This window comes from Phocoena phocoena, chromosome 1, assembly GCF_963924675.1.
Source record: "Phocoena phocoena chromosome 1, mPhoPho1.1, whole genome shotgun sequence".
Lineage (NCBI taxonomy): Eukaryota > Metazoa > Chordata > Mammalia > Artiodactyla > Phocoenidae > Phocoena > Phocoena phocoena.
In genome coordinates this window covers 38,276,773-38,346,871 of record NC_089219.1, presented here as the reverse complement: position 1 = coordinate 38,346,871, position 70,099 = coordinate 38,276,773, and the positions used below count along the sequence as shown (strand labels likewise).

Sequence of the window (70,099 nt, the reverse complement as noted above, 5' to 3'; positions counted from 1 at the left end):
TTGCTTACATCCAGGACGATCTCTGTCCCCATGTGCCACAGCTTCCTGCCTAATGGAACAAGGACCCATAGTGGATATCCCTCCTATTCTTCTCACACACACCCCGTCATTAACTTAGAAACACAGTCCTCCCACATTCAGGCATCACAGTGACTGTCTGACCCTTGGGAGAGCAAGCCAAGCCTGGCAGTGGAGGACCTGGACAGACGGTGGTGGGGTGGAGGGTCCTGGGGCAGACAGTCCGGGTAGGGTCTGCCTTTTCTCTTGGTCCAGAGCCTGGTCTGCTTCCTCACACTCAGCTCCTAAGGAGCGTCCTTTCTTGCCCCACAGACTAGGCTTCCCAAGCAGAATTCCGCTGCTCCTCTCAGACCGGGTGCATAGAAAGTGACCTGCCTCCTCCCTCCGATGAAGCTCTCAGACCAGGTGCTTTCTCCTCAGTCAGCTCCCTGGACAGAATCCGGCTCCTCTTTCAGGCCAGGATCCCAGACTGGGTCTCCAGGGCAGGACCTCTCTCCCCACTCAGTCCACAGGATGCCTACAGCATTGAAACCAAAGGGGCCAAGGATTAATCCCCAGGGAAAGGACTGCCAGTCCTCACCCGGCTGGCCTGCAGGCATCTAGGTCAGGAGCTCCGGAATCTAGGCCCTTCAGTGATCAACCTAATCTTCTCTCCCTGACCTTGAGACTTAAAAAGGAAAGTGAAGGGTGAGACTTCTCACAGAGATGGGGGCTTACGGGGAGTGCTCTGGGGAGCGATGCCCCCAAAGCAGTGAGGGACAGGACTGGGCAGAGGGAGAGGTGGAACTGTGATGCAGCGGCAGTGGCGGCCTCAGCCAACCCCACAGAAAACTCTGGTGCTGGGATGGCCTTTCAGAGTCGCCACAAATGGAGGTAAAGGGGCCAGAGCTTTGTACTCCTGCATTGGCCAGTCATCCTGTGGACTGTGCCCAGGGAGAGGGCATAAACTTGGGGGAGGCAGCTGAGAGCAATACCCCGGGGAGGAACTTGACCATGAGCCCTCAGCAGCCAACACTCCAGCGGCTGCAGGAGTGAGTGCCTCGGCCCTCAAGGAGGATCTGGGCAGCACTGCAGCATCCACTATTGGCTCTCTGGGCAGCACAGATCGATGGGGCACCAGGAGTCTCAGTGGGATGGCTCAGTTCATGGACATGTGGGTAGCTATGAAAATCGGGCACCGTGGCTAGCCAGGGCAGTTCGGGATGAGAAGGATGAGAAGGTTTGGGGTCACATGAAGGGCCAGGGCAGTGTTGGGGACAAGGCAGAGATGGTTGGGGGACCCCAGTGGACCAAAAGTTTGGAGGACGGGCGGGGGTCTTCTGTATGCTGCTCCGGCCTGGGCCCAGGCTGGGCCTGGTGGGCCGGGCAGGTCTGAGCACCCCGGGTGGATGGGAAGAAGCCCCCCTACCCTCAGAACTGCCGGCTCCTCAGTCACTAAGCAGGATTAGCCTCCTCTTCCTCAGGAGGAGGGGTTCTGCTCCTGCATCAGCCACCAGCTCTGGCCCTAATCCGCCTCGCTTTCTAATCCACCCACGACTTTCTCAGGCATTAACGTTGGGCTCTCAGCTCCCTAAGCACCACCCTGAAGATGGGAGCCAGGCTCTGGAGGGAATTAGGCCAGCCTCAGAGGACAGCTCTGCAGACAACTGGGGGGAGGCTGAGAACCCAGCCCGCCTCTCCTCCTCTGCAGCCCACCCCACGTAGACAGGGCCCAGGGTCTCATAGGGGTCTCTTCCAGCTAGAGCCAGGTGAGGAGGGGTGCAGAGAGGGGCTGAAGAGGATCCCCTAGGAGAGGTGCGGAGTCTGGAGGTGGTGTGGACAAGGATATGAGGGTAATCACGACCCGGCAGCGACAGAGGGACAGGAGAGTTCAGGACCCGCTGTGTCATGTGAGAGACTGGAAGGCCAAACGGAGGCCAGATTGCATAGGGCCTTGAATTCCACCAGCTGAGGAATTTGGGCTTTACCTTGGGAAGACTAAGGAGTCACGGTGGGGAAGTGGCAGTATTCAGAGCAACTGCTCTGGTGCCTGTGAAGGACTCGGGGAGAGGGGTAGAGACTGGGGGTGAGAAGGCTCTTGCAATGCCAGTGACAGGCAATGAGACCCAAAGAGGCCCACTGCCCAAGGTCACCCAGCACCGGCTCCCACTGCGGCGGGACAGCACAGCGCCCCGTGTGGTGGCAGGGGCAGGTGCAGCCCGAGCCCGGTTCAGGGGCTCCGCGTGCACCTTTAAAGGAATAGCTGGGGGTGCCCTGGGGAGGCGAGATGGAGTGACAGCTCATCTGCTGTTGGCAGCTGCCCAACCAGGGCTCTTAACTGTCCGGTATTCCAGTTATTCGAATCAGGTAGCAGCAGCCTGACCGCAACACAGGACGGAAGGAGTGCCTGAGTGAGCAGGACCTTCACCTGCCCCAGGACACCTCCCTCTAGGGGGTGGGAGACCCGTCAAACCCACTCCAGGCTTGTGAGGGTGACCACACACAGGCTTCTTTCCTCTGAGAGGGGCCCAGGCAGGGAGCTGGGAAGGCAGGAGAGGGTGTGAGTCCAGGGGCGCCCAGGTCCTGGAAGCCAGGAGGGGCCCATGTCTGCTCATGAGCTACTTCCTGGGAAAACCCAGTTTCCCTCTCTCCCCTTCACACCCCCCTTCCCCACCCCATCCCAGGCTCAGTTGTCTGCAGATATTTCTTGGATGGTCATTAGTATTCATTAAACCAGGTACTTACTAAAATTCTCCCTACCGTATCCCTTGGGCTGGGAGGCTGTCATTTGCCCATTTTTTACAGATGAGAAAAATGAGGCTCAAAGCGAAGTCCCTTTTCCTAGACCCACACAGCCAGTGACAGCGCAGAAACCAGGGAAGCAGAGAGGAGAGGACGGCCATCTACAATCCAGGAAAGCAAAGCGCTGCAGTGGTTACAAGTGTAACTATTGCCGTCCGACGGGTCGGGGTTCACATCCAAGCTCTGCCTGCTGATTTCGAGCTGGGTCCCAAGCTTCTCGTTCATAAATGAGTTAATAATGCCAACTCACAGGCCCCCTTCAGCAAATAGACACACAGTGTCCCAGTGGGAGCCCCGGTGCGGGCTGGGGAGACACAATTGCTGTTGTCGCCACCCAAGGCCACTGAGTGGGCAGGCAGAGGGCAGAGGCTGGTTCTCAGCTCTGTCTGCTTCCACAGCTCTCAGATGCACCTGCCCGAAGGTGGTGGCAGGCAGCTGGGGTCCCCAGGCTCCTTGAGGGGGGTGGGCAGTAGGGCCAGTGAGTATCGAGCGGGTGGTGGGCTGTTAAAAGGCTGGGAGGTTCATCACGGCAGGCCCTCTCATTGGGCCCTGCTAATGAGCTTCCACTGGATTATCCGCTCCCACCTCCGCTCAGTTTACTCTGTCAAATCGAGTTTGCATTTTAAATGGGAATTTGACAAGACGGGCAATTTGTCTGCTGACGAGGTTAATGGGTGCTAGCCCTGCGGACTGAGGAGGGAGAACCCCTGCCCCGGCACAGCCTGGCCTCTGCCCGGATCAATGACCCTGGCTGCTGCTCCTCCCTCCACTGCAGCCACTCTGGGCCTCCCACTGGCCAGAGGCTGTCCCTGTGTCTGGCTCACCACCTCCAGGCAGTCTTCCCAAAAGTACCCTGCCCTGGGCCACCAGCTACTGCTCAGGCTGGGTGACATTCCTTCCGCCTGGACTCAGGGCTCCTGAGGGCTGGGCCATGTCACCTCTCTAAGACTAATGGCCTCCCCTCTCAGGCCCAGGTTCCCAGGGCAGGACCAACTTTTCCCTCACTGTTGGGCTTCCAAGGGCTGCACGGTGTCCCCTCCCTCCCACCTCCCTTCCACTTCCCTCTCCCATATGGGACTTGAAATGCAGCCAGGAGGGCTGGCATTGCCACATCTTAAGTTTCGGTGCTGAGATATGGCTGGAATGGTTTGAAAGCCATCACCTCCGAGCTTGGGGCCCCATCTAGACTAAGCCCCAATGTTGGGGCTCACAGGGGAGCTGGGGAACTCGTCTGAGACTTCCTGATGGGGCCTGGCTTCTTCGAGCCACCCCCTCCAAGGCTGAGCAAGAACCCAGGTTTCTGGGACCCCAGCATGAGCCCAGGAGTGGCACCAGGCCAGGGTGGACTCGGGCTATGGAAGAAGACGCTTCAGCCTCCCCTCCTCCCTGGGACCCGGCGCCCTTGCCCGCCCCGGCTAATGTGCCACAATTACCTCCTAAGTGCCCAAACAAATGTGGCTGCTGGGGAAAGTGACACGGGCTCCAGGTGATGGATTCGTGCCATCGGGGAGCCGGGCAGAGCGCGCCCCGAGCGGGGGGGCAACACTAATATTGTATCAGCGTCGGCGCCGGCGCCACGAGCCGGTGATGAATATGTGTCACTTTACACGGCGCACACTCGGGGGCCTGGCTGCGCAGGCATGGAAAATAGAGTGTCTGGGATTAATGATATTGAAAATGATAGAGAGCAGATTGGAAATGGCTTCGCCCGCCCGACCCGCAGAGATGGAAACGTACCTCACAGCTATCTGCCCGGCCGGGCCCCCCTCCCCCCTCTCCACCAGCCGCAGAGGCCCACGCACGGTAAGGACCCTGCGTCTCTTTCCCACCAGCAGCTCCTTGGGATGGCACACATGCGGGTAAACCTGTGTGCAGAGACACAGGCATCAAGGAAATCTCAGCCCCTGACTGACCTTTGACCTTGGTCCCAGATGAGCCTGACCCCAGTCACCCAGTGAACCTTGACCTTGGCCACAGACCAAGCCCTGACCCTGGTTCTAGCTGAGCCCTGTCTCTGGCCCCTGATTGAGTCTGCTGGAGCCTGAGCCTCTCACAAGACCATGAGGGCTGGGGCAGTGGAGCATGGGGAGGTGCAGGGATGAGACAGGAGAGTGTGGATCACTCATAGTGCATCCCCTGCTGGAGGGCAGCTCAGAGCCCAGTTAGTCGCTCCATGGTGTGGACTCCTGAGTCAGTAAGCAAGGGAACAGGTGTCTTGTCCATTGATGTCATTTTTAATGTTTCATTATGTTGTTTTATGACTGTGTCTGCACACATAAGTACTTGTAGTATTTGTATATGTGTGTATATATGTGTACACCTGTCCACGAATATGCCCGTGAGGTTGTCTGGCATGTGTAGGAATATGGGTACTGGGCTTGTCCCTGTGTGTGCCTTGGTGTGTACAGGCATCTACGGGGATTCTGTGTATGCATGAGTGTGCCTTAACTTAGGCCATTCTGTGCAGGGCTGTGAGTAAGCCTGTGGTAAGAGTGTGTGTGTGGGTGTGTGTGTGTGTGCGTGTGCGTGTGCCTGTGTATATATGCTTACCCACAGGTGGAGGGACTCCTGTTTGTGGGCTTCAGTCAAGGAAAACTCTCTTATGAGGCCTGACCCTAATCCCAGGCTAAGTTCCCAACATCAGGGCAAGATGCCTTTCCCTGTTGGAATGAAATCTATCCCGCTGGGATTCTAAATTTGCCAGATGGACAGCAACCCTGAGATCATCAGTCCAGCCTCAACATCCATTCCAACATCAGTCCCAACACACCAGGGTAAGGAGGATTCACCTACATCAACATCATTCATTCATTCATTCAATAAGTACTTCTTGAGAATTTGTGATACAGCAGTTGCTATCTTTGAGGAACAGGACAAACATGGTTCTGACTTCGTGGAAGGTACAATCCATCAGAAGAGATAGACACTAAACAAGCAAAGAGATAAGTCAACGAATAATGACAGAGTGTAAAAAGGGCCACAAAATAAATATTCAGAAGGCCACAATAGAGTTAACAGGGTGATCAACCCATCATTAGATGGAGTGGTCAGGATTGGCCCCTCCGTGCAGGTGACATTTGAGGTGCGGGATGAGGAGCCAGCCAGGTAGAAAGAGAACAGTGAGTGCAAAGACCCTGGGCACATTCTAGCCCCTGTCAGGAGAGAGAAGCCAGGGGAGACGCAGGAGGGGAGGATGGGGTCAGAAGAGACTAGGCCTAGGAAGCCAGGGTGAGGAGTTTAAGTTTTCTTTTCAGTGGGATGTGGAGTCATTGGAGGGATGAACCAAGAGAGTGGTATGATCATATCTGCATTTTAAAAGAAATTGGAGGTGTTCAGAGTAAAAGCAGGAACCTTCCAGGAGGTTCTGGTATCAGCACCAGGTCCAGGAACCATGTCCTCCCGGCACCGCCAGCATCTCCCACATGCACCATCATTAATACCACCAGCTGGTGCTTCACTGAGGCCCTCCCGGCAGCATCTGAGGAACTAGGGTCCCCATACTCTCCCCGGTCCTGCCACTATACCACTGCCTGGACCCCCTCTGCTTCACTCTTCATCCTATGGGGTGTCCTGGAAATGGTCTCTCCCCCAAACCACCTGAGTCTTCCTGGCCCTTCTCTCTTCCAAAGACCAGGACTGGGAAATCTAAAAGCTGCTCTGAAGATAACAGGAGGGGAGGAGGGGGTCTCACACTGGCAGTGAGAAGCCCAGATCTAGGAGAGCCTCCAATTCTGAAGGTTGAGGCACGACTCCCACGCAGACCACTCTGAGCTGTGGGAGCTCTGAACACCACCACCCCCGTCCGCAAGTGTCCCCACAGGGTTCTAGCAGATTTGTACCACCCAGGGAACTGCCCCCAGTCTGTCTGCCCCCTAGGCTGTGAGCCGCTGGAGGGAGGAATACCAGGTGTCTGATTCCCCACTAGCACAGCGCTGGCATGTGGAGGCCCACGGGAAACCTGAGTGGAGGGGAAGGACTTGCAGCAAGTCCCAGGGGGTGGGGCGGGGAGCAGAGCTAGGTGACCTGACTCCACCTCCAGAGCCAGCACCACGCCTCCTGCCCCGGTGCCGAGATGGGCACCCCCTCCCCGCCACAGGCTTCCTGTTGGTGGCGACTTTTTTGGGAGGGGGCATTAAAAGGGGGCTGAGGTCTCTCGTGGCTGCTTCTCTCCCCCTCTCTGCTTCAATCTCTTGTCTTCTGCTCACTCGCTTTCTCTCTCAAGCTCTCAATCTCTCCTGGTGTCTCTCCGCTTTCTCTCCCTCCTTCCCTGCCTCTCTCTCCCTGAGTCATTTGCAGAGCGGAGATGGCCTAGCCCATCTGGGAGCGAGAGCGCGGCCGGTGACGGAGGCGCAGGTAATAGCCGAGTGGAGGAGAGAGACGTGGAAATTTATGACATTGAAAATGACTGAGAGAGAGAGTGTGTGTGTGAGTGTGGGAGAAGGAGAGCGTAGGGGGGTGGGAAGGGAGAGAGAGGGAGCGCTTGCGCTCTCTCAAACACACACACATGCACACATGCACACTCCTGCCCTACCCCTCCCTCCAACCTTGCAGAGAGGAGAGGACATGGGGGAGAGAGCTGCCAGCCCAGAGACAGACAGGCAGACAGACAGACAGACAGTGGGTAGGGGTAGGACAGGGAAGGCAAAGGGAAGGAGGGGGAAGAAGAGGGAGGGAGACCAGGAGACAGCAAGGCTGAGGACCTCTTGGGGAGAGACAACCAGAGTATCTGGCTGTGGTGCCTGCTTCTCTCTGGCCTGGTCCCCACTTCAGAAGCTCGCATCTGAGGGTGTCCCCATGGCATATGGCAGCAAGGAGTCTGGAGTCCAAGCTGGAGATTATCTAGGGTTGAGGCTCAGAAAGGGCCAGAACGTGCTCCAGCAGGTCTCCCTCCTCCTAGCACGGCTGTTTCCCCCACTCGGGTGCTGGGGTGAGGGGAGCCAGGAAGTGGATGGACTAGCTCTTGTGAACACCCACAACATCTCCTCCCCGTGGACCATGGGAGGCAGGAGAACGGCCAGAATGACCTGCCCACAGGGACTTCCCCGGTCCAGTGGTTAAGACTCCACACTCTGGGCTTCCCTGGTGGCGCAGTGGTTGAGAGTCCGCCTGCCGATGCAGGGGATACAGGTTCGAGCCCTGGTCCGGGAAGATCCCACATGCCGCGGAGCGGCTGGGCCCGTGAGCCATGGCCGCTGAGCCTGCGCGTCCGGAGCCTGTGCTCCGCAACAGGAGAGGCCACAACAGTGAGAGGCCCGCGTACCGCATGGGTTCGATACCTCCTGATCGGGGAAGTAAGAGCCTACATGCCACTCGGCCAAAAGAAAAAGAAAACAGAAAGACCTGCCCACATCCTCTTGAAGTCAGAGGAGAATCTGTTTCCTTGGGGTGTTAAGCCCCTAATCCCCTCTGCCCTAGCCACACCTAGACCACTCAGGATGGCACTGCTGGAGACAGGAGTAATTAGACAGCCTTCATAGAACTGCACCCCCATCCCATGGCCACCCAGACCCAGCAGGCTACACTCCAGTCCCATCCTCGGCTCTGTTCTGCTACCTCCTGGCTCTCATGCTGCTGAGTCCCCTCCCAGTCACCAGACCTTAACCCTGGGCTCAGCTCTTTGCTCAGATTCCTTCCTTCTCTGGGCTGAAGTTTCCTCATCCATAAAATGCCTATGCCCATCCTCCTTGGGCCAGAGAAGCAGTGCCAAGGCTCAGGGTGGACTTTGGTCTACCTAAGTCTAGAGATTCTTCTCCATTGGAGATTGTGGGTCATCTTAGCTCTAGAGACGCTCTCAGCAGTTCTGGCTGACTTGGTGGGGGAAGGTGGAGGAGACAGGACTCCCAGGCAGCCCCCCACCACAAAAACCCAGCCATCTCCCAAGGCAGCCGACATATCAGGTACTCCAAGGGCAGCTCTCTCCCCCATGTCCTCTCCTCCATGCCCAGGTATAGACAGAAGGCTGAGGTCACACAGCTGAGAAGGTCTAAGCCAAGCCCTAGTCTACTAGCCCAGGCCGTGTACCAGGCCCCTTGCCCTGCCGGATGTGGGCAGGACAGGTGCCTTAGGGCTCTGAGAGACCTTGCCCCCATTCCCAGCAGCTTGGGGCCTAACTCTGAACAGGGGTCCAGGTTTCCCCAAAGTGAAGATCACTCCCCACTCCACGGCCCTGCCCCCTTCTCCCTGCCAGCCTTACACCGAGGCCCCTTTCCCTCCCCTCTCTTCTCCTTCCTCCCCTGCTCTGTAGCCCTCTCTGCTGGAAAACTTTCTTGGATTAATCCCTCCTAGACCAGGGCATCTAAAGAGATGGTAGAGTGCAGTAGTTGAAACCATAAGCTTTAGGGCCAGAAAGTCCCCTAATCACCACTCTGCCCTCTGGCTGGGTGACCTTGGGCTCTTCCTTTAATGTCTCTGAGCCTTACTTCCTCATCTGGCAAATGGAGATATAAATGTCTGGCCCCAGGATTGTGATGACGATCACATGAAATCATGAATGTACAGTGACTGGCACAGAGGAGGTGCTTGGCAAATACCAGCTGGCATCTGGCCCCCAGCACCGCATCTCACTGTGTCTTAGCTTTCTGCTGCTCTTAGAGGGATGAGGGTGAGAGCTGAGGGTGGGGAGAGGAGGAAGAGCAGCCAGAGCTACAGTGGGAGAGAATCAGGGCAGTCCCAAGAGGGACCTCCCCATTCTAAGACCCTGGAGGAGGCCACATTTCAACAGACCCGCCTGGTCCAGTCTGTTCTGAGGCCCGTGCCCTCATCCTAGAGGCAGCTCCAAGGCAGCAGCGGTCGCTCTGTCTGGGGAGCCGTGGGGGAGGTGAAGAGTTCACTAGGCCCAAGGGCTGCAGGCCGAGGGCCTCCCACCCAGCCCCCCACGCCCTGGCCCAGCCCATTGTGGCCGCATAAAAGGTGACGGATGGTTAATGGGGGAGATAACAGGATTCATAAGGGAAATTTATCGGTCACTCTGGTGGTATAAATATGTTTATAGCGGACCAAGGGGAAATGAAGAAGCCCTAATAAATCACTGGGAAGCCACCAGCCAGTAATAGGCGAGCAGCCGCAGGAACCCCAGCGTTGGCGCTTGTGGACACCCCCTCTGGCTGCCAGCTAATGGCATGGCGGGGCTGCAGACCCATCAGGCCGGAAGCCGGCCCATGCACACTGTGGTGGGAACAAGACCCCACAAGCCGCCTCTGCTGGACCTGAGCTATCCTGCCCAATGTGCTGTGGCCCCCTCAGTAGACCTGGGCTCAGTCAGACTGGAAGGGCTGAAGGAACAGGACAGGGGTGCACGGGCCAAGTCTGGGAGGCCCCGTGGCATGGGGGTTAAGGAGGCTCTGGAGTCAGACCTGACTTCAAAACGACGCTACCACTTCCCAAACCCTGCCCTTCTTTGAATTTCCTTGTCTGCAAAGTGACTTCACGACCTCAGAAAGCTTTTGAGAAGAAGAGAAAGATAACCCACTAGTCACAGCACTTGGCACCTGTAAGCCTCCATAGACGGTAGCTATTCTCACTTTAGGCAGGGTCTTTTCCTCTGAGGGAAAGTGCTGTGCAGATGTGAGAACGCTCATTTTACACTCAGTGTAAAAGTGATTGCAGTGTCCCCATTCTATAGGTAAGGACCCTGAGGCTCAGAAGCTAAGAGGCTCTCAGAGGCCACACAGCTAGAAGAAAAAGGCTCTGCTTGATTTCTAAGCTTAGACCTTTCCCTCTGCCGTTTAGACCCTGCTCCTTCCTCCTTCCTCCTTCCTGGCGGTTCCCTGGCCCCACCCACTGCAGAAGAAGAGGCCCTGAAGCACTAAAGGCACAGCCCTGGGGGCTCTGGCAGTAATCTGCTGTGCTGGTGAGCCAGGCCTCAGGTCTCCTGCCGCCAACCCCTCCCCTCCCTGCCACTGCTCCTGCCCTCCTCTCACTCACCCTCTGCACAGCAAGGGCTGGACTCAGTTACTGTGAACTCACCCTAACACCAAGGTTGCTTGAAGCCTTCCATGTGATCAGAACAGAGTGCTTTACACTTGGCCTTTCCCATCCAAACTCTGGTCCTTGGTCACATCCTCAGGCCAGACCAAGGTCCCCTCTAGCCCAGCTCACTCCTTGATCCATTCATTTAGCAAATACTTACGTCTCTCCCTTCACAGGGCACAATACTAACCAAGGCCCTGCCCTTACGGTACTTACTGATCACATGGAAAAGTCACACCTGGATCATGGAACATGGGGTGTGTGCTGAGGCTAAGGCAGGCAGAGCAGCTGGGGAGGCCTGGAGTCAAAGAATGAGTAGGAGCCCAGTAGGAAAAGCATTTCCAGAGAGGGAACCACTTGGGAGAGAACCTGGGAGGCAGACAAGACTTCCTGAGTCCACTGGGGTTGGTTTCACCTCTTCTCTTTCAATGCGGAGAGGCCGCACAGACACCCACGCATCAGGCTCTGCCCTCACTTTGTCCCTGCTCTTCACCCACTCCTCCTGGTGACCTGACAACACAGTGTCCTGCCAGGACAGGCCCCTCTGCAAACTGTGCTCCTCACCCTATCACACTCTGAGCCCCAGAACTACCCCCAGGGCCCCAGGAGTCCAGCCTCCCCCAGCACAGGAGAATTGGACCCTGGGGGAGAGGGAACGGGCCTCTGCGGTCCTGGGGCTTCACCTCTCCCGCCCCCGCTCAGGGGAGAAGGAACCAAGCTGCCTTTGCCTGTCTGATTCTCCGCGCGTTTCTCTAGATCTCAGGCTTTCGGTCTCGCCCTCCCGTCCCAGTTTCTCTCTCCCCGTCTCTACGGGTCTCTGGATCTCTTTCTCCCAGCGTCTCTCCCCGTCGTCACTCTCTCCCTCCCGGTCTCGGGCCCCGTCTCTCCAGTCTCTCCCTCCCGAGGCCGGGCGGGGGAAATCGCTCCGTAAATAGGCGGATGGCCCCGGGCGCTGCGGGCGCAGACACTCGTTTTTAGAGCCGGTAATTGACTCCTTTCAGTTGATAATTCATGGCTTGCATATGCGCTTTAATGCGGGCGCCCGGGGAGGGCGGCGGGCGGGGCGGCCAGTGCGCGGAGCTGCGAGCGACGGAGCGGCCAGGGAGCCAGCCTGTCTCAGGGCGGGTTGCGTCCGGCCGTCTGTCCGTCAGTGTGCGGGCAGGGAGGGCCGCCTCCGCCGGGTCTGTCTGTCCGGCCCACGGGAGACCTGGCGCGGGGATATACCCGATCGCGGTGGGTGAGGCGCAGAGTCCCGGACAGCCGCTGGGCAGCGAAACGAGTCTGACCGTCAGAGCCTTGGAACTGAATGGGGAGGGGACGGACACCCCTTCCCCTTGCAGCCAAAGGGGAAACTGAGGCCCAGAAAGGAGATAGGTCTTATCTGCATCCCACAGTGCAGAAACTGGACCAGAACTCAAAGGGTCCTAGTCAGGGGCCTCAGTCCCAGCCTTTGTAGAACCAACCACCCCCTCCCCCCGGGAAATTTCCTGTTACTGAGCTAAACTCCTCCCCATGAGTGAACCAACCTCAGGCTCTCAGACTGGCTTCCCCAGGAGGAGCTGGCTCTTCCCTGGGAATTCTGGACACAGACTCCTAGACCTGAACCAGCCTCTATCCCCATTGTGACTCTCAGGCTGAGGAGGGGCAGCCCATGTCCTCTTCCACCTGGCCTTCACCTTCTGTGGATGTCTCATCCTGTGAGGCCGTGTCATATGTAATCATTATTTCCATCTTACAGAAGAAACTGAGGCTCAGAGAAGCTGGGAGACTTGCCCAAGGCCTCAGAGGAGGCAGAGCCGGAACCTGGACATGTGGACACTCAGATGAAGCCCTCCACGATGGAAGTATTGATGGAGTGGGAAGGGGAGAGGGACGCGTTGCCCTGTCCCTGGAGGTCCCATATGCACCCACGCAGGCCTCACAGAAGCCCCTGTGAAGAAAGGCTCTGAGGAAGCCAATGACCTGCCCACAGTCACACAGACCAGGGAGTGATTTCAGCTGAAGATGGTGCTGGCAGGAAGTGAGAGGTTAGAGGTCAGCACAGGAGATGGAGCTGGGACTGGGAAGAAAGGCAATTGTTGACCCCAAACGTCAGCTCAAGAGAAATGAGAGAAGCCCAGCCTGTAGGGAAGTCTTGCCCACGATGAGGTTTCCCACTTTGCCTCTTGGGCTGGTATCTGCCACTCCCTTTCCCCAGGCTGATTTCAGCCAAAAATAGGATTCTGCCCCCATCTCCTAAAATCTGCAAATGCACCTGGCTTATTCCTGGTCCTCCAATCTCATCTCCACCCGCTAGTTTCCTGATCTGCGATCTGCGCAATGGAGTTAAGTCTGGGAAAGACCTGATGACGGGAGGCGGCCAGGTAATGTCTGGACTGTGTGAAGCTCAATGCTGCCCCCTGGTGCCCATACTAGTGCAGCCAGCGGGACGCAGGGAAAGGAGGCAGGAGGCACTTGAGATAGAAAACCTCTCTGCCCCCCACATCTCTGAGCCTCTTAGACCGCCCTTTTATGGGGGAGGAAGGACAGAGTAGGAGCCAGCCCTACGAACCCTGACTGAGGGGGAACCATGAGGATCCTTCTCCAGCAGAGATCTCAGACTCTGCAGTAGAGCCTGGAGAGAGAAGGAGGCCATGGAGAGGTCAGCAATAGCCCTGTCCAGCCTACACCTGAACAACCCAAATGATTCCTTCTATTGTAAGTAGAGTCAGGGCTGCCTTTCTGGTGTGATTCCTGGGGTCTCCATCTTAGTTAAACTCAGGCCTTTTTCTGCCTAAAATCCCATCATTTGTGTTCAGAGGAGGTACTCAGCAAATGTAGGACAGATGGATGGATAGATGAATTCCATTCATCTGCATTAAGATATTATCTCCTGGGCTTCCCTGGTTGCGCAGTGGTTAAGAATCCGCCTGACAATGCAGGGGGACACAGGTTCGAGCCCTGGTCCGGGAAGATCCCACATGCCGTGGAGCAACTGAACCTGTGTGCCACAACTACTGAGCCCACGTGCCACAACTAGAAGCCACCGCAGTGAGAAGCCCGCACACCACGCAGCAACGGAGACCCAATGCAACCAAAAAAAAAAAAAAAATTATCTCCAGGAAATCTTGGCTATCAAACACAGGGAGGAATGAGTTCATTAGTTTGCCGGATTGATTGGAACTAGGGCTACAAAGAGGAACGGGATAGAGGAAGGGGAAGTTTTGATGGGGGAGAACCTCAAGAGAGTTCAGGTGGAGGGAAGATCATGGGGAAGTTGGAGGGCTCAAATAAGGCTTCCTGGAGGAAGTGGCATTTGAAACAGGGCTTGAAGGGCAGAGAAAACTGTGGTGATGTTTATGTAAAGAGAACAGTATGAACAGAGGCAGAAGCACCCTTTGTGCTGGCAAGAAGGCTCCCATTTGAGGGAATGGAGGGAGGCTGTGCTATGGTGGAGCCATGCCATAGGAGGCTGTGGAGGCCCTCAGGAGGTGCTGGGTGTCAGGCCAAAAAAATCAGCAGCTGGGGGACTTCCCTGGTGGTGCAGTGGCTAAGAATCTGCCTGCCGATGCAAGGGACACAGGTTCGAGCCCTCGTCTGGGAAGATCCCACATGCCGCGGAGCACCTAAGCCCGTGTGCCACAACTACTGAGCCCACGTGCCACAACTACTGGAGCCCACATACCTAGAGCCTGTGCTCCACAGCAAGAGAAGCCACCACAATGAGAAGCCCCCGCAACACAACTAAGAGTAGCCCCTGCTCCCCGCAACTAGAGAAAGCCCATGCACAGCAACAAAGACCCAATGCAGCCAAAATAAATAAATAAAATAAATAATTTTTTTTTTTTAATTAGCAGCTGGACTGTGAGCAGGGTGTAAGTCCCAACACAGGGTCTGTTCTGACTCTGCTTCACTCCCTTGGCCTCGCTCTATGTAACTTTCTCTAGAAAGCAGTGGGAGCCATGGCAAGTTCTTGATCAAAGAAGTGCCTAGGAATCACAGCTCACTAATAGTCAAGTACTGGCAGGTACCATGGACCTCATCAAATCTAACCCCCTCAATCTGTAGATGAGAAAACTGAGGTCCAGAGAGGGGAAGTAACTTGCCTAGCATTGCACAGCAAGCCAGTAGCAGAGCCAAGACTTGGACCCAGGTCTCCAACCCCTCAGTTTGGGGCTCCTTCCCCTCTGCTGCAATGTGGGACAGCATCTTGGGGACTGAGCTGGAGGAGAGCAGCTGGAGGCAGAAGAGAACCCGGAGGCTACAGCCCCACCTCCCCACCTAGACCAGAGATCACGAGGCTGGCCAGTCAAAATGTTTATTAAGCACTTCATCCTGCTCCCTATCTTGGGGTAATCTGGGGTGTCTGTATTGAGCAGACACGCAGAGGGATAACAAAGAAAATCTCTGGTGGGCTTCCAGGAGGAGGAGAAATGAGGAAGATCTGGTATTCATGAGAAGGAAGGGACATCGAGTGCAGACTTAAGTGAGGATGTAGAAAGGCCTCCAGGAGAAGGAGTGTCTTGTCACTTGGATTCCCTGTGCTTCTTGACCAAGGCCTCCACCTCCTTCATGAACTGGAGACACAGTTCCTCTTCTCGTGGCAAAGCGGTGCCCTGCACAGCCGCCGAAAGCACCACAGATCCTCTCACCACCTGCATAGAGAGAGGGTCTGTGTACTCACAGCCTGCTTCCTGCTCACAGACCCCTTGTCCAGCCTTCCTCACCACCTTCAGGTGTGCATTAATCCAAATATCTCACCCCCAGTCTATATTAAGGTAGAGATGTCCTGGATCTTAGATTTCCAGGCTTCCTCAGCTCTCAGCAGAACCTGGGAAAACAGTTCTGCTTTGGCTACAATTCTCCAGGGTTAAGATATAAAATTTGCTCCCTGTGTAGAGAGCTGACTATAAGGATGAAATATAAAACCGAGTATCCACCCCAGTGTTCTCAGCAAAGGAAGGAAGAATGTGCAAATCCCTGACCCAGAGTCTCATTACACTTCTGCAATGAAAGGGGTGCCTTGACCCCAAACACAGGCCCAGGAACATAGGGGCTGAGCCTGAGTCCCTGCCATGAAATCCAAGCATAGTCATAGGCATTCAAACATGTTTTCATTGCCTTATGACAATATCATATAAGCCCTTATTTGCCTTTGTCTCTGGAGCCAGGTCACATGGCTTCAAGTCCTGGCTCCTTCACTTCAGCTGGGTGTGTGGCTTTGGTCAAGTCCCTTAACTTGTCTGTGCTTCCATTTCCTCATTTGCAAAACCTCACAGGACAGTTATGGGATTTAATGATTTAATATATATACAGCACTTTTAAACAGCTCTTGGAACAGAGTAAGAGCTCAAAACACATTAGATAGTATCATTATTGTTATCTTCTCAGAATTCAGGTCAGCAGTTCCACTGGGTAACTCTAGCACTAAAATCAATTTCCAGAAAAAATAAGTTACTTAATGTCTGACTCAGACACATGCATACTTTTCAGAGCCAGTCTCTCTCTTTCCCTTGCTCTCTTCCTCTCTCTCACCCAAGTCAGGGTTGTTATTTTAGACCATGAATTAAATAGGTCCATGGAAATATTTCCTTTGTGAAGCCCTCTCTGAATTAGTAATAGTAGCGTTTATTGAACACTTCCTACATACAAGGCATTATGTTAATTGCTTCACTCTTTTTCCATTTAAACTTTAGCACAGTCCCGCAAGGTAGATGTTTTAAATCCCGTTTCCCTGGGGAAGAAACTGAGGCCCAGAGAGGGTCAGTGTCCAGTTCGGTTACAGAGTAAGCTCCTAACCAGGGACCTTCGCCCTGCTCCGCCTACCTTGCCTCTGGGATCGACTTTCCCTACAGAAGTGTTAAGGAAACCACTGCTTTTGCAAAGTATTCTCCCCTGACAAGGACAGAGGTTGACTTGGAGGTCAAATAGTGTGTCAGGGATGGGGCGAAACTGCATCCGAAGTCATAAAGGGTAAACACCAGGAATGAACGGCCCCACCCCAACAGGGAGAGAGGCAGAGAGGGAAACTGACCTCCTGGAAATCTTTTTCGGAACGATCTCTGTAGTAGCCCCTGTAGAAGGCCAGTTCCTCCTCATCCTGTAGCATCACGGTGGTGACGGGCACCACACCGGCAGGGAAATTCAGGATGTTGTACAGGGCCAGGTAGGAAGATCTACCTGTAGGAAGATCCAGGCAAGCCCCCAAAATTATCTGCTCAGAAAAGACTCAGTGGGAAAGTATGTGGGTGAGCACTCCCTCAGGGTCCTTCTTGGAACTGCAGCCCTCTGCTTGTAATAGCCAGTTCAGTGCAGGGGGTCAGCCTGACCACTATCTCCTGCTCCCCACAGTGGAGGGAAGGAGAAAATCAGAATCCACTCTGCACACATGGCCAAAACGCACATGAAAAGATGCCCAACATCACTAATTATTAGAGAAATGCAAATCAAAACTACAATGAGGTAGCACCTCACACCAGTCCGAAGAGCCATCATCAAAAAATCTACAAACGGTAAATGCTGGAGAGGGTGTGGAGAAAAGGGAACCCTCTTGCACTGTTGGTGAGAATGTAAATTGATACAGCCACTGTGGAGAACAGTATGGAGGTTCCTTAAAAAACTAAAAATAGAACTACCATACGACCCAGCAATCCCACTACTGGGCATATACCCTGAGAAAACCATAATTCAAAAAGATACACGCACCCCATTGTTCACTGCAGCACTATTTACAATAGCCAGGACATGGAAGCAACCTAGGTGTCCATCAACAGGGGAATGGATAAAGAAGATGTGGTACATATATACAATGGAATATTACTCAGCCATAAAAAGAATGAAATAATGCCATTTGTAGCAACATGGATGGACCTAGAGACTTTCATACTGAGTGAGGTAAGTCAGATACAGAAAGACATCATATGATATCATTTATATGTGGAATCTTAAAAAAAAAGGATACAAGTGAACTTATCTACGAAACAGAAGTACAGTCACAAATGTAGAAAACAAACTTATGGTTACTAGGGGATGGGGGTCAGGGATAAACTGGGAGATTGGGATTGACATATACACACTACTATATATAAAATAGATAACTAATAAGAACCTGCTGTATAGCACAGAGAACTCTATTCAATACTCTGTAATAGCCTATATGGGAAAAGAATCTAAGAGTGGATATATATATAACTGATTATTATTATATATAACTGATTCACTTTGCTGTACACCTGAAACTAACACAACATTGAAATCAACTGTACTCCAATAAAAATTTTTAAAAAAAGAATCCGCCCTGCAAAGCCTTACTCAAGTGCCAGGCACTGTGCTCCCCTCTCTGTGTTGCTGAGTCCTTGACTCCTCTCCACCCCGTGAGATGCGGATTACTATCCCGCATGTACAAATGGGAAACCGAGGTGGCAGGCAGGTACACAGGTAGTGGGCGGCAGAGGATTCAGCCATGCCCTCAAGTACATGGGGCTCCAAGAGGGCTGGAGTGCGCAGTGCAATCCTGAGTTGAAAAGGCAGCTCCTCCCAGCAGCCACCTGTGTGCAGGGAGTGAGCATCAAAGCAGCAGTGAGGTGGACAGAGGGCACTAGAGCAGAGCCAGATGTGGGGTGTGCCTTTGGGCAGCCACGTGGGGGAACCCAGAGGAGAGGACTCCAGGCTTGAGGTGGGTTTGCATTCTGCATGGTATCACCTCTGAGACCTGCACCTGCGCTGGGGATGGGTTGCTGCCCTGTGCTGAGGCTTGCATTTGCAGGTGGCCTGGGCTGAGGCCGCCTTTGTAAGTGAGGCAGCAGAAAGCATGTTAAGAGTGAACGGGGGGGACTTCCCTGGCAGTCCAGTGGTTAAGACTCTGCACTTCCACTGCAAGGGGCACAGGTTCAATCCCTGGTCAGGAAACTAAGATCCCAAATGCCATGGGGCCAAAAAATAAATAAAAACGTAACATTTGAGGATTTCCCTGGTGGTCCAGTGGGTGAGACTCTGCGTTCCCAATGCAGGGGGCCCGGGTTAGATCCCTGGTCGGGGAACTAGATCCCACATGCATGCCGCAACTAAGAAGTCTGCATGCTGCAACTAGAAGATCCCGCATGCCGCAACTAAAGATCCTGCATGCCACAACTAAAGATCCCGCATGCCGCAAGGAAGATCCCACCCACGTGCTGCAACTAAGACCCAGCACAGCCTAAATATATAAATATTTTAAATGTAATATTTTTTTAAAAAAAGAGTGAAAGGATATGCTAAGAGAAAGAAGTCAGACCCCCAAGCCTCATACCTCATGATTCCATTTATATGAAGTCCTAGAAGAGGCAAAACCGTAGTGACAGAAGGCAGACCAGTGGTTGCTGGAGGTAAGGGTGGGGTGAATTGCAACAGGACATGAGGGAAATTTGGAGGATGATGGAAATAGTCTATCTTTTGATTATGGTGGTGGTTATACATGTATATATACATTTGTTAAAATTCATCAAGTTACTCAAAATTGGTGAATTTTATTGCATGTAAATTATACTCCAATAAAGTTCATTTAAAAAGTGAATGGAGGGAATTCCCTGGTGGTCCAGTGGTTAGGACTCCACGCTTCCACTGCAGAGGCCACGGGTTCGATCCCTGGTCTGGGAATTAAGACCCCACAAGCTGCAGGATGTGGCCAAAAGAAAACAGAAAAAAAAAGTGAATGGAATTTGGGAGTGAGTGCTAACAGGTACAGGGTTTCTTTTCAGGACGATGAAAATGTTCTGGAACTAGATAGTGGTGGTGGTTGCATGACATTCTGAATATACTAAAACCCACTGAGTTGTACGCTTTAAATGGTGAATTTATGTAATCTGAATTTTTTCTCAACTTAAGAAAAATTTTAAAATAGTGAATAGCATCAGAGGTCAAGGCCACAGAGGCTGTGGCAGGACTCAAAGGTCCTGGACTCCTAGTCTCACCCACCCCACCCCCGCCAAGACTCAGTGCCCTCTCACTTGATGCCATGGCAGGATAGCCGATATAGTAGGCAGGGTCTCCAGAGCTGGTGCCAGCAACACGTCCAGGTCCAGGGACATCCACTTGGCTATGAACTCTTGCTGATATTCCTGCAGGGATAGTGGTGGGCAGGAGGGTAAGACTGGCAGAGGTCAGTGTTTTCAGGACAAGGTCAGGTGTTGCCAGGCCGAGTCAGCTTAAACACCAGGAAGAATTCCCAGGCTGTGAGATGCAGACTGAGATGGGGGCAGGACGGGGAGTTGTCAGGGTCTTCCCAGGGGCCAAGGCGAAGGGATGGGAAGGGGAGTCTGAAGCTACAGTGATTTGGGGACAATGCATCAACCTGGCCCCAGGGAGGCAGACTACATTAACCTCCTAGGTCACCATCCTAGTGCAGCTGGGCATGCCCTGCCGGCCAGGACAGAGATCTACCTCCTGTTGGGCTACTCCTGTCATCACTCAGGTGTCTGCTGCCCCTGTTCCGGCAGTCCCTCAAGGTCTCCCCAGGCATACATCGCCTCCACTGCTGTGTGCTGCTCTCACAGTTTCTTGGGTGTCCTTGGGGAATGGGGAAGACTGAGAAGTCCAAAGGTCAGCACGGGAGGACTCCTTTTCATACAAATGGGGACAAGACACCCAGGAGGCAGGGTCTGGCCTCAATGCCGGCTGCGTATCAGCTGGCAGCCGCTACAGGGAATCACCCTGTATCTTGTCCCCTGGCCAAGACACCTTGCCTGTCCAATGTTCCCAAGAGTACACATCCCCTGATCAGAGCCCTACCACCACCACCAGCCAAAGGGACCCACAGTCCCCCTCAAAACCACAGGTTCCCTCCCCTAAACTGCGAGGCCCCAGGTCAGCCCTCAGGCTGCTCCAGCCCCGATTCCAAACAGCACCTCAACTCCAAGCGCTCCAGGCCAAGCCCAACAGCAAGGCCAAGCCCAAACCAGCCTCCTCTCCCAGCCACATCCCCACCACAGTTCCAACCTTAACCCCAACCCAAACCCAAACCTAACCTCAACTCAGGCCCAACCTTTATCGCAGCTTAACCCAATTCTAGCACGCACTCAGAGCTCAACTCCAAATCTAACCCCAGCTGCGGTCCCAGCCACACCCAAAAGTCTAAATCTAACCCCATGTCAGGCATGACTCTAAAACCCTAATTAGATCCCAAAGTCTAAACAGCCCTGTCCCCAGCAGACAAGCCCCCCCACCAGCCACGTGACCCTCATCCAATCCCCATGGAAAACCCTTGTGAGCTGGACCTGAGGAGACTCGAGTACTCACCCCACTCCACGAATCTCTTCCAAATTCTGGCCAGTCCGGGGCTCCCAGAGGTGGGGAGAGAGGGGGAGACGGACTTCAGAAACCACAGGGCAACACCAGCCTGCCCGGGACGGGGGTCCAGGAAGAGCAACTCTGCTCTGCTCGTCCCTAAGCCCCTGACCACCGCACCAAGCCCTGGGCCCCCTCTAGGTCCCACCAGCTCTAAATCCCCTTCCCTCTCACTGACACTCCCCCTCGCTGAGCCTCTCTGAAGCCCCTCCCCTCTCTGAGAGCACTCCTCTCATTTGGCCCCATCCCCCCTCTTTCAGTTCCTCTCCTGTTGAGCCCTTCTCTGAACTACCACGTTATCTGGGCCTCCTCTTCCTCTCTGACCCGACCTCAGCCCCCTGGGAGCCCCTCCCCTTTCTGAGCCCCTGTCCTCTCTGGGCCCCTCGCCCCCTGAGTCCCTCCCGCTCTGGGCCCACACTCACTGTGTACTTCAGGATCCAGGCCGAGAAACACTTGAGTGGGTCTGGCAGGCAGAGCTGGCTGACCATGTCCTTCATGGTGGGGTCCACAATGTCCCCCTTACTGAGGAACCACAGACACAGAGCTGGTCAGTTACAGCCTTCAGCCACCAGCTGGCTCCCACCGCCCAGCTTCCCCTCGGTAGATAAGCCACGGAAGGAGGTCAGACCCAAAGAAACACTCTGCTCCCACCAGCACCACCCCTGGAATGTGTGCATCCTGAAGACGGGGCCTGAGTGGGTGACTCGCTGCATAAGGTCACACAATTAGCCAGAGGCATCCCACCAGCCCAGGCCCGCAGCTCCCCTCCTAGGGCTCAAGTTGCCACCAGCCGCCTCCCTATTTCCACCATGCCGCATATCTGAGTCCCAGCAGATGTACAGCTTCTCCAGAAGAGTGGCCCCTCCCTCAGCAAACGGACCCCCGCCCTACAGGTGTAAGAAGGCATACACGGCACGGCGGATAGCGAAGGGGATGACCTGGGGAGACACAGGCCGAGTCAGGGCCTGGAGCTCGTCCTGCTCTGCCCTGTGTTCTCTCTGTATCCCTCAGGATTTAGAGAGAGGGTACCACCTCACCCCTCACCTCCATCCGCCTCAGCCCCGCAGCAGGGCGTGAGAAGCCTCGTGCCATGCCCACTCCCTCAGCCCACACAGAGATGAGACAGAATTCGAGATGCCTATTTAGCTGTGACCCTGCCCCTTGCCAAGTGCTTTACTGTGAGCTCACTTAACCTGCACAGCCACCCGGTGTGGTAGAAACCTGAGGCTCACGGGGGTGAAGAGACTGGCCGGGCAATTCTCAAAGGGGAGGCAGGGCAGGGAGGAGCCACCGGGTGTGGGGGGTGGGGGAGGGGGGATTTTGAGGACACAGCGCTCCTTACAGCCATTTGATGGAGGCAACAGAAACCCCTGGCTATGGGAATCATAGGCGTGAGCCCCAGAGTCCCCACCACTGAAGGGGGATGCCTTCCTCACAGGGTGGGGCCCACCCAGCTCCCACCTCCACCCCATCAGTCTTCTGGTCCAACCTCTTCATTATACCAGTGTGGAGACTGAGGCCTAGAGAAGAGACGTGACTTGGCCAGGGTTACCTAGAGGCCTAAAGGCCCAGCTTCACTCCATACCGGGCTCTCCAAACCACACTTGCTGAGTACGCTCTGTGTGTGTTGGGTATATGATGCTGGAGTCCCTCCCTCTCTGGGGGTGATATCTTCTACGGCTCAGGGTGGCAGAGAAGCCAAAGCAGCGGGCATCCAGCTGACTGACTGAGCATGTGGGCTTCCTGCTCACTGCACCCTGGGCTGAGAAAGGAGGGCTTCACAGGGGATGGTCAGACAGAAGACCCGCCAATGAGGAATGAGGGGCGGGGGGAGGGAGCCCTCCAGGCCTGCCCCCCACCTGGCTCACCTCCTCCCTGAAGGGCAGGGGGGCACGGTGGGGTGCAGTGGGTGCACGTCTTCAATCAGCAGCGCTCGCAGGCACAGCACCAGGCTCTTCACGTCCCGGGCCATGGGGCCAGCCGCTGTGGTCACTGCACAGAGGGTACGGAGGGAGGCAGATACACCGCATCCTTTCTGCTCTGGGGACCCCCACTGCCTGGCCTCGGAGGGTGGGACCCAGGGCCATGATCAGGGCAAAAGGAAGAGGCCCTGGGGCCAACCTGGGTCAGGGGTTGAGGACGGGTGGAGTCGGCAGACTGCCGACTAGTCAGACTAGTGCCTGAAAGGAGACCCTCGTCTGGGGCAGAACATCAAGAGACCGCTAGGAGAGGTTAAAGCACCTCTCAGTGGGGCAAGAGTCACTGGACTAGGGAGCCAGGCAGAACCTTCTCCCAGATTCCTTGATCACCAGTGGGGCCAGTCTGTCTGAGATACAGGACAAGTGAAATGTCCTTGGAGAAAGGCAAGCAGGTTTGTCTTTGAATGGATGTGGCCAGAGGCGGACAAGACCTCACCCGATTTCCTCCCCTCGACAGCAGAGGCAACTCCGGAGTAGCTGCAAAACCCCACCCACCCAGAGCCCAGCTCAGCACCTGAAGGGAAGGACTTGGGTGCCAAAGAGGCTTGGGCACCCAGCCAGTGCACTCCCCCGGGACCCAGCACACAAGAATGGGAGCTATTTCAAACCCTCCCATGACTTTCTACTGCCCACAGCATAAATCTGAGCTCTTTGACTGCCCTTCAAGGCTCTAAACTATCAACTCCTTCCATAACTTCCCCTTCTAGCCTTTCCACACACCCATATTGCTCCAGGCAAAATAGGCTGCTTACAGAATTACAGCCTTCTAGATGCCACTCCAGCTCTGCATGTCCATCCTTCAAAACCAAGCTCAAGCGACTTCCCTGGTGGCTCAGTGGTTAAGAATCCGCCTGCCAATGCAGTGGACATGGGTTCAATCCCTGGTCCAGGAGGATCCCACGTGCTGCGGAGCAACTAAGCCCGTGCACCACAGCTGCTGAGCCTGTGCTCTGGACTCCATGAGCCACAGCTACTGAGCCCATGTGCCACAAATACTGAAGCCCATGCACCACAACTACTGAAGCCCATGCGCCTAGGGCCTGTGCTCTGCAACGGGAGAGGCCACTGCAATGAGGAGCCTGCGCCCAGCAACAAAGAATGGCCCACGCTCTTCGCAGCTGGGGAAAGCCCGCGTGCAGCAACGAAGACCCAATGCAGCCAAAAATAAATAAATAAATTAATTAATTTTAAAAATCCAAGCTCAAACACTGCCTCCTCCAAGAAGCCTTCCCTGCCTTTGACCTGCCTCTGAAAGTTTAAAATCTAGACTTTTAATAAATCTCTGTTGAAGAAAATGTCAACTTCATCCTGTAAGTTCCCACAAGATTTGACCCTCTCTTAGAGCCTCGATCACTTGCTGACTAAGCCATTCGGATGTCTAAGAGCACAACAGGGCCATGTCTAGGTCTGAGAGTGTTCTGTGTCCCCATTACAGGGCCCACACAATGTAGGTACTCAGAGTGGGGCTGAAAGATAGGTGGAGGGGTGGATAGATGTACGGATGAATGCACGATAGATGAAAAAATTAATGGAAATACGTATGGAGAGGTGGGTGGATGGATGAATGGAGGCACATATGGATTGATTGATGACCAGTTGAGTGGATGGATGGAGAGATAAATGGGTGAATGGATGAATGAATGAATGGAAGGAAGGATGTGTGTAAGTTCTTCAAGGGCTGGGATATTTGTCCATTTTGTTCACTGATGCATCCCAAGTACCTAGTACAGTGTCTGTCTTTGCCCAATAAATTAAATGGCAGATGAATGGTGAAATTGCTTCATGGATAGAGGCTGGGATGATGACTGCATGGGTGGATGAATGGATGACGAATTGTTATAGATGGATAAATGGATGGGTTGATGTATGAGTAAGGGGAAGGGTAGGTAGATGGATGCATATACAGACGAATGAATTAATGAAGTAATAAATGAGTGGACAGTCTATTCCACTGCCACCCATACCAAACATGGTGTGTTTAGCTGTGGCTGAGGCAGGAGTTATTTGAAGCCCTCCTACCTTGACCCACTTCCCCTAGTACTTAGCTAATGAGAGTTGATGTGCGGACCAGACCCCTAGTTCCTCCAGGCTGGACTGGAGGAACCCACCACCGAGTACCTGAGGCAGTACCCTGTGGTTCGGAGGCAGGCACCTCTGAACAGACACCACTAAAGCTGGCTGGAATGCAGACACTGCCACCAGCGTTGGTACCCATGCCCAGGATGGAGCTCCCTCCTGCCAGGAGAGCTCCCTCACCCCCTGAGGAGCCCCCAGGTGTCTTCTTTAAGTTCAAAGGGTTGAATCTGTGCATGGATGGGGTTGCTGCAATCAAAGCTGAGGGAAGCAGAAGAAAAGGGGCTGGGAGGGGAAGGTTTAACTGGAGAAGACTGGCCCGCCCACAGAGAGGCCGGCCTCCCTCAGAGTCACCCCCAGGGCCGGTGAGCTCCACCCGGGGTGCTGGAAACCTCCTGGTGTCCCTTCAGCTGAGGGGAGGGGCTGCTGCTGCAAGAGTCATCAACCACGACTCCTCAAATAAGGATCAAGGAGCCCACAGCTCTGCTATCAGAACTGGGAACAGGTTCCAAAAACAGGTAGAAATAGATACACCAACAGCTGAGTGGGGTGCAGGGGAGGGGAGGAGAATAGAGAATATGAACAATTAGAGAGAAGCTGGAATAGAAACAGAGATGTAACTTTCCAGAACCTTTGGACCTGAGGGCCCTTAGGGAGCATGGAGTCCACCCACACGTTGTCAGATGAGGAAGTTGAGGCTCAGAGGGCAGAGAAGACTTACCCAAGAACCTTGGTCCCAAGGTCTGCGTGACCGGCCCTCACCTCACCCTCAGCCCTGAGTCTGGACTCTCAGCTGCTTCTTCGTCCTGGGCCCAGCCCCGGCCCCCGGCCTGCCCGTTGCAGAGAACTGAGCAGTGTCTGGGGGATGTTGGTCTTAACGAAGGGAATAGCTACCCGGGGCCTTGAGCCCTTTCACAATGACCCCATCCTTGGCCACCGGCTTCTCCAGGAACTGGGCCAGGCCACACGTCGAGTCATGGCCCTGCAGGGAAGTGACCTGAGCTCCAGCCCCTGGGGGTCAGAGTGGAACCAGCCAGCGGACAGACTCTCACCCCCACTCCGCTCGCACTCACATGCATTCTCTTGCCCTCTGAGACTCAAGTGCTGTACGCTTAGTAGGATTCACAGATGGCAGAAGAGCACAGCACGGTGGTTAAGAGATGGGGTTTGGGAGCCCGACCGCTGGTTCGGTTTCCCAGTTGGCCACTTTCTAACTGTACAGCCTCGATTAAGTAACTTGCCCAATGTCACACACCCAGATGCTCATGTGTATACATGCACGTGTACCCCCAGGGCTCACCACGCTGTCATAGGTAGCCTTGAGGCTGGTGGGACCCCGCAGAGGAGGCCTCGCTGTCTCTTCTTTACTTTCTTCAATGCCTGCCGTTGTTCCTCACATTCCCCCAGGACATCTGTCAGGCAGTTCACCTCCTGGTGCACTTTCAGTGCCTGAGCAGCGCTGAGGGAGACCAGAGGGGGGCTCAGGGGGTGGCCAGGCACAGGGCACTGAGTCACCCCATCCCCTCTGCCCACCCTGACTCAGAGCAGAAGTGACAGACGACTGTGGCACGAGTCACCTCCCAAGCTGGCTGCAGCGCCACAGGGTCACACCTGTCCCACAACTCCTCTAAGCAGAACAACGACGGGTGACATCCCCCACTCCACCCAGAGCCCCGGGGTTGGGCCCTGACCCCGACCTCCCCCACCCCGCCCTCCCCACCCGCCCCCCAAGTAGCTACAGAGGATGCTCTCCAGACTCAGCTTGTCAGCCCGCAGCTTCTGGGCCAGCTTCTCCTGGGGAAGCTCCAAGAATGGGCTTGGAGTCCAGCTCTGGCTCCTATGGAGGTGGGGGGTGGGCAGATGTCATACTGCTCCACTCAGGGCCCCCCACACTCAACATCACGCCCACATACTCCAGTGGACACAGTGTGCTCTTCACGTGTTCCTGTGCTCATCTTTAGCATTAAAGACATCTCCTGGTCTGTCTCCCGGTTGTCATGAAAGCCCTACAGGGACACAGGTGTCCTCTTCTGTGTCTGCCTCCCCAGAGTCCAGCCCAGGGCCCGGCACAGAGAAGGCCTGCCTCCCTCCTCGTACCGCTATCCAGCAGGGACACCAGGGGAGTGGGAGTGACTCTACAGGCACATCTTGGGACACAGGGGTTACGGAAAGTGAGGCTCAGTTCTGTGAGGTTTGCCTTCAGGACTCAGCCTGGCATCCCTCCTTTCCTTCTTCTCCAGTCCTCCCACCCCTGCTGGTCTGACCCTGGGGAAGGGCAAGGTCCAGCGTGGGTGGCAGGAGAGCTGGGGGCCATCCTTGACCACAGCACTGTTCAGCTCCCCTCCCGTGGCCTAGGTCTCCTCAGAGAGGAAAGGACCGGAAGTCAATGAGGAGTCAGCCATGCAGGTGAGCACAGACAAGCTCCCCAGCCACTCTAAACTCAGCCCTTCAGGGTGTGAGGGAGGGCCTGAATCAGCCCTCAGGACTCCGGTCAGGGGCAAGGGTGACGTGACAAGGACCTAGCACACAGCGGGCACTCAAGAAGGCGAAGCCGTCTCCCTTTGCCCTCCACGGTCCCAGCTGAGACCCTGCCACTGGCAAGCTGGAGTGTGGGTTGGGTGGAGCTTTCTTGGTCCTGGAAGGGAGCAGGGGAGACAAAGGGGTTTTCTTGGGAGGTTGGGGGCTCCAAGGCTTCTTGGATTCTTCCTATCCTCACCTTACTCTCCTCTGCAGCGTCTGACTCTGAGACACCTTCCTTCTGGAAACTCTCCCTGCCCTCAACTCTCCTGACTTTCCCCTGTTCTCCAGCAATTCCCGCTCAGTCTCCTCTGGCCCTCCTCTCTCCTTACGTGTCCACCTTCCCTGGGCAACCTCAGTGGCCACATGGGCCCCACAGTGCCCAGATCTCCCCATTTCTCCAGTCCAGGCCCACCTCCCACCAGGCCTCAGACCCATTTACCCACCCACGGACCCACAGTCATCCAGGACTCATCACTCTTCTGTCAAACCTGTTCTTCATGAGATTCCCAACTGATGCTACTTGTGTCGCCAATGCAGTGAACCTCAAGATCACCCTGGATCCTCAGACCCAAGTTCTTTTTTCTTTTTTTCTTTTCACACACACACACTGTATTTTATTTCTACAAGACACCAAGCATTGTAAATGGATGACCACAACAAAAGCAGCAATGATTGCAGTTACCAAACACGAAACACACTCACACTATGTCATAATAGTGACAGACCCAAGTTCTGACCATGGATTGACAAACGCTAACACGATCACACGTAAGATAGATGTGTTACAAGACTTCATACGTGCCAGGCCCCATTCCAAGCATTTTACATATAATAGTTCATATTACTCCTCACAACAAGCCTAGGAGGTAGGTCATGGTATTTTCTCATTTTACAGCAGAAGACACTGCAGCACAGAGAGCTGTTTACCCAAGGACCTGGATTCACGCCGGCCTGTGCAGCCCCAGTGACCATTCTGTTATCCACACACAATGCCAATAGGTGGTCCTGCCTCCTTCAAATCTCCCACCTCGGACTCCTTCCTGCCTAGAACCTTCTCTGTCTCTCAGTTTTCTTACAGCCTCCTCACTGGCCTCCCTGCCTCGAGACTCTACCCCTCCAGCTCAGCCTCTTCACTACAGCCTGGGTGATCCTTTCCAGACCTTGTAAAACCCAAATCTGACTACAGGTCCCAGTTGCCCTCAGAATACAGTTGCAACACCATTCTCTTCAGGATGGTTTAAAGACTTTCACCATAAACATATAACGTGTTCACACATAGATACACCAATATTCGCAATTACCCGGTACTTACCCAGCACTAGGAACACGTCAAGCACTCTGCCTGTTAAATCTTCACCAAAACCCTTAAATGGGTGCTTTTATTATCATTTCCGTTTCACCAATGAGGGCAACTGGGACACAGAGGTTAACTTTCTTGCCCCAGGTCCTAAAGGTGGGGACACTTAAGCCCAAGTCATCTGTAGCTTCACCGCCACCCTCTAATGGCTCTCGGGAGGGGAGCTTTTCTGATGAAGCACTTCCTGGGGGCCAGGCACTGCCCTAGGCCCTTTCTCTGCCTGGGTCCCGGTGGGCCCCTCTCACCAGCCTCTTCTTGCCTATTCCCCTCCCGTATACTGCTGCCCAATCCTTCTATTCACTGTGCCATCTCCGTACCTCAGCTCAGAGCTCCCCAGCCTGTTTGCCACACGTGAGGCAGGCTGGGACCTGGGCCCCTTTGCTGCTGTGCTGCAGTGCTTGCACCTGGACACACCTCTCCTCCAGCAACAAAATACAAAGAAACTGTATGGGACTAAAAATGACTGCATACGCGCACAGCTGGGGCAAACTCTGGACCCAAAAGATGCAAAGAGACCAAAAACCCAACTGCCACTTTTGCAGAACCTGGAGCAAAAGCGGGGTGTCGGGAGCAAAAGCAGGGCACTGCGCATGCCCCCTGCACACGACACCACCTAACGGGTGGGCAGACCACCTAAGCCACCCTCTGGCCCGACCCCTGGACACACTCCTACCCTCACCCCATGTAAGAAATAAGCTTGCCCCCCTTCGGGGAGCGAGAAAGCAAGGGAACCTGTTGCTTGTTCCCGCTCCCCCACTGCAGCAGGGGCCCCAGTAAAGCCTTGCCTGCATTTCTTGTCTGGCCTCTAGTCGATTTCTATTGATTGGGGAAGGCCAAGAACCCTAGTCGGTAACACAAGGACTTTCAGGAGGGCCCGGATATGCATCACCCTGGACAGGGCGAGCATTTGGCTAGAATGCACTTCAACAGCTGCACCCTCCGTGCCTAAAAGATATTGAAATCCTTCTGAGTCACTTAGCAAAGAGCCACTGCCCTGAGCACTGCACTACCCCAGCTGCCCTAGCCCCTCCCCTGGGATTGCATCCTCTCTTCACAGCCCAGCAAGTAAAGGGCTCCTCTAGACACAGCCTCTGACTCCCTCAGGGGCCACGGAGGGCCAGGCTGTGCTCATCCCTTGCCTTTCTCTCCCCAGTCCTGAGGAGCCCCACCAGCCCCACCAGCGACCACCCAGCACTCGCCGGTCCACGGGCACTCCATCAAGACTGAACGCCAACCCCAATAGCTACCTGGTGAGGTGGCACCCCTGGTAGCACCCTGAGGGCAAGTACCCGGCATCCATCTGGACCCCTGAGGCTAGCGTTCCCCTGTAGCTGTACTTGCGTGGCCACTGGTGAAAATAGCAGCCTCTCGGGAAGCTGGGGAGAGGTGGGGAGAGCAGGCCAGGAGACACAAATGGGGGCCCTGCAGGCCTCTGCTGGGACTGCTCCTCTGCCAGTGCTGGGGTGGGAGGCTTTCAAAGGCCCGAGGAAGTTTTTCACCAGCCCTGATGAATGGAACAAGTCTATTAGAATAAATTCACTGAAACTCACTAAAGGCCCACTCAACAAGGACGTTAGTTTTATTGCTAAAATGAGAACTATCACTTAGATAGTGCTTGCTGTATACCCACTGTAAACATTTATTAACTTACTTGTGTACTATAATTATAATCATCACCCCATCGTAGAGATGAGGAGGTTAAGGCACAGAGAAATTATTTTAAATGTAAGCATCAGAGTCAGGATTCGAACACAGGCAGCCCAGCACTCTCTTAACTACCACACTCTTAACCACCGCGTTACACGTTAGGTTCTCCCAGCGCCTGTAAGATCAGGTTCGATGTCATTTATATGACATTCTAATAACAGTTTCATGACTTAGTTGACAACAGAGATGCGTGAATATATAAAATCTCGGAGGGCATTAGAAGACCTAGGAATTGTGAGTGTCAGTGCTACTGTTTCAGCAGAAGCTGAGCTAGACTCGGCCCGAGAATGGATGCATGGGTGTTGAGAGAAAGTCTCTACTTAATGAGACTGCAAGTCACCTAATGACTCAGTTTATTGAGAGAGCTTTGAAAGATAGGGACATCTTCAAAAGATGACAACCACATCAGACAATCCCCACAAATTTTCTAAACATCAACAAATTATTTGGAAATTATTAGAATAATTCTAATAATTATTAGAATAATCTGATGACAGAACTGAGCCTCAACTTACATTGCTTTGAAGCCATTTTAGCATATACTGGGTGGGCCAAATTGTTCCTTCGTTTTTTTCCGTAAGATGGCTCTGGTAGCACTTAGTTGTCTTTAACTTCATTTGAAACAATTTTGTTAGATTGTATGTGACAGCTGTCATATCACCCTGCATTTAAAAAAAAGATTTACCAAAATTGGTGAATTTTTATGTAGCCATTTTTTTTTTTTGCGGTACACGGGTCTCTCACTGTTGTGGCCTCTCCTATTGTGGAGCACAGGCTCCGGACGCGCAGGCTCAGCGGCCATGGCTCACGGGCCCAGCCGCTCCGCGGCACGTGGGATCTTCCCAGACCGGGGCACGAACCCGCGTCCCCTGCATCGGCAGGCGGACTCTCCACCACTGCGCCACCAGGGAAGCCCTTCGTAGCCATTTTAATATTGAAGACGGAAGGAAAAAAGCAACATTTTCGGCAATATTATGTTTTATTATTTCAAGAAAGGTAAAAACGCAACTGAAACGCACAAAAAGATTTGTGCAGTGTATGGAGAAGGTGCTGTGACTGATCGAACGTGTCAAAAGTGGAGATTCCTCGCTGGACGATGCTCCATAGTCGGGTAGACCAGTTGAAGTTGATAGTGATCAAATCAAAACAATAATTGAGAACAATCAACGTTATACCACGTGAGAGATAGCTGACATACTCAAAATATCCAAATCAAGAGTTGAAAGTCATTTGCACCAGCTTGGTTATGTTCATTGCTTTGATGTTTGGGTTGACATAAGTTAAGCGAAAAAACCTTTCTTGACCATATTTCCACATGCAAGTCTCTACTGAAACGTCATGAAAGTGTTCCGTTTTTAAAACGAATTGTGACGGGCAATGAAAAGTGTATACTGTACAATAATGTGGAACAGAAGAGATCATGGGGCAAGCAAAGTGAACCATCAACAATTACACCAAAGGCCAGTCTTCAACCAAAGAAGGTGATGTTGTGTTTATGGTGGGATTGGAAGGGTGTCCTCTATTGTGAGCTCCTTCCGGAAAACCAAACAGTTAATTCCACCAAGTACTGCTCCCAATTAGACCAACTGAAAGCAGCACTCGACGAAAAGCATCCAGAATTAGTCAACAGAAAACGCATAATCTTCCATCAGGATAACGCAAGACCGCATGTTTCTTTTTTTGGTTTTTTTTTGTTTTTTGTTTTTTTCCTTTTTTGCATTACGCGGGCGTCTCACTGTTGTGGCCTCTCCCACTGTGGAGCACAGGCTCCGGACGCGCAGGCTCAGCGGCTATGGCTCACGGGCCCAGCCGCTCCGCGGCATGTGGGATCTTCCCGGACCGGGGCACGAACCCATGTCCCCTGCATCGGCAGGCGGACTCTCAACCACTGCACCACCAGGGAAGCCCCGCATGTTTCTTTTTTTAAAACATAAATTTATTATTTTATTTATTTATTTTTGGCTGCGTTGGGTCTTCGTTGCTGTGTGCAGACTTTCTCTAGTTGTGGTGAGTGGGGGCTCCTCTTTGTTGTGGTGCATGGGCTTCTCACTGTGGCTTCTCTTGCTGCGGAGCACGGGCTCTAGGCACATGGGCTTCAGGAGTTGTGGCACGCAGGCTCAGTAGCTGTGGCGCTCGGGCTTAGTTGCTCCACGGCAACGTGGGATCTTCCCAGACCAGGGCTCGAACCCGTGTCCCCCGCCTTGGCCGGCGGATTCTTAACCACTGCGCCAGCAGGGAAGCCCAAGACCGCATGTTTCTTTGATGACCAGACAAAAACTGTTACAGCTTGGCTGGGAAGTTCTGATTCATCCGCCATATTCACCAGACATTGCACCTTCGGATTTCCATTTATTTTGGTCTTCACAAAATTCTCTTAGTGGAAGAAATTTCAATTCCCTGGAAGACTGTAAAAGGCACCTGGAACAGTTCTTTGCTCAAAAAGATAAAAAGTTTTGGGAAGATGGAATTATGAAGTTGCCTGAAAAATGGCAGAAGGTAGTGGAACAAAAGGGTGAATATGTCGTTCAATAAAGTTCCTGGTGAAAATGAAAAATGTGGCTTTTATTTTTACTTAAAAAACTGAAGGCAATTTTTGGCCCGCCCAGTAGTGTAGAAGAGATCACCCCGTCCTGCCAAGCCCCACAGGTCCAGGGACGTCGGGCCTTCTCCACGCTCAGTTGGTCCTGCCTCCACGTGTGGTTTGAAAATCAAAGAAAATATATTTTGAAGTTTTTAGTAGATTGATTTATTATTCATATTTCCAAAGTGGTTGTTAAATATGTTTAATGTCATAAAACCCCTCAGCCTGAGGTGACCAGAGCCTCCTAGGCAGCAACCTTCAGCCAGTGGACCCTACAAATATTATTTTCTAAGTATTCTATAGAAACACTGCCTTATCTCAGGCTTTTCTCTCTCTGGTACTGCCTTTCCTGTTCCTTCCTCATTTTGGAAAACTCCTACACGTCCTGCAAGGCTTAGTTCCAACACCACCTCTCTGTGAAGCCTTCCCCACCAGCCCTCTCCAGACAGAAGAAATCACCCCTCCTGCTGAGCCCCACAGCTCCCTGGGCATCTGGCCTTCTCCACCCTCAGCTGAGCTGCCTCCCCTCGTGGTCTGCACAGCTCTGTTTCCATCACACCCCACCCAGACCGGGAGCCTCTTTAAGGCAAGCCTGGGTCAGATGTTAGATTCATCTGTATAATGAATCTGTCCCCAGGGTCCAGCAGAGGCAAGACCCAGGGGAATCCTTTGTGAAATATTCCTAAATGGCAATGAATTGGATTTGTTTGAATCCTGTGAGGGTTTGACCTGTGTTTCAACCTCCCACCTGCCTGGGTCAGAAAGCTGGTCATCTGAGGCCTTGAGGGTAACCCTGGCAGAGGAGTGGCCTGATTGGGAAGGTGCCCAGGACAGACATGTGTAGCTACGTTGGGAAGAGAATAAGGTGCTGAGAGCCAAGAGGCCTTGAGGGAAGGCTGGAGACACCATGGGTAACCTCACCCCAAACCCTTTACACTCCTCCAGCCAATCAGACAAGCCCCTCCAGGTACCCAGCCAATAACTACCTATCCCAGACACCCACACATACACCAACCAGATGCCCAGACACACCCAGACTCAGACTTCCTCACACATCAGACACACGACACCATGTGTACACACTCAGCCAAACATGCAGACCCAAGCCAGCCGTACATACCTAGATGAATACACGCCAATCAGTAACACGTACACACCCAGCCAGGCACATACACCAAGGCCCGTAACCAAACCCAAGCAGCGTACAGCCAGACACACACCCATCCAGCACACAGTAAAACGCCAGCAGGAGGCACACACAAGCAGACCCTGGTGTTTTCAGTAAAGGAACCTAAACTCACCAATGCACACAGATGCGACCGCCCCACACACACAGGAATCTTCTCCATCACACAGATTCGCCGCAGCAACCCCATTAGCCCAGATTTCCTCCTCATCAACCAGGGAGGGGCAGCTGCTCTCTGGGGGCAGATTGATTTATCCAACTAATTAGCCCCAATTAATATTAATACACATTCTCAGGAACTGCAGCAGCTCGGGCAGAGAAGCTGCCTGGGCCATCAATCACCGTCCAGGGGACAGCAGAGGACACTCAGGAACTCCAGAGCACAGGGACAGCACCTCAGGCACTACCCCAACCCCCGCTCCCCGGGCTCCCAGAGGGAGTCCGCCACTATCACCCAAGACATCACCAGCCCACCCCTCCTGGGTCAGTTGAGGAGCCCAAGGCCCAGAAAGGGACTGTCACATCCTGCAGGCCACACGGCAAACCGCAGACATGGTGCAGAGTTGTCTCCGTGCCTCTCCTTTCCCCACTCCCTCTGCCGCTCCGGGAAGGCTTTGCTGACTTACCCGCAGCTAAACCACTTCACTGCGAGGCCCAGCCCAGCCACAGCGACTTGCCTCAGTGCCTTGCACTATCCCCAGCCAAGCTGTCCAAGCCCCCTTTTAAGAAACATAGCTTCCTGGGAGGACCCCATCTCCAGTGACCCCATGTGCTTTGCACCTGTCATGTGCTCAGCAAACATTTGCAGAGCCCTGTGCTGGCAGGGGGGAGGGGGAGTGAGAGGCAGAATGTGTAGAGCAGGGTCCTGTGCCAGTGGGGTCTGGGGGTGCTCAGGGGCTGAAAGGGCCCTGGCCTCCTACCTCCAATCACCTCCATAAGTTTATTTTATTTCAACAAATAGCCCAGGTAAACACCCACAATGCTGCTGAGCCCTGTGCTCGGCACTGGGAGAAAGAGAAAATACACCGCCCCTGACCTCAAGGGGCTCAAAGGACACAGATGGAGAAGGAACTGACAGGGACACAAGGAGCCAGGATGGGGAGCTGAGTGGGGGGCTGCTCCCTGTCTTCTGAAGAAGATGGGGCAACAGGAGGGGCCCTGTCCTGAGGTGGGACCCACTACTGGGACTGAGTGCTGGGGACCTCAGGGGTCTATGTCCGCTCACCTGCTGCCGGAGACGTTGTGCCAGGGCTGCCATCTGCTGCAGCGCCCCCTCTCCGCGCTTCTGCGCCCCGGGATCATTGCTCAGGGCTGGAGCCTGCTGCACCACCAGCGAGTAAGACAGCCAAGCCGCCACAGGCGTCGTGCGCGTGCACCATCTGCTTCCTCAGGAGCGCTGCCTACTTATTTGTCAGCTACACAGCCAGCGCACACTCCCACGCCTGTTCTCCAACGGGGCAGGAGCCACGGTCCCAGGTGTTGACAGAACCCAACCTCCTCCCAGCCAGTTCTTACTGCCATCTGGACCTATCCCCTATCTGGACAAAGTCCCCTGTTCCTCAGGCCCTACAGAAGAAGGGGCTTTGGCAGAAACTAGCCTGAAGAGGAGCCCAAGACTGCAGGTGGGCAGGTGACCAGGCTCTGATCGCACCTCCTTCACGTCCTCCTCCCCCATCCCACCCATCAGACACCCCACCAGCACCCTAATCTGACCCGTACCAGTGCTGGATGGGGTTGCCTGTGGCTTGAGGGATAATCGCCAACGCCCTTAACATGGCTCATAGGTCACAGGGAGAAGGACTGAACAGCCCATGGCCGCCCAGAGTTAGCAGCTCACTCTGCGGGTGTCTGGGGCTCAGGCAGAGAAGAAAGGAAGGGACACCGGGGGGAGGGGGCAGGCAGAGCTCAGAAGGCATCCGTCCCAGGGGACATGATGTAAGGAAGTGAGGACTGAGGCAGGCAGGCATAGCACTCACCCCTGCCCCCGCCAGCCCACCTAGACTTTCATTCCTGATTCCCAAAGCAAGGCCGCACTGCTGCCCCTGGGATTCCAGCCTCCCCAGTCTACTGGTCTCCCTTCCAGACTCATTTCTCGTTTCCTCATTGGACTAGGAGCTCCCTACCAGCAGGGAGAGTGTGCAGAGAAGGAATCTGTGGGGTGGGGTGGGGTGAGGGGATGGAGGTAAACTCCTGGAGGAGGGGCAGGAAAGACGGGGAAGATGTGCAGCAGTAGAGCCGGAGGGACTTGATTTGGGAGCCCTTCCACTCTTGTCTGTTTGGGCCCAGTCCTCTGTATCAGAGGAGGAGAGGGGAGCAGTCTGTCACATCTCAGGCTGCCAGTCACCGGTGAACAGGAGACTGGTGGCCGCACCCTCAAGACTGGGAAGTCAGAAGCAGATTTGGTGGGAAGGAGACGGGTCTGTGGTTCGTAATGTTGAGTCTGAGCACCCGGGCTCACCCAGGGCTGGATGTGGAGTCACAACCTACAGAGTAACCCCAAGGTCATCCACCCTCTAACACTCTTCACCGTCTCCCAGGGGCCTCTGGAACTAGCCCTCCTCATCAGCAAACTCCCCGCGTCCTTCCTCCTCTTCCCCCACCCTTCCCTTCCCCACACCGCCCCCCTCACCGAACCCTGGCTTCCCCTGACGGCTCAGTTCCCCCAGGCCGTCCGGCAGCTGCACCACCCCTGCAGCACCCGGGGCCTTGTTACCTCACCCTTTCCTGATTGCACCCCTCCATTACATCACCCCATTTTATCTCCTCATCACGCTTACCATTCGCTGAAATTATCTTATTTACTTATGTCTTGCCTTCCTCCCTAAAAAAAAATAAGTTCCATAAGAGCAAGTACCTTGTCAGCCTTTTTCAAAGTGCCTGGCACACGACAGCTGCTCAGTAATATTTCTTAAGTGGAGGAATGATAGGTAGGTCGAACCCTCCCTTCCCGCCTTTATCTCGATGTATCCCCTCTATTACCTCTATGGCTCCTTTCTAGCAGCATGTAACACGCTTAAGTCTCTCCCATCTTAAAAAAATAATTTAACCTTTTTTCCAAGATTCTCTCAGATCTACATCCTTCATAGCTACCACCCTGACATCTTTCCTCTGCTCCCAGCCAAGTTTCTCAAGTTATCTACACTTGCTGCCTTTACTTCCTCATCTTTCGCTCACTCCTCCCCCCAATCCAGTCTGGTTTATGCCAAATCACCTCAACAACCTCCCTGAAGTTAATCCAGCAGCGTGTGAAGCCATTGCCACCACCCTTCTTGAAATACACTCACTCCTTGGCTTTTGTGACAATGCAGCTCTTGGCTTAAATGTCACTTCCTTCAGGAAGCATTCCCTCACACACACACACACACACACACACACACACACACACCCAGGATGAACCAGGTACCACTTAGTTTACTCTGATAAAGTAGTGCTTCTGCTTTACTGCACTTCTAACAAGTGTTTTTATGTGATTGTGCACTTGGTGTCTGTTTGCTAGAAGAATGAAAGCTCCATTCAGGCAGGGACTATTTCTGATTGGTTACCCTGAAGTAATTCCTGTGGGAGGAGCTCAATACGTTTATTGGATGGATGGAGATGAAGGGGGTATAGAGATGGGGAACTGGATGGATGAGGACTTGCAGACGAGGAGAAAATCACAGGTTGAATATATACTGGGAGCTATTTGTCCTTATGGGCACAAATCAAGGTCAGAGCAGTAGTTAAGATAAATGTGAAAAGGGCTGAGGACAGGGGTTGACCAGGACATTCCTGTTTAGGATGAGAAGGAAGTAACAGGTGGGGCCAAAAGGGTTCACTAATAACAAATCACCCGCTCCTCCATTCAACAAGCCTTCACTGGGTACCCACTGAGTACCAGGCGCCATGCTGGGTGCCGGACGTGCAAGGGCAAACCCCACACGGCCCTGACCCTAGGTGACTTCATGTGCTTCAGGTGCAGAGGGCCGCCGCTCCCAATCTATGTGTAGGAAACCTGGGAGGTCTCGCCAAGGATGGCTGGGACGCTCAAGACTTGATGAGACTTAATTATGTGGCAATCTCTTATGCCCAGGTTGTCTGAGCAGGTGGTCTGGGGTGACACACCCCACGGCTCTTTCCATGGCTCTGATCTGATTGTTTATTGGCGACTTGGATGAGGTTGGAGAGGTCCAGTGCTCAGATCTGTGGATGGACAAAGCTGGGAGGCAGAGCAGAAAGAGTGGACAACAGAGCCAGGATCCCAAAGGCTCTCAACAAGCTGGAGCTCTGGGATGACCCTAAAAGATGGTGCTTTTTAGGGACAAGTGGCAGGTCCTCTGTGTGTCCTAAACTCCAATATCACAACCCTTCTGTAAACAGACACCAGCAGAGGAGCACAGTGCCTGGACGTGGCTTCTGTCTCCAGTGTTGTGGTCACTTAGCACAGAACCCGGCACCCAGAGGGTGTTTACTGCCTGTCCTCGGGATGATTGTGCAGACAAGGAAAGTACACTAAGTCTGGAGTCGGGCATGTGGATTCAACTCTTCTCTGTTCAAGTCTTTGTCCTTGGACAAATCAGCAACGCCTTTCTAAACTTCAGTTCCCTCATCTATAAAATGGAAGTAATAATGCCTACTTTTTCCAATGAGATAATGGATTATCAACTCCACAACCTAATCAATATTGGTTTCTATTATTAAGACACAGCCCCTGCTTTCGAGCATGGACAGAAGCACCAAGAAGCCCTTTCAACACAGCCTGACAGTTGTAAGAGGATGACCACCCTTACCTTGGAATAGTGGGATGTGTGGGGCGGGGATCTTCAGGTGGAGACATGAGGAAGAGCATCCCAGGCAGAGCAAGCACAGTGAGCAAAGGGCATGGAGGTGGGAGGTGTGCAGTGCCCTGAGCACCATCTCAGGGCCCCAAGGAAGGGGAGGAATCAGAGTGGTCAGTTGCATGGCCAAGTGAAGCGTGGCCTTGTGGGTCAGAGCCAGGAGTCTGGACTGAGCACAAGGGTTTAGGCGTGATGAGATTTGTTTTTAGAAAGGTCACTTATCTGCCATATGAAAGACAGTTGGAGAAGACCAGTCTGAAGAGGGAGGCCAGGCAAGAAGCTATGGCAGTGGACCGGGGAGTAGGGGAAAGGCTGAGACCAGGAAGTAGCCATGTGACTTAGAGGGTACTGAGGCGGCTGGACTGGTCAGACAGGAAGAGGCAGCGGCTGGCTTATGCTGTCACTCCTCTGTGCCTCAGCATCATGGGACACCAGGCAGAGGCTCTGACATCGAATGAATCAGATATCGATTCTAACTCCCCTGCTTCTAGCTGTGGGACCTTTCTGTAAAATGGGGACACAAACACCCACAACAGGGTGAATAGGATAAAATGACATGATCACTATAAAGTGCCCAGAAGGTAGACGGCTCATATTCAGAATGTCCTTCCCCCCTTGTCCTGATTAAAAGTCACCTTATCACTTCATTCATTAAATACGTACATCTTTACTATCACACCTGCCTGCCTCCCTGCCTCCTTTCAGTCAACGAATATCCTCCAGAATGAATGCAGCTCTGAGAGGACAAGACCCCAGCCTGCCACATTCATCACTGCAGTCCCAGCATCCAATACAGCGCCTGGTCCCTAGTAGATGCTCAGTTAATGTTCACTAAATTAACTAAGCACCTTCTAGGCACTGTTCCACATGCTGAGTATCAGGCTGAGCACGACAAAGTGCAGCTCTCAGGAAGCTTGCCTGAGTGGAGACAAAAAAAAAAAAGTATGATTCCAGATAGTGATAATGCTATAAAGTACAAAGGGTGGCATGTTAGAAGGTGTCAAGGGGGACTGTTTGCCAAGTGGGTGATCAGGGAAGGTGACATTGGCGCCAAGTGTTCCAAACATTTGTCCCTCTGTTCCAAACAGAGGGACAGCTAACACAGAAGCTCTGATAAAGCTTGAGACGATCGAGAGACCAAAGGGTGTTCATGTGGCTGGAGCACGCACGATGAATGAGAGGAAGAGACATCCAGGAGGAGGCAGGGGCGTGGGCAAGGGCCACGTCACATGGGGCCTCGCAGGACTCGAGGAGGAGACTGGATTTTATTCGCGGGTGATTGGGAAGCCATTGCAAAGTCTTAAGGAGAGAGGTGGCTCGATCTGATATACACTTTTTTTTTTTTTTTTTTTTTTTTGCGGTACACGGGCCTCTCACTGTTGTGGCCTCTCCCGCTGCGGTGCACAGGCTCTGGACGCGCAGGCTCAGCGGCCATGGCTCACGGGCCTAGCTGTTTTGCGGCATGTGGGATCTTCCCGGACCGGGGCACGAACCTGTGTCCCCTGCATCGGCAGGCGGACTCTCAACCACTGCGCCACCAGGGAAGCCCTGATATACACTTTTAAATGATCACTCTGGCTGCTGTATGGAGAATGGATTGGCGGACAGGTGAGGAAGGAAGCAGGGAGCCCAGTTTGGTTATTAGTGTCGAGGTGAGAGGCAGGTGGCTTGCACCACAGTGTAGAGGTGGAGGTGGAACGCAGGGGGTACTCGCTTCCTCGCTGACCACCTCCGCTGCCCTCAGCAGCATTTCACCCCATCGTCTACCCTTTCCCCCCCGCCCTGATCACAAGAGAGCCAACGTGCTTGCATCCTCCACACACACAGGCCCAGGAGCCTCTCAGGGATGGGAGCCAGGCTTGGCGGAACTCCGGCACCACTAAGCACGGGGCTGGGCACGGCCCTGCTGGGGTCCAAGGGTGACATCAATAAACCAGGGAAGGAATGGAGGAGAGGTGGCCCCCCACGGCAGCCTCGTGTCTAAAAGCACGAGGCTATCATTAACCAAAGAGAGAAATGGGGCAGGAAGCTGGGGCAGATGGCACGTGGTTTTATGGAAGGATATGAGGCAAAGTGACAGCAGTTAAGAGAAATCAGGGCAAAGTGCAGCAGCCGCCTGGTCACCCCAGTCTAGGGATCCATGTGGGTCGGGCCTTCTAGTCAGCCCCAAGGTAGGGCCTCATGTCTGCCCTGAGACTTGCCCCACTGAGGTAGGGACGCCACTGGCAGAAAGTACAGGTGCCACCGGGCACGTGACTTGGAGGGGAAAGCACCACTGGAGAAGCAGGAAAATCTCGGTGGAGAAGGGAGCCTTGGGAAAGCAGCTTGCCCTGAAAAGAATACGAAGGAGGTCAGGTGGGAGCCAGGGGCCCACCCTGCCCGAGGGCTCAGGCCAGAAACATCTCCGACAGCAAGCGGGCGAGTTAGGGCTGGAGCCAGGGAGGAGCGAGGCAGCTGTGCTGGTGGACCCGAGAAGCCCCCCAGGCATCCAGACCAGCTAACCCTCCACCCACCAGGCAAAGCAGTCCAGTAAGAGGTGAGCTGGCAAACTGGGCAGAGCTGAGCCAGCTCACTTCCACCCCTCAACTGTCAAGTCCCAAATCACCCCTCTCTCTACCTGGGCCACGGCCCTAGCTCAGGCCCCAGGTGCCCTTCCCCACATTAGGATCATGGAGCAGCCTCGTTACCCTCTCCAGGCTCCGCCCCTCCAGTCTACTCTCCTCGCCACACCTGTCTGATCCTTCAAGAGCGCCCCATTGCCCTTGAGACTGGATTCAAGTTCCTGAACTGGCCCTCCAAGTCCACCTTGATCTGACCCCCACACACATCTCCTCCTGTGCCCATTCTGGCTGTAGTACTGTTCCTTCTCCCTGGGATGTCCTCGTCCCCTATCTCAGCCCTGGGGACCTTCTATACTCAACACAGGCACTCCTCCTTCAGGAAGCCTTCCCAGAACACTCCAGTCCTGGGCTGGCCCTGCGAGCACTCTCTGCTAGATCACCTTGTCTTGTGCTCGCCTCAGTCCTGCGGGTTCCTCTCCCCAGCAGCATCCCAGACTCCCCGCTGCCCTGTGCCCGGCCCTGTGCTGGCCACTGAGGACAAAGACGTAGAAATAGTATCCCTGCCGTCAAGGAGAGCCAGTGTGCTAAGGGCGGTGACCCACCCGCGGACGCCCTCCACACAGCGCAGACTGGGAGGAAACAGCCCACCTACTCCAGGGCTCAGAAGGAGAAAGAGGGATCTGAGCTGGGCCTCAGAGGATTTAATGGTAGGGGAGCAGAAAGGGCATTCCCAGCAGAGGCAAGGAGAAGAGAAAAGACAATGTCTAACAAAGTAGGGCTTAATCTAAGGCGGGTGGGAGGGTTGGGTGTGAAGTGCTGGGGCCGCATCGCCCATCCTGAGAAGCTTGTGTCCATCCTGCGAGTGACAGGAACCAGAGGAGGTTTTGGAGCAGGAGACTGACGTGGCTGGAGTCAGGTTCTAGAAGGTCGGGTCTCCAACCCCCAGTGCCCTAACGATGACTTCCAGAAAGGACACAGACCAGGAACCGATTCTTTTGTTTGTTTGTTTGTTTGTTTGTTTTGTGGTATAGGAACCGATTCTTGACTGTTAGCGGGCCTTCGCCCATGTCATGCCCACCGGCTGCCACATTGGGGGTGTCAGGGCAGGGAAGGGAACAGGGGAGGGAGCGAGGTCCAGACTCAGTGGGTTTGGGCTTCTTGCAGGGGCGAGCGGGAGGGACTTGGAAGCCTCTGCCCCAGGCTGAACACTTCCTCCAGGGTGGCAGCTGTGCCCTGACTACACTGGGCGTGGCTCCAGTGGGTCTCAGGTCCTCTAGGGCCAGGCGGCGGCAGTCAGCATGGCTGCCTCTCAGGGGTCATCAGTCGCTCCACCTCCCGCATGAACCGCAGACACAGCTCTTCCTGCCACGGCAGAGCCACGCACTGCACAGCCACAGGCAGGCCCACGCTCTTCTTCACGGCCTGCAGGGGACACAGGCGTCAGGACGGGAGGTGTCGAGGCAGGACCCCACCCTGGGCCCAGGAAGCACCCCAGCTGGAGAGGAGGGCAGCACGGCAGGGCCAGCCCGCAGTCTTTAGGGGTCTTGCGTTAAGACAGACGAGAGGACATGAGGGCGATCTGGCTGTGACACCTGTCACCCCATTGATCGCCAGCATTGACTTGGCTGATCTGGCTGGCTAGGCGGGTGTCCCCTTCCTCCCTCACCACTCCATGTGCATCCCTCCCAAAGCTGCGTGCTCGGTCGAAGAGGACGACCTTCCCCGATAGAGGAGGTCCGTTCTTCGGTCAAGGGTATACGAGCAGCTGCGCTCCCCTGCTAGAACCTCCAAACAAGCTCTCAAGACAGACAGACAAGGATACTCGTGTTTATACTCTCTCCTCCACTAGAGGAAGGGGAGCAGATGTGAGTCCAGGGGAAAAGGGACTTACCTTCTGCAGCGCCTTGTCCCAGATATCCCCAAAGCAGCCCTTGTAATGCTCCAACTGGGCCTCGTCCTCGGCAGTCACCGTGGTGACAGGCACTACTCCCGCAGGGAAGTCCAGGCAGTTGTAGAGCAGAGTGTAGCTGATGGCCCCTGAGACACAGCACATGTGGCTGGAGCAGGTTGGGTGACCTTCCATGACAACTGTCCTCTCTGAGCCCCAGTCTTCCACCCTGTGAAATGGCACCCTGCATCCACAGACAGGGAGAGGTTCTCTCCTAGGGCTGAGACTTGAGTGAGGGTGACAGAGCCCGGGAATCCAGATTCAGGGCGGGCTGGAGAGCGCGCTGACGAGCTTGCCCTGTGCCTCTTCCCTGCAGCTTCCCCCCGTCTGGACTGTTGCTGCTGTCTTCCTGGTTTATCTAAATCCCACCTGGGCTTCAAACACCACCTCCCAAAACCACAGACTCTGTAACATGATCTCCAACTTGAACAGCGCTGAGGACAGGGTCCCACATGACTCCCATCTCTCCAGCCAACCAGACTGTGAGCCTCTCAAGGGTGGAGTCCTTCCCCAGGCGGGCAACCCACCCGCAGGGTTCCTCTTCTACTACCTCCCAGCAGCCCCACCAGGCAAAGGGCTGAACTCATAGAAGAGAAGAGACAGGTGACAGGGCTGTGACGGGGCTGCAAGCCTCACCTGTGGCCTTGCCTGGGCCATTCAAGTCTAGAGCAGGGCCCAGCATGGGGGTGAGCAGCACATCCAGCTCCACTGCTCTCCACTGGGCAATCACAGAGTGACGGTACACCTGGGGAGGATACCCGTACACCAGGTGAAGCACTCAGACCCAGCCCGTTACATGGACTCTCCAACGCAGGCACTGTGGCTGGGGTGACTCTAGCCCTGGACCTGCCCCAGACGTGAACTGAACCACAGTGGGATGGAGGACCTCAGGGGTATTCAGACAGGGCTGCTCTCAGGGGGCATCACCTGCTCCACAGAACCACAGACACCACTCTTCCTACCAGGGCAGGGCCATGGAGTGCTGGCTACAGGCAGCATCAGAGTGGCAAAAGAGGTATCCAGGACAGGAGCCCCAGGCTGACCCAGGCCCCTAGGACGGGTCTCCGGGCAAGTGAGGGTCTGACAGCAGTCCCCAAGCTGTCAGGGAGTGGAAGGGAGAACGATGGGCCACTCCAGGGGACCAGTGGCCGAGAGACCCCAACGCAGGTGCCCTGTCCAACTCCACCCCCCACCCGCCCTACTCTAGTCGACAGGCTCTGGCCTCACCTCAATCTCGTGGTGCAGTTCCCAGAGCTTTCCAGCTGACCTGGACAGAGGGAATGAGGTCACTGACCGTGATGATCCCAGCCATGGGGATCAACAACATCAGACCCCTACTCTCAACACCTCCCAGATCTCATTCCTCCTTGGACCCTTCTCAATTCCAGGGCACTCTGAGAGGAAAGTAAAGCAGGGCAGAAGTTCTAATCCCTAAGTTCATGTCCCACTGAGTCCGCAGGAGGGACCTAGGCCTGACTCCTTGCTACCCTCGGGACACAGGAGAGGCCAGAGCCACCCAAGGTCCTAAATGCCTGGTGGTAACAGAAGGAGCAAGTCCACAAGATGTCAGGGCCTGAGAATGGGACAACTTATTCCCAGCTTTTCCGGCATGAGCCACTGAGGGGCAGGCAAGAGAGGGCGCGATGCAGTCTGGTCGCTAAGAGTAGCACCCTCATGGGTTCCCAGCACCACCGCTCCTGCCTCCCGCCAGCTCCTTCCCGGGCCTTTCCACCCGTGCCCAGCCAGGGCAATCTTCTCCTCTCCACCCCCTCCCATCCTGTGCTCTCCCTCAGGTCCTTGCTCTCCAGGCTTTCCTGGACCTTGCTAAGACATCTTCAAGATCCTCCTCGAAAGCCACAGAGGGTGCCACCCTGCCTGCGCCCTTTCCAGCCTCAGAAGCTACTTCTCTCATCTTTTCCTGTTGGAAAGCACTTGGACCCAGGTCAGGGGAAAAGGGGGGCAAGCATCTGGGCATGGGAAACATTCTTACCGAGACTTCATGCTGTTGAGAAAGGCTGACAACCTTGGGAGCTGCAGAAGGACAGACACAGTCAGTGACTCAGCTTTGGGCCAGGTGTGGCAATAATCTTCAGGCCAAGCTGCCTGTGCTTCCTCCCTCTGTCTCTCCCCCCATGTCCCGGGTCAGCACCCCTTTCAGCATGCATGTTAGCTGAAGATCAAACGGCATGGGGGGAGGAGAAGAGACTAGGTGAGGGCTGAGAAGAAGAGGAGGCTAAGGGGAGGGGGGAAGAGCCCCAGAGGCTCCCGCCCAGCCCAGCCCACCCCTTCTATTCCTTGTGCCCTCACCAGAGGCCTTAGCATGAAAGCCAGCAGTCCTTTAAGCCAGCTGGGCAGCCTCAGAGTTGAGATCAGGTCTCCCAAGCAGGGGTCCACGAAATCACCTTTGCTGGGAGACAAAGGGTCCAGTCCAGACACATCCACCCCAGGCATCCCTCCTGGCTCACCCCCACCTACTGCATCCCCCAGTCTCTACTCAGTGACTCTGCCTACCTCCCTCCTCACCAGACTCTGGCAGTCACGCTCTCCAGCCCCTTCATCTCAGCCTCTCCTTCCCAACATGTGGCTTGTGTCTGCAGACCCTTTGGGATGCCTGGGCTCCACCCACACCCATGGAGCTCCCCAAGGCAGGACTCCCTGTCTCCCTCCCTGGCAAACTCAGCTTAAAGCAATAAGAACTACAGGCAGCATCTCCCTGGCCAGGGCGTGATACTGAGGGCATTCCCCCCCGTGGAGGCGGATATTGGCCTGGAGGCACGAGTGGCGCAGTCTTGAGTGGGCACCGTGATCCTCGTCTCTGAGGCTGTCTCTGCTCTAGATCTCAGGGAAAGGTCTCAGGCGGCTGATCCTGGAGCCTCATTCCCAGGGCCAGAGTGAGGGGTAGCCCCTTCCGCTAAAGCCTGAACCATACTTAGCTACTGCGGGAAGTCCAGTCAGTCTGGGCATGTCCCCAGGAGGCACCTTCACAGGCCTGTCCTCTGCCCGTGTCAACCTTTAAGGACTGAAAACACCCAAGTGGAACCAGCTTCTCTAAATGTGAGCTCTGCAAAGTCCCTTAAAGCGGGTCTGGTCCAACCTACTGACTTTACAGACAAGAAAACTGAGGTCCTACTCAAAAGAGAAAGACGTGGCTCAAGTGAGAAGAGCCCGGAGTCACAGAATGACGTCTACACCCCTGCCCTCCTATTTGACCCTACCCTTGTCTCTCAACCTTTCCCAAACAGATAGGCAACTCCCTGCTTACCTCCTACCTCCCAGCCAGCTCAGCTCAGGATGAGGCCATGGATGCTCAATCCAGCCTCCCCCTGCGCTGGCACCTTTCCAAAGACTCCCTGGCAAGGTAGTGCCAGGCTCAGCCTGCAGTCAGAGGGGTGGCAAGGTCCCTACCCAGAATGCTCAGACCTTCTTCACATTCAGCTAAGGCCTGTCCTCCAACTTCCCCCAGCCTGGCCTGTCCCCGGGGTTACAGCACCCAGCTGCTCTTCCTGGGTCTCCCCATGTCCTGATCCCACCACAGACCTCCAAACCCAACATCACTCACAAGTTCTGTAGGAAGCTCTTGCCACCGTCACTGAACAGCCCACCCGTCGACAGGGTCTCCAGAGCATGGGGTATGTTGCTTGGCAGGAAGGGAACCAGCTGCAGGGACTGAGGAGTGTAAGACTCCCAGACCTAGAAACCCTTGGGTCCCACCACCCCCATGCTACCCAGGCAGCCCCGAGCATGGACTGGACCAACCCTGCCTTCACGGTACCCTCACTGGAGCCGCAACGGTGGCCTTGTTGGCCCGTGATAACTCCCTGTAAGATGCACATCAGGAGAGAAGTCTGGAGCCACACATAAGCCTGTCTCAGATGAACATCCCCAAACCTGCCATCTCAGAGCCCCAGGAACCTCTGGACAGCTGTGCACCCCTGTCTGCGGTCGACGAGGCCCTCCCAATGCAGCTCACAGCTCACACATCCCCAGCACAAGGGTGAGCTCACCATCAATCATGTACCCCAATACTTCTGATCAGCCCCTTTTTACTGGTCCTCCAGGGACCGAATTCCCATCCCCAACCACAAAACAATCAGGGTGGAAGGATGCCAGGGATGGGTGGCAGCCATGGGTACCAGGAAGGCTTCCCTGAAAGAGGGGCGATGCCAGGACTTGTGGGCTCCCACCTCCATACCGTGTGGCCAGCAGCTTCGAGTCTCTTCTTGGTCTCCAGCAGGGCCCGTGTCATGGCCGGGGTGGGCATGGTATAGTTGTCAGTCTCATAATACCCCACACGCAGGGGCTGAGAGCTTCTGTAGACCTGGGGGCAACACACAGGAGTCAGAGTCAGGTCAGGACAGGGTGGCCCCAAGCAGGGCTCCCAGAGCTCAGAGCAGCTACTCAGCCCCAGACGCAGCTTTGAGGCTGCACCCTAGATCCCCCGAAAACTGACTGCCAGTGAGGCCAGCCCCTTCTGCATATGACCCCTTCACAAAACACCTTCACAATGACTTTGCAGGTGGGCAGAGCAAGAATGAGGATTCCCACTGGTCCTACGAGGAAACTGAAGCTTCAGGTCTAGATAGGGAGATAGGCCCAGAGTGGAGCCGGGACTCAGCCAAGGCCACTTGTCAGGGCAGAGCTACAAGACTAGGTCAGGAAGCCAGGTATCCCGCGTCCAGAGCCGAGGCTCTCCACAGCCTGTTTCCAGAATGCTAGTCCTGGCTCCCGTAATAGATCGTTCCAGACCTCAGGACAGGAGCCTCACCTCCTCCCCACCTCTCAGGAAGGGGCTCTTGAACGACTGGTTTCACTTAGAACATCTCCTCTGCTGAGGAGGGGTAGCTCACCCCATCCCCAGCCCCGATCTCCTGCCTGCCCCAGCGCCTTCAGCCCTTCCAAGGCAACCTGGGCTGGGTGAGGGCAAGAGGTCTGTAGGGGGAAATGCCAGACCGCTGAGAAATGGCGCTAACATCACACAGACAGCTTACTGTCTACATTAACATGGCTTTACTATTCCACTGCCCACATCGATCTAACTTGACTACTCCTGAAAGTGTTGTACATAAAGTACAGATAACTTTATCAGTCATTCTTAAAAGACCCGTCAATTCTTCAATAGAAGCACCAAATGACAGCTTATCCCCTAAGACTCCTTGAACCCCTCTCCTCAGAATCCTCACCTTGCTGTATCCACCAGTCCTAACCTATTACATCATGATCTGTACCCAATCCTAACCAATGCCCCACACTGAAATATCCACCTGAAACCAACTTCAACATCCTAACTTCGCACCCCTCCCCCACGCCGCTAAGGCTCTGAGGAGGCAGCACTCCCCCTCACCACAGAAAGCATTAAACTCAGCCTTATCTGATCAACAGGCTGTTTTGATGATATTCTGGGGAGCCAGCATCTGACACTGCCCACAGATCCCAGCTTTCTCTGGGAGGGAGACAGCTCCGCTTTTAACCGTCCTTAACTCACTCAGCCTACACGCCAAGCATCCCTCTGGAGGCTGGGGATAGGGACATGAATACTATAGGAAAGGCTCCTAATTACTGGGGATCAAACACAGATAAGGTACAGGAGTGCTCTCTCAAGCTGTTCTTAGCCTCGAGGCCACTCCTGTTCTGCAGGGACAGCCCCCAGGCTGGGCCGGAAGGTGGGCCTTTCCTCAGCTCTGGCTCCCAGCCCACCAATTTGAAAGCCTCAAGGTTTCCAAATGCAGGCAAGGGCGCCATCTGGTGGCTGTCTGAAGAGGCGCTGCTGCTGGCCTCAGACACACACACCGCCACCCCTCACCCCGCCCCCGCTCACCCCCCCTCACCCCACCCCACCCCCGGCCCTGCCGGGGTGGTTTTCAGGAGACAGGGCCTCCAAGTCCTGCTGCAATGCGGGGAGTGCTCTCTGGGCTCAGGAGCACCAGTGAGACCTGAATCCACCCCATGCCCACCCCCACCCCGGCTCACCTCCTCCCTGAAGGGCAGCGGGGGCACGGAGGGGTCCAGGTGGAACATGTCCTCACACAGCAGCGCTCGCAGGCACAGCGCCAGGCTCTCCACGTCCCGGGCCATGGGGCCGACCGAGAGCTGTACTGTGGGGCAGGGAGGGGAGGAGAGAGAGATCACCAAGCCCCAAGGAGCTCTGGGGCCAGGTCCAAGCAAGGACTGGGCCGTGGCCCGTAGTGTGAACAGGGACAAGGCGTAGGAACTCAGACCTAGAGTGGCCTGGGGGCCCAACACTGCCCCAAGGAGAGGCAGGGGCAGAGGCAGATCAGGCAGACCCCCCTCCTCCAGGGCATAGAGGGAACCACAGACCTCACCTGCTACCTGTCCATAGACACAGCCCTTCAGGCCACTCTTGCTGGATAAGAAACACAAGATGTTGGCAATGGGAAATGGCCATCCTCTGCCCAACCCCACATCCATACAGCAGCTCCCAACTCTCTCACCACTTTGGAAACTAGGAACCAAGGACTGTGGTGCTGCGACACTACCTCCCAGCAAAACCCCAGTCAGGGAATCCCTGCCTGGAGCCCAGAGGGGTGGGAAGCTAGGCCAAGGTCACACAGCGAGAGACTCAGAAGCTCCCTCCCCCGACCACCTACACCATACCTGATGCGGTTCCCTGTGGGTTTGAGGCCGCAGATGCCACAGAAGGCAGAGGGAAAGCGAATGCTTCCTCCGATGTCGGTGCCTAAGCCCAGTGGGGAGCCCCCAGCCGCAATGAGGGCCCCCTCACCCCCTGAGGAGCCACCTGGGCTCTTGGAAGACTTCCACGGGTTCACGGTCTGGCCAAAGAGGGGGTTACCACAGTCATAGCTGGAGGAAGCAGAAAGGGGTCAGCCCATGTCACGCTGGCACCGGTGCCCCTGCCCCCACCCCGCACCCGAGACACAACCTGAACATGGACTGGGGGACATTGGTGTACACGAAGGGCAAGGCCCCCTGCCGCTTCAGCACCTGCACCACCACGCTGTCACGCTGTGCTGGCGCCCCCTCGTGCAGGCTCAAGCCCAGTGTCGAGTCCTGGCCCTAGAAGGAGGGATGGGCGAGAGGGACGTGGCTGACGAGCTGGGGGCGCCTCGGCAGCACAGGGGCTGTTCCCACCACCACCCCACAGGCCGTACCCATGGTGCCCTCTCAAGGCCTTTGGACCTGGTACTTCCTCTGAGGGCCCAGGGTGACCCAGGACGCAGAGCTGGCTGGCAGGGACTGGGGCAGGGCACACCTTGTAGCTGAAGCACTCCTTGAGGCTCACTGGGACGCCGTAGAGCAGGCCCTGCCTTGGGACCTGGCACAGCTGAGCCTCACAGTCTGCCAGGTAGGCAGTCACACAGTTAGTCCCTTTGTTCACTTCCCAGGCCTTGGGGAGAGAGAAATGGGTACAAGAACAAAGCGAGGCTGGCTTTTCTTTTTTTGTTTCAGTTGTGTTAAAATTCCCTTACCACCCAGGGAAAGGGTAACCAGAAACCTGACCCAGGGGCACAGAGGATAACCTAGGCCCAGCACTCGCCTCACTAGGGACATATGGCTCCAGCCTCACCCTGGCTGTCTCTGGCCTTCAACTCCAAAACGGACAGAGAGTGAGAGTACTCCCAGGGCCAGGACACAACCAGGGCACTCAAAGGGGCAAGATACTGACCTCAGATGCCCCCCAGAGGCCGAGCTGGGAGGAGGTTGACCCTTGGCCACCCCAACCCCTGTCCTCCTCCAAGCCACAACCTCTGCCCAGAGAGGCTGGCAGATCCCCGTGTCAGGTCACAGTGGGAGTCAGTGCAGGGCAAGGCTTAGACCCAGGCTACAGCCTCCCAGCAGCACAGGGAGCCTCCCAACTCCTCTGCCCCAGGTGGGCCCAGGTGAAGCCTCCCCTCCCCCAGGAACCCTTGAAGCTGATAATCAAGTCTTGTGGGCGCATGGCTGACTGATAGCAACTGACAGGAACATGGGTGTGGCCCTGTGGCCACACTCAGGCACAGAAAATCTGTCTCCTGCCCCAGGGCAGAAAGAGAAGAGGCCAATCTGTAGCCAGAATGCTCTCTGTGGATGATTAAGGGGGGCAGGAGCTTCTTCAGGGACATGGATTCATTAGAAACAACCCCGGCTGTTGAGACTGTGTGTCCTCTCAGTGTACCCGGCCCAGGGGTGCCCAGTCCTTTCTCTACAGTCCCTCTCTGCCCCGCTCTCAGCTGCAGTCACTCACACCACTCTCATACACACCCGTCAGTCCCCCTGGCACTCATGTCCACCTGCTTAGGGGTCCCACTCACTACCACATGCTCTCTTCCAAGAAATCATATCAGATACAAGTCACACTCATAGAAGTCAGTCAGAAAAAGAAAAACAAATACCATATGCTAACACATATATATAGAATCTTAAAGAAAATGGTTCTGAAGAACCTAGGGGCAGGACAGGAACAAAGACGCAGTTGAGAATGGACTTGAGGACATGGGGAGGGGGAAGGGTAAGCTGGGACGAAGTGAGAGAGTGGCATGGACATATATACACTACCAAATGTAAAACAGCTAGCTAGTGGGAAGCAGCTGCATAGCACAGGGAGATCAGCTCCGTGATTTGTGACCACCTAGAGGGGTGGGATAGGGAGGGTAGGAGGGAGACGTAAGAGGGCGGGGATATGGGGATATATGTATACGTATAGCTGATTCACTTTGTTATACAGCAGAAACTAACACAACATTGTAAAGCAATTATACTCCAATAAAGATGTTTTTAAAAAATGCTATGGCATATATAGACAAGTCACACAAAGCACATTTCCTTCTTTCATTTTGTTTCAAACACATTTTTTGAGCACTTACTATATAAAAGACATAGCATTCAGCAATAAGGTGCAAAGACAAATAAGACTGTCCACCAAAAGCCCACATTTGCCTTGGGAAAGAGAAAGACAAGGCAAGCCCTACAATGTGATGAGAAACGTGCTGTTAGAAAGTGAACACTGAAGAGGAAACCCTAACTCAGGCTGGGAAGGGAGGAGGGTCCTGGGAGGCTTCCTGGAAGACTCCAGAGACTCCTCTCTGAGCCCTGAAAACTCTTCTGGGGGAGCCTGTTGCACTGAGCGGGGCAAGAAGGAGAAGAGCCTCGCAGGTAAAAGGAACCCCAGTGCAGGCGCTGGGTGCCAGGAAACTGCCAGCAGCTGAGCCGCTGATGCCACAAGCTACAGAAGGCCTTGGCCAGAGAGGACGCTGAAGAGCTGAGGGGGCACCTGGCCAGGAGGCTGGCGCTTGGTCCCAGAGGGAGATGGTGGTGGAGGACCAGGGTGGCTGAAGAGGGGGAGACAAGGGGATGGACTAGAGACAGCTATAGGAAGGGACCAGACCAGACTTGGTGACTGATGGGGTGGCGGCAGAAGGGAGAGGGAAGTCTGGGCTAAAAGCCAGGTTTCTAGCTAAGACAACATGCTCAGTATCCACCCCCCCCCCGCCCCTTCCCCCCCCTCCCCAAATACACACACAGAGCCATTTTCTCTCTTCTCTCTCTCTCTCTCTCTCTCTCTCTCTCTCTGTCTCTCTCTCTCTCTCACACACACACACACACACACACACACACACACACACACACACACAGTACCTCCCTGGCACTGTGATCCCACCAGGGTCCTCAGTGGGACAAAGTCCAGGCCAGGTTTTCCCCCCAGCCTTGCAGAGAAAGTGGAGGAAGGAGCAGGGTCACTCCCAGGCTTTTACCTTTCCCAAGTAGGTGAAGAGCACAGCCTCCGGAGACAGCTCCCCACTGTGTAGCTTCTGTACCAGTTGAGGCAGAGGCAGGGCCAGCAGTGCCTCTGAGTCCAGGTCAGGGTTCTGGGGAGACACCTCGGATCAGTCCCCTACTCCCCGCAGGCTCCATGTGCCTGCAGCAGACACCAGTGGCCCATGCCCCCAAATCCCCACACCTACCAAGCACGTGCTGTCACCTGCCAACCCGTGACAGATGTGCCCACCCACAGCTCTGACACCACAAATGTGGTCCAGGCTGGGCAGGCCCTTGCCACCTGTAGAAAATACAGATCTATCTCTTCAAGAAGCTTACCTGAGAGGGGTCCAGGGAGAGGTCATGCCCAGGCTGATCATTAGACCATTACTAACAGGGACCACCAATGACTACCTACTGTGTGCCAGGCACCATGCCAATGTGCTCCATGTTTGGATGAAATCTTACTACCATTCCCATTGCACAGCTAAAGAAACTGAGGCTCAGCAAGGGGAAGTGCCTTGCCTAGGACTTACAGATAAACTATAGTTCTCTGCCCATTCAGCATGGGCTGACCACTGGCTGTCCACCTGCACCTAACTACTCAACACCTTGTCAGGGGAGGGCAGAAATAAGAAAACCCTGTCCTGGGTGGTTAGGGTTGGAGCTGGAGCCACATCCAAATGAGAGGGTTTTTTTGTTCAGTCCATAGATATTCATTAGGCACCTATTCCGTAGCAGCCACCATGCTAGGCAAGGGGATACAGCAGTCAACAAAAAAGTCACATCCAGGCTTTGGGGGAGCTTACACAAGGTGCAGAGTTGGGGATGAGCAGATAATTCATAAGTAAATAAGAATCTTAGATAGCAAGAAATAAAGAAAATAAAATGGATGCAGTGAGTGGGCGGCACACAGGTAGAGGGTGGTCAGGGAAGAGCTCTCTGAAGGAGAAGGGATGTTTGATCAGACACCTACTGCCAGGCCTCGAAGGCCCCCAGAGTCTCTGGAGTCAGCCCCTGCCTGCAAACATCCGCTGGCTTCCCCCGCGAGGGTACTGGGCTAATTAGTAAATAGGGCTAGGAGGACATCTGAGTTGCAGGCACCACATCTCATCTCTACCCTCCTCTGCTCCTGCCAAAGTCACCAGGGACTTCCTTGTTGCCGAATACAACAAACACTTGACTCTGTTCATTCTGCTCCAAGTCTCATGGAGGCATTCAGAGGGCTCGCTTCAGTTTCCTCTGGGCACAGACATACCCCGCTCCCCGGGGCTCCCTCCCACCTCTCCGCTCCTTCTGTCATCCGTTCATTCAGTCAACACACAGGTTCTGAGCATCTACTATGTGCTGAGGACTAGCTAGGGCTGTGAATTTAGAGATAACCAAGACAGACAAGTCTCTGCTGTCAGAGCTTACCTTCAAGAAAACAAACAAGTTAATTGGGAAAATAATTTGAAAAAGAATAAAAGAAAAAAATATTTTTTAAAGAAAGAAAATAAGTTAACAAAGAATGGACAGATCATGGCAAGTGTGAGAAAGGATAAACAGAGCCTGTGACAGAAAGAACAGAGGAATGACTCAGATGGGCTGGGTAGGTGGTGGTGACATTTCAGATGTGATCTGAAGCATGAGAAGGAGCCAGACGCGGGGAGAGACAGAGGCTCCTGGAGGTTCCTCTGGCACCTCTTCTTCCCTCTCTGATGCTGGGAGAAGTCACTCCTCATGGCTTCCACTCCAGGCCCTCTGCCTATCTCACAGCCTCCAGATCATCGTCCTTCGACTGACCCAACTGAGCTCAGACCTACTCGCTGGGCTACTCCCTTTTCTCCCTCTGTCCCTGTGTCATTCCCCTGAGCTCTGTGCCTCCCCACCCCTCTCCACTGGCTCCTCTTCCCTCAGGGAAGGACGCTGCCCTCCGTCTTCCACTCCCCGCCCTCCCTCCCACCCACATCCAATCACCAAGCCCCCTAAGTAGCTCTGGCAAATGGCCACCTCTCTGTCCCCTCTACCAAGACCCTTGCCGGTGCACATCCTTTCTCTCCTGGGTCAGACAGGGGCCACCCAACCGGCTGCCCCGCCCAAGCTTTGTGGCCAGGCCAGACAGTGCAATGTCCAAGCCCACCTTGCCTCTCCCCTTAAAGTCCCCTTCACACCACAAGCTCCAGGAGATGCTTCCAGGCTGTGGTCCTGTCAGACTCCCCTGAACCCCCTCAGTGCAACATGGCCCCCTCACACCCACCACACGCCCAGAGCTGAACGCCCACCACACACACCCACCACACAGCCTTTGAAGCCTGGCCTCAATATCAGGAACACTCCACCTCTTCCCTGAATTTGTTAAATGGATTCAACACTCACTTGGGATTTTTTTTTTTTTAAATAATACAGGCAGCTACAGGGAAGGAAAAAAAGAAAAATGGATCCATGATCTCCCCACCAACACACGAGACAACCCCTAGTGATGTACTTTTTTAAAGGTATACAGAATGAAAAGTGAACATTTCCCCCCACCTCTAGGGCCACCCTGCCCAGTCCCTCTTCTGAAAAGGAAACCATAGTTAACAGTTTCTGCTGAAACCTCACAGGAAAAAAAAAAAATGTCTGTGAAAAACCCACAATGTGGGGCTTCCCTGGTGGCGCAGTGGTTGAGAATCCGCCTGCCAATGCAGGGGACACGGGTTTGAGCCCTGGTCTGGGAAGATCCCACATGCCACAGAGCAGCGAAGCCCGTGCGCCATAACTACTGAGCCCACATGCCGCAACTACTGAAGCCCGTGCACCTAGAGCCTGTGCTCCACAGCAAGAGAAGCCACCGCAGTGAGAAGCCCGGCCTACCGCAACAAAGAGTAGGCCCCGCTCGCCGCAAATAGAGAAAGCCCGCGCGCAGCAAGGAAGACCCAACGCAGCCAAAAATAATTAATTAAAAAAAAATTAGTATGGAGAATGCAGGGAAGTGTACAAATAACGTCTCACCAAGCATGTGGCCATCTGTATGCCTACTTTTTCAAGCAAAAGATACTATAGCTATCATTGAATCACTGCCCCTCCTCCATCTGTTTTTCTCCTTCTGAACCACCTACTGTCCTAATTTCAGGTATCCTCGATTGTCCTCCAAGTCTTTTTTATTTTCACTCATGGGGTTTTTTTTTTTTTATCGCTTTTGTCCTATTTCAAGATATCTCTTCCATTTGATCATGTAGGCTACTGATACTGATCGAAACAAAAACCATACTGTTCTTCGCGTTATTCATTAAATTGTTTTGTTTTAAAATCAGCTTCAGGTTGGTCTTGGAGACGCCAGGAGATGGAACTACAGGTCAGATCCAGTTGAAGGAAGTGGCATTTGTAATCCAGTGAAATTTTGACAAAAGGGCTTGTAAGGGATGTGTGGGAAGGGCATTCAGGATAAAACTACAGGTGCGGAGGCACAGAGGGATAAGCAGGTGTTCTGGGATGGCTCTCCCAGCCATAATATTCTGTCAATGGTGGTCTCTCTCTTCAGTCCAGAAAGGATATTGAAACTCATTCAGGGGGCAAGGTGGAAACAAATGCAACAAATGGGCATGTTACAAAGGTTAAGCTTCATGCGGTCAACAGAAAATACAAGAAATACGCCTCACTCTAAAGTTGCTCTAGAGTCCAGAGAAAGATGAACCATCTTTCTTGCAATGTTCAGGAGGTGCTTAGTACTCTTGCAATGTTCAGGAGGTGCTTAGTACTCCTCCTCCTCCAGCAACGCCTCGGGACACAGGAAGTATCTGGGTCCCAACTAGCTTTCCTGCTGTCTATCAGGCAGGAGCTGCACTATAAGCTGCTGTATTCTTCCAGGGCCCTACTAACCCTGGGCCCCTTCCCAAGGCCCTGGATGAGCTCAGCTCAACTGCCCACCTCCTACCCCTTCCCAAAGCTATTGTCATGAAGACAACATCTTTGTCTTCTTTGCTGATTGCTCAACACATTGAGGCTCCTAAGATAGTTCTCCCTCTCTTCTCCCAGTCACTGGAAAACCAAAAGGTGATTTCCCTGCTTTCCCATCTGCAAGAGCCAAGTTTTGGTGTTCTGAGGCCAGGCTCTGCCCCGTGGAGGCTGTTTCAACAGCTTTTGGTATTTCAGGGCCAAAGTTTCTACCCTTGAAGAGTCAGTTCTTAAAAATAATGAAAGGCTGTGCTCCAGAAGGAAACTGTGTAGATGCTGATGCTTGGAGTTGAAGCGAGGGAAGACCCACCTTTTTACCACCCCACACCCCTACCAGCTGGTGGGTTCCTTGCAACCAGGACGGGAGTCCTGTAGGCACAAACTGTGGACAGATTCTTACAGCTGCCTCCACACAGCCCTCAGTGCTGGCAGAACTCAGCTAGCCAGCTGCACAGGACCTGGAGCCTCGGGAGCAGCCGAGGGTCTCCAGGCTGAGCCTGGCATCACTGCAAGGATCCCTGAGCAGGGCACCAAGGAGGTCAGCCAGAGAAGGAGGATCAGACAGTGATAAACCTGTGCCCAAGTAGGGAAAGTGACCAGTTTGGATGGAATACCTAAAAACTGACTGATTGTGTACTTTTCAGCCAGCTTGATGAGTGAAGGCTGGAACCAGATACATTTTTATTTCAATAATAAACAAATATGACATTTCCTGGTCCAGGAATGGTGTGGAGTGAATCCATACCATTACATCCAGCTAAAACCTCACGGCCATCAAGGCCATACCCAGGGCCTGGCATTCAAGGCCAGGGTCTCTCTTCCTAATCTTTCTCCCCTGCTCCTCTCCAGCGGAATGAGGCTGGATGGTCCCACCAGGCATCTGGGTTTTAGTTCCAGCTCCTGCCTCGTGCTGTCCCATTATCCGGAATGCCTTCCCACCTGTCAGATCCAAATCCTATCAAACACTCGGGGCAAGTCTTCCCTCCCTCAGCACATAAGACCTGAGTTCAGCATTTTGACTTGGAACTGGGTCCAGTGTGTCACACATCTGGAGGGAAAGAAAGCCTACCCTTCTAGGCCTCTCCCTCGCCCCCATACACACACTGAGCTGATCCAGAGGAGAAAATCTTGTTGACAGATCACCCACCTAAACCTATTCATGCAAAGGGCTTATAACCCATCAGACTCGACAGCCTAGGTGGCAGGGGTCCAGCTCCGCCAGTAACTCCCTGTGGACTTGGGCAAGTCCCTCCCCAGCTCCCTCTTAGCATCCTCAAGCACATATCAATGAGTTTGAACTGTAAGCTCTCCAGATGCCCTTGGCCATCACTTTATGATTCCAAAGTCCTCAACCCGAGCATCCTATTGGTTCTCACACTTGCGTTTTAGAGTCCTAATAGTGATCTTGAGATTCTTTGGCACCAGAGCAAAGCTCCTCTTTGACCCAGTGCGCGACAGCCTGCCCAGTTCCTTTCGTTTCCCTTCCTCCCCTAGGCCCCATCTGGCTCAGAAAGAGTACGGAATGCATTACGGCGAGAGGAGTTTCGGGGAGTTACGAACCTGCGCTGCCCGCTGCCCGCCGCTCGCCCCTCCGCGCGGCCGGGCGGCTAAAAGTGCTGCCGCCACCCCAGGCCCTCCCCCTGACCCTGATTCCAACCCCGGCCATCACCTGGAGACGGAAGCGCTGCGCCGCCTTGTCCATGGTCTCCAGGGCCGCTTGCTGCCTCTGTCGTGCCCGGGCCGCCGCGCCCCGCGCCGTCCGGTGACTGGACCAGCGCAGGGCCAAGGCCGCCGCCACCAAGCAGCAAGCCACGGTAGCCCCGGAGGGGCCGGAGAGCGCGGCCCACAGTTCATCCAGCACCATGGTCTCCTGCCGCCGACCGCTGCCGAGGGCAACCGAAGAGGAATCAGCATGCGCGGACTCCGCCGCAAAACCCGGCCTGGACCTAGGATCCAGCGCCCGCCTGCGCTGGAGGGAGGGAGGGGCGGTGCCGCAGCCGCAGACCCGCGGGGCGGGGCGCTGTTGTCTGGCAGCCGGCCAGAGGCCGGTAAAGCGCAACCGTCAAGGTCAAGCGCGGCAGCTCGGCTAGGACTGCTCCGCAAGTCCTCACGCACTGGGCCGGGCGGAGCGGGAGGAGCACCCGATTCCCTTGGGCGCCCTCGGAAGCTCGAGCGTAGCAGCGGTTCGGCGCCCCCGTCCGGCCCGACCTCTGCCCTGCGCGCCCGAGAGCCCCAACTCCCGGAAGATGCAGTCCAGCCGGAGCCCCTGCGGGTAATAGGACGGAGAGCAGCGATAGGCTGAGCTCCCGGACCTGTTTAATCCCCGCAAACAGTTTAGCAGCATCTTCCTTGGAGAACCTTGGGTTGGGCGGTGCATCACAGGGCACCCACCTCTCCCCTGCGTGGGGCTTTGGGGTGCCAGGCAGAGATGGGCACAGGATGTTCCTCTCAGGGAGCCCACCTGCTGCCCCCTCTCCTCCCCCACCGTGGGACCCGGTGTCTCCTTCCGTGGACTCTTCTTCATGGCCAGAATACCCGTCACTTGTCCTTTTGCTCAGCCACCTCCCACAGACTGACCTTCCCAGGGTCACTCATTTCCAGTCCTGGGCCCTCCTGGATTTCACACTCAGGAAACAGAAAGAACTGCTTCTGTCTGGGGACCTGACACTCTTCATTAGTGGGGTGGGTGGATTATATATACACACACATAATATTATCTAGGCCTTTCTCACAGGACTTTATGTGCTTTATTTCATTTGTCCTCCCAACAGACCTATGAGGAAAGCATTTTTATTATCCTCATTTACAGATAAGGTAACTGAGGACAAGAGGGGTTAAATGACTTCTGTGGGTCACAGAGGTGGCTGAGTGGGGATTCAAACTCAGGTCCGATCCTAAACCATTGCTCTTAACCATCAAGCAGTACTACCATTACTGCCCCTGGAAGTGAGGCTTTGTGGGATGGGATGTGGGAAAGTGCTCTGTGGCTGGAAAACTCTGTCTGCTGAAACACTGCTGTCCATCCAGTTCTGTCTTTACCTCTTTGAACCCGTGCCTTTTCCCGTAAAAGGATGAATGCCTACCTCGCAAGATTGTTAGGAGGAGTCTGTGAGATCCTTGCTGTGAGCCAGGGAAACTGAAGGAGGTACCAGATCTTCAATCAGGCCTTATGGAGCTCAAGGTCTGGTTGAGAAGGAAAAAACATGCATAGACCAAGAAACAAAAGACATGCTTTGGTGGAAATGCAGAGATCATGTGGCATGAATCCAAAAAGCCTTGGATGCTGGGCCCTTAGGCTGAATAGCCCTTGGGAAAGCCAGATGGTTTAAAGTTTGCCTCTGGAGCTGGAGTGTCTGGTAACCCACCCTTGTTGTGTGACTGTGCCCCAGTTTCCTTACCTGTAAAATGAGGATAATAGTACCCCCGCCCCCGGGCCAATTCTCTAGTACTATTGTAAGAATGAGCTAACACATGAAATGCAGCCAGAACTGGGACTAGCCTATAGAAAGCAATCCATGCATGTTAGTCAGTATATTATTGTTGTTGTTATTATTAGAGACCTACAGAGAGGGGTTTTCTGACCTGAGAAGCCCAAGCTCAGGAACCAGACTCCCTGAGTTCAAATCCTAACTTTGCCACTTACTGTGTAACCTTCGGTAAATCACTTTAACCTCTTGTGCCTCAGTTTCCTTATCTGCAAAATAGGAGATAATCATAGTGACTGCTTCATAGAACTGTGAAGATTACATGAGTTAATTCAAGGGAAGTTAATTCAAAAGAGTCAATTCAGCTAATTAAATGAGGTTAGAACAGCACCTGGTCCATTGTAAGAGCTCAATAAACATTGACTCATTATTTTAAACAGAGATGTGACACAAATGTTTTGGAAAGGCAATGTGGAGGAGGACGGGGAGAGGAAAGCTGGAGGCAGAGACCGTGGAATGGAAGAGCAGGCGGATGTGGGGTTCCAGTGGGGCTGGGGTTTCCAGGGCTCCACCTGTGTTACCAGAAAAGCATCTGTAATTCAACACCACACCATTCCTCGAGACAAAACAGCACTTGCCTGCCCTCAGGTGGTGTGTGTAAACTAGAGTTACTTGCATTTCCAGTCGCTCAAGCAGGCCCTGGTGGGTTTCCTGAGCAGTATCAGGGTTCTCCCCCACTAGCTGGTGACCTTGAGCAAGTCATCCTTATGTATCCTCAGCTGTCAAGTGGGAAGACAGGTAAATACCTTGCCAAGTTCAGTTGGAGGTGGGGGCAGGGCAGAAGGGATGAGGGGTAGAGCTTGCAGAAGGGGAGGAAGCTTCTCAGATTCCAGAGGGTTTGAACCCTGTCTTTGTTCTGGGGGTGAGAAGAGGGAGTGTGCCCCTGTTCTCAGTAACTGCCCTGCTTTGTTTTCTTTCACTTCTGTGAGCCTTTCCTCAATACAGAAGGGGAGGGCAGGAGCAGGGCACAGCCTGGCTCCAAGGAACTCACAGTTCCACAAGTGACATAGGATACCACACTCAGAAGCACTACCTGTGGGGCATTTTATAATTTCAAAGCACTGACAGGTCTTTGACCTCAGCTGACTGAGCTCCCCAACCACCTCAGAGGCCCCCTACTCTTACACTCTCCCCCGAGGGAGGGGAGAGTTTGTCTCCTATGGCAAACGATTCCAATACCACAGCTTTCTCTGTCTCCGCTCTTTGCAAAGAGCTCCTCCCTTCAGAAGGGAGCTATTTCCCCACCCCCTGTAAATCTGGGCTGAACTTTGACTTGCTTTAACGATCAGAATGCAGTGCACGGGATGTTGTGTTAGTTCTGAGCCTAAGCTGCAAGAGAATTGTTTTCTTTCTCTCTCCTGGAACCCTGCCACTGCCATGAGAAGAAGTCCAAGCTAGCCTTCCTGAGGATGAGGCCATGTGGAGTAGAACCTCAGCCAGTTGTCCCTGCTCAGGCCCTTACACAGGTGAGAGCCCAGCCAAGATGAGCAGAGCCACTTGAATGCAGATACATGAGTGAACCTAGCCAACCAACAGACTCAGAATAATAAATCGTTGTTTAAATCACTAATTTGGGGGTTGGTTTATTACAAAGCAATAGCTAATTGACATACCTCCCAATCCCCATGGCCCAGATGAATAACTGAGGCCCCCAGACAACCAGGGACTTGCTTAATACTCCATAGTGAGTGGGGGCCCACTGTGAGTCAGACCTGGATCTTTGAGACTCACTGCTACCTCTGTAACAGGGATACACACACCTAGACTTTAGAACTGTTATTAAAAGTTCCTGGGCTTCCCTAGTGGCGCAGTGGTTAAGAATCCGCCTGCCAATGCAGGGGACACGGGTTCGAGCCCTAGCCTGGGAAGATCCTGCATGCCATGGAGCAACTAAGCCCGAGCGCCACAACTACTGAACCCACGTGCCACAACTAGTGAAGCCTGTGCGCCTAGAGCCTGTGCTCCGCAGCAAGAGAAGCCACGACAATGAGAAGCCCGCACACCGCAACGAAGAGTAGCCCCCGCTCGCCGCAACTAGAGAAAGCCTGGGCGCAGCAACGAAGACCCAACACAGCCAAAAATTTTTAAAAACAAATTAAAAAAAGAATTTAAAAAAATTTCTTGTATTAAAAAAAAAGAAAGTTCCTAGTCATTAGCCTGGAAACACACCAACCACATCTCACCCTTAATCTGTTTTCCTCAACCTGTTTTAACCCATGTCATCCTTTGGATATACACAAAATGTTTTATTTGAAACTGTGGGGTAAGTTTCTTCACCATTCTGCCCCTGAGTTTCCTCATCTGTTAAATGGAGGTATTGTACTACCTCACTGGTTATTGAGAATTAAATGAGTTAATTTTAGTACAGTATTTAGAACAGTGCCTGACATATAGCAAGGGCTATATAAAATAATAGAATAAAATAATGTGACTAAAAATGAGCCATAGCAATAGCAATTTTATTAGGGAAACATTTTTATTTTGATCCTGAGAGCTACATATTTTTCACTTGGCTCTGGTGACATCAATATGAGTATTGAGTCAGCTTGTATGCCATAACCTTTGTATCCAAGACGGTGAGGAAGAAAACATCTCGTGGGTGGCAAACCAGTTTTTGAAAACCAGACATGCAGAAAATCACATGCCCCCCTTCTCAAGAAGCATCAGTAGGAAATCATTATATATTTACCTCGTACTTCACAGAGGGTATATTCTTGGTAGGTTGTGTATAAATCAAATCTTAACATAAATCTATCTTATTTAAAGAACTCATCTGGGGAACCATTCTGCAAAGTGAGGATGGCTTTTGTAAAACCAGTATACCTTTGAGGGACATTCAGAATTTTGACTAGAGGTAGACAGAACTTCTTCGTGTCTAAAACAAATCTACCCTCCCAAGGTTCCCTCAGGTGACTCTGGTCCTTCTCTCTTGGGCTGCCTGCTACTGAATCCTGATACATCCCAAAGAGGCCTCTTGCCCTTGGCTCTCTAGGACTGGAATTTTTGCAATTCCTGACTCTACCAAGGTGAATCCCTTTGAAACCAGAAGGTGTGGGGCCATTGTCCTCAGTGACTCTGATGTCACTATGCTGACAGTCTAGATATTCAGCTACCAAGCTCTCTGGCTTCTGCTCAAGCTGGCGACAACCTGCTTACAACTTCCTTCACAAACAGGGTCATCTAAGAGAGACAGAGCCCACAGTTCTAGCGGATGCCCTCATCTGGTTCTGTAAGTTGGGTGAACACACGGGTAGGGTTCAAACTCAGTATCTAACGACTCTGGCAGACTGTCAGAATGAGCACATGTACAAAGGAAGGTCCTAACTCATTTCTCGGCCTTCCTCAAACACTTTAGGTCCCAGTATTATTCTGTGCCTTTGAACACACTTCCCTTGGCCTCTAATGTCCGATGTTCCTCCAAAATCTTCACCCCAACCCTGCAACACACACTGCCTGGTAAACTTCTATTGATCCTTCAAGACCCAATTCAGAGGCCTCAGGTTCCAGATGGCAGATGATGCACATGTATTTTGCAGATAAAGCATTTACCTTCTTCATTAAAATAACAGAAGAACATATTTTTAAAAGAATAACAACAACAAAAAGAATAACAGAGGCATTATTGGTAAACAAACCAACCCCCAAAAAAGTAAGATTCTTAGAAGATAGAAAGCAGGTGATATCAAATTGAAGGAAAAGGAGAAGCAGTCTAAGACACCAGAGGGAGCCAGGGTCTTCCCCAAGAAAGGCCTGGGGAAGGTCCAAGCAGGAATGGGCAGTGAGGACAGTCTTGGGAATATACAGAGTACTGTTTTGGAACTGCTCTGACTTTGGGGCTGTTCCCTGCCGCCTTCAATAAATAAAATAACAGTCCAGGTTCGAGTCTGATGAAATACTCTCTAAATGAAGTGCCCCAGTTTGGGAAGGGCAACCACTAAGGGAATCAGGGCTTGCGAGGAACAGAACAAAGAGGAACTGTATGACTCTGGTCCCCTAGAACAGACAAGGAAGGGAAAAAAGAGAAAGGGACAGCGACATTGTAGGAGTCCCAGCCTACCTGCCCACTTCTTGGTCACATTCCATCTCCTGACCAGTCAACACTCTTGAGTCAGGGGAAAAGCCTCCTGGGAGGTAAGACCAACACAACTCAAGAAGGCATACCACCAGCCACCTTTCTTGACTAATAGTTTGTTCATTCATCCATTTATCCCATCAGGTGCAGAGGGATTGAATTCATCATACCCCTCAGTTCACAGGACATTATCATCATTAATCCATCCAAGCCCCTCTCATATATTATCTGAGTTTTGTTTGTTTGTTTTTGGTTTTTTTTTGCGGTACGCGGGCCTCTCACTGTTGTGGCCTCTCCCGTTGCGGAGCACAGGCTCCGGACGCGCAGGCTCAGCGGCCATGGCTCACGGGCCCAGCCGCTCCGCGGTATGTGGGATCTTCCCGGACCGGGGCACGAACCCGTGTCCCCTGCATCGGCAGGCGGACTCTCAACCACTGCACCACCAGGGAAGCCCTATCTGTTTATTTTTTATCTTTGCTCCCCAATCTTATCCTCCCTCCACCCATAAGCAACTCATAATTTGTTTAAGCCTATCTTTTTGTTTGTATATGATCTTTTAAAATGTGTTGTTTTCTATGCATATGTCTTATAGCTTTGAGATATAACGGGTGCACAATAAGCTGCACATATTTAAAGTATACAGTACCATGAGTTTCTTACATATGTATATACATGTAAAATCATTACCACCATCAAGACATCTATCATCCCCAAAAGTTTCCTCATGGTCCTGTGTAATCTAGCCTTCCCTAGGCAACCACTGATCTGCTGTCACTATAGATTGGTTTGCATCTGATATTTTCTATTCTATTCTCTTTTGTTAAAAATATACATAAAATAGATAAGCAACAAGGATTTACTGTATAGTACAGGAAACTATATTCAATATCTTGTAATAACCTATAATGAAAAATAATCAAAAAAAGTATTATGTACATATATGTGTGTATATATATATATATCTGAATCACTTTGCTGTATACGTGAAACTAACACAAGATCGTAAATCAACTATACTTTGATTTAAAAAAAAAATCAATAAGAAAAAAAATAAGGAGCTGATCCATGCCCGCTGGATAGGTCAAAAGAGACCAAGGTAGGGACTTCCCTGGCGGTCCAGTAGTTAGGACTCCATGGTTTCACTGCTGAGGCCCCGGGTTCAATCCCTGGTGGGGGAACTAAGTTCCCGCAAGCCTCGCAGCCAAAAAAAAAAAAAAAAAGGAGAAAAGAGAGAGAGACCAAGTTACACTTCAGTAACAACACAAACTCTCAGAGGCTGAACATGGCAGTTATTTTTCACTCTCGCCCCATGTCTAATGCAGGTCCACAGGGGGTTCTGCTCAACAAAGTCACTTGGGCACTCAGGCTGATGTAAGTTCCATCTCAACATATGTTTCCATGGTCACTGTAGTGGGAATGACATGGCAAACCTGATGTTCACTCTCAACGCTTCCATCCAGAAATGTGGAAGAAAGACACCACTTCTACTAATATTTCATAAAGCAAGTCACAAAGCCATGCCCAACTACAGAGGCAGTGGGGAAGGCAACTCTTCTGAGGAAGAGGAGTAACCTTTCCTTCAGGAAGAGAACTAACTAGCTATCTCTGAAAAATCCTAATGCCTACCATACGCACAAAATTGATTCCATGACCACGAATGAATTATGGTTGTGAACCACAGTCCAGAAAGCACTAGTTTAAAGGTTTTCTATTGATCTGCAATCTGGCTCACTACAACTTTCTTCTACTGACCCCAGCTCTACTGACTCTGGAGACACTCAAAACACACCTGCACCCCCTGCCTCAGAACAGTCCTATTTAGATACAGGCATCTCTCATTCTCTCTCTCTCTCCTCTCTCTCTCATTCTCTCTCTCTCTCTTTCAGCAACAGAGACATCAGCGGTTTAATGGATAGAGGGAGCTTACATGTCTGTGCAAGGTCCTGGAGCGAAACCCCTCTGTAGCGGGGTTGGACTTGGCGGGGCCAGACTTGGTGGCAGTCTTCACTCCCAGGGGTAGGTGTAGGTTACCAGTTATAGGGGGAATTGATGTTAGGTTGGCTTATTGGTTACCAGGGAAACCAGCAGAAGGGCACACCTCTCACTACCCGTATGATAAGCGATCACAGTGGCTAAAGTTAGAACAATCATTAGCTGGGGCCTGGGGCAAGCATGTAGGAAGGTCAGTCAGGTGAGTAGGGTGCAGGTGAAGCAGGCACTGGTTGAGCAGGGAATGTACAGAGAGCAAGAGAACAGCTGTCTCCTGGCTTAATGCTCCCAGTTCTTCTTCCCAGGATGGAACTTTCAGTTTCCTCTCCATCCTGGTCACCCTCCCAGGTACACCTGACTTTGCCAGTGTGCCTCCTAGTGGGTCACCTCAAACTTCAGTCTGAACAGCAGGGAATTCAACAGCGCCCTTTACTCAGACAGGGGAGGGCTGAGGAAGCTTAAGTATTGGACTGACCTTCAGAAGCATTTTCTGTTGAATCAGTTATTTAACTTCCTCATTCAGCAAATACTATTGATAACCATACTCCCAGCGGGAGGCCCATGGAAATCTGATCAGGTCACTTTCCAGCTTAAAACTCCTGCACTGGCTTCCAATTACTCCAAGTACTCACTCCTTCAGAGCCTGCCAGCCCTGATGCGGTTGACTTCCGCCTGTTCTCTGACCTCATATTTCACAAGCATCCCCTTCTCTCTGTACTGCAACATACTAGACCTCTTTCAGGGCCCGGAGTCTATCTCTCCAGCCTCAGGAGCTTCAGTCACACAGCCTGTTACCTCTGCTGGAGGACAGCCCTCACACACACACACCCTCCTCCTCTGCCTCACTAATCTATCGCCTCCTCATTCCCAGGTCTGTCTGAACACGTCTTCCTCCAGGCTACGTTAGGTCTCCCAGGTATACGCACTGTACACTTCTCTCAGTACTTTGCTCACCTGTAACTTAGTTGCAATTCATCTGTAATTTCTTATCTTTCTTGCCCACTAGATTGTACATCCCTTGAGAACAAAGACCTTGTCCATTCTGATCACCCCTCTCTCTAGTATCTTGGATGAGGCCTAGCACATATGAGATACTCAAGTCTCTACTCATGCCTTTTATGTACCAAACACATTGGTGCTGGGGGGTTAGAGATGCAAGATACTAGCTTCCTGCCCCAAATAATTCTCAGTTTGGGGATGGGGTGAGGAGAGAAAGCACACAAGGGAAGTGTTATATTCATAATATATACAGAGGGCTGGGGAAGCACAGAAAAGGGAACAACGCAGTCTGCTTTAGAAAATCAGAGAAAGCTTCCTGGAGGCGGTGGAAATCTGGGCTAGCACGAACAGAGAGAAAAGGGCATTTAGACAGAGAAAACAATGTGTCATGATACAGAGGCACCAGGGGACAGGTTATGCTTGGGATACACAAAGAACTTGTGAGAGAAGGGAGCATTGGGGGATAGCAGAGATAGAATCAACAACCAGGGGCCAGGGCAGTTTGGACTTGATCCTGCAGGCAATGCAGAGAGAACAAAGGATTGTAAGCAGGTAAATGACAGTCAGATTTAGGTTTTCCACACGTGTCAATTATTTGTTGCTGTGTAACAAACCACCCCCAAAACTCAGCGCTTTAAAAACAACCATTTTATTTACTCATGATTCTGGGAATCAGCAAGCTAAGCTAGTCTTGACTGGAGTCACTCATGCAGTTTGGGTCATTTAACCACTTAATTGAGGTTAGAAGGTCTTAGCTTGGTGTCCATCACATGTCTCCAGCAGCTAGCCTAGGCTTCTTCACATGGCAGTAGAAAAGTTCCAAGGTGAGAGTGAAAGCTGCAAGGCCTCTTGAGGCCTAAGCTTAGAATTTACACAACATTCATTCCACCAAATTTAACTGGTCAAAGCAAATCATACAGTCAGCCCAGATTCAAGGGGTGAGGAAAGAGACACTGTGTCTTGGTGAAGGAAGTAGCAAAGCCATAATGCATTGGGGCAGGATGTGAAGTTTAAAATTTATAATACCAAGTATTAGCAAGGATGTGAAGCAAAGTACTCTATCTTTAGATTGAATCTCCATGATCTGTGCGGAGAATCTTGGCTGTGGGAGAGCTCAGATCTTTTTATGCTACTCTGGCCATGTAGTCAGGCCACACACATGTAATTAGTTAGGCCAGCTGTAAACCATCAGCAAAGAAAGTGACCTTGGGAGTCAGGGGAGCTTCAGAGTTAAATAGCACATTAGAAATACCAATGCCCTTACCTCGGCCAAGAGTGAAAAAACAGATATCCAGATAAAGACACAGCCTTTGCAAGCCAGCTGTAAATCAACTCCCTCTTCCATAATGTGAAATTCTAGAATAGGCAAAACTGTAGTGACAGAAAGCAGATTAGTGATTACCTGGGACCAGGATTGGGAGAAGGGGATTAAGTGCAAAGGAGCACAAGGAAACTTTTTAGAAGATGGAATTATTTTCTATATTTTGATGGTGATGATGGCTATACTACTATAATGAATTATCAAAATTCATTTAAATGGTACATTTAAAATGATAAATTATATCATATGTAAATAACAACAAAAAAGAATAAAGTTTTATTTTTAAAGGACATCATGCTACATCTAATCTTTGGGACTAAACTTTTCATTTAATATATTTTTGCCAAGAATCATTCATATTGTTATGTGTTATTGTAGCTCATTTTTTGACACCTGTATAGTATTCCATTGTGTGAATATTCCATTTTATTTGTCCACTCTCATGGGCATTTGGGTTTGCTTTTGTGACCAGGGCTACTATGAACATTCTTTTTTTTTAAATTTTTTTTTCATTTTTTAAAATTAATTTATTTTTGGCTGTGTTGGGTCTTTGCTGCTGCACACGGGCTTTCTCTAGTTGCAGCACCCTTCATTGCAGTGCGCGGGCTTCTCATTGCGGTGGCTTCTCTTGTTGCGGAGCATGGGCTCTAGGCACGTGGGCTTCAGTAGTTGTAGCACGTGGGCTCAGTAGCCGTGGCTCACAGGCTCTAGAGCACAGGAGCCACTGGAGCCACTAGACCTCTTCCCAGCCACATTTGGGAAGCAGTGCTGTTGACAGCAGGAGGAATGGCTGGAATTATTCAGCTCAAGAGAGC

The 70,099-nt window shown here is 53.2% G+C and overlaps 2 protein-coding genes across 2 annotated transcripts; both read right to left on the bottom strand.

Annotated features, from left to right (window-relative positions):
- Window positions 1-15,272: 15,272 nt before the first annotated feature.
- LOC136126643 (fatty-acid amide hydrolase 1-like) lies at window positions 15,273-36,144 on the bottom strand. Its single transcript, XM_065881985.1, has 14 exons — window positions 36,121-36,144; window positions 35,695-35,790; window positions 27,647-27,753; window positions 26,839-26,955; window positions 26,516-26,577; window positions 26,013-26,129; window positions 25,164-25,379; window positions 22,935-23,058; window positions 22,299-22,440; window positions 21,958-22,004; window positions 21,489-21,588; window positions 19,731-19,841; window positions 16,781-16,960; window positions 15,273-15,401 (listed from the first exon to the last, which is right to left on the bottom strand). Exons 1-14 carry the CDS (start codon window positions 36,142-36,144, stop codon window positions 15,273-15,275), a joined length of 1,572 nt encoding a protein of 523 aa, XP_065738057.1.
- Window positions 36,145-42,885: 6,741 nt separating this feature from the next.
- On the bottom strand, window positions 42,886-59,527 carry FAAH (fatty acid amide hydrolase). The gene is made up of 15 exons (XM_065878346.1): window positions 59,088-59,527; window positions 53,500-53,613; window positions 51,021-51,155; window positions 50,691-50,824; window positions 50,405-50,611; window positions 50,113-50,153; window positions 49,760-49,884; window positions 47,985-48,110; window positions 47,352-47,449; window positions 46,100-46,199; window positions 45,783-45,823; window positions 45,020-45,059; window positions 44,429-44,537; window positions 43,736-43,881; window positions 42,886-43,266 (listed from the first exon to the last, which is right to left on the bottom strand). Exons 1-15 carry the CDS (start codon window positions 59,280-59,282, stop codon window positions 43,138-43,140), a joined length of 1,740 nt encoding a protein of 579 aa, XP_065734418.1. The 5' UTR covers window positions 59,283-59,527; the 3' UTR covers window positions 42,886-43,137.
- Between the last annotated feature and the right edge of the window lie 10,572 nt (window positions 59,528-70,099).

What these genes read in the sequence shown, in the direction of transcription:
- LOC136126643 (XM_065881985.1), bottom strand. Translation starts at nt 36,144, where the DNA reads ATGGGGGAGGAGGACGTGAAGGAG. An exon ending in CACAACGTCTCCGGCAGCAG is followed by an intron (nt 27,754 to 35,694) that starts GTGAGCGGACAT and finishes GCTCCCTTCCAG; the next exon opens with GACCAAGAAAGCTCCACCCA. An exon ending in CGGCCAGTCTCTTCACCCCC is followed by an intron (nt 22,005 to 22,298) that starts GTGAGCCTCAGG and finishes GTGTCTCCCCAG; the next exon opens with GTCATCCCCTTCGCTATCCG.
- FAAH (XM_065878346.1), bottom strand. Translation starts at nt 59,282, where the DNA reads ATGGTGCTGGATGAACTGTGGGCCGCGCTCTCCGGCCCCTCCGGGGCT. An exon ending in TGTCTATGGACAGGTAGCAG is followed by an intron (nt 49,885 to 50,112) that starts GTGAGGTCTGTG and finishes CCTGCCCCACAG; the next exon opens with TACAGCTCTCGGTCGGCCCC. An exon ending in CGCTGCCCTTCAGGGAGGAG is followed by an intron (nt 48,111 to 49,759) that starts GTGAGCCGGGGT and finishes TGTTGCCCCCAG; the next exon opens with GTCTACAGAAGCTCTCAGCC.